Source organism: Nesoenas mayeri (assembly GCF_963082525.1).
Source record: "Nesoenas mayeri genome assembly, chromosome: 6".
Lineage (NCBI taxonomy): Eukaryota > Metazoa > Chordata > Aves > Columbiformes > Columbidae > Nesoenas > Nesoenas mayeri.
Genome location: NC_137545.1, coordinates 3,901,202 through 3,973,290, shown reverse-complemented (window position 1 = coordinate 3,973,290; position 72,089 = coordinate 3,901,202). Strand labels below are relative to the sequence as shown.

Genomic DNA, 72,089 nt, shown 5'->3' with positions numbered 1-72,089 from the left:
TTTGTGTTCACGTGGAAAAACAGAAGGCATAGCAACTAGGTTCCAGCGCAGAAAACGCAAGTTTTCCGATGCTCTCTCTTCGTCTCCCTATACCTAGATGTGTATAGAAATGGCTGAGCCTTCGATCGGCAGGTAAGTTACCACGAAGCATGCTGTACGCAGAAAATACCAACAGATCCCCGGTTCACATATTGTTTCTTATACGTGCTTGAGCGCAAATATGTTGGTGCTGCTGTGGCATAAAAGATGTCCGTCAGAATATGTGATTGTGCACAGCGGGGCTTGTTTATACCTTCGTTCCTGGTGTGCGGGGCTTTCAGAACCGGGTCTGTGGAGTCGTCTGCGGGGATGCCAATGTCGGAACACGCAGACTCCACTGTATACCAAAATATCGGCAGTCGTGTTTTACCACGTAGCTTAGCATGCAGAGAGGTACGTCTGTTCCAAAGAGACGACGGAATCGCGTGTGCACACACAGAAGAAAAACCTGACCTTGTGCCTTTGTGTGAACATGAAACAGCCGTCTATACACTTACAGACACGGGGACGTGCATCAATGCTGTCACATAGCCACCAGCTTTTGAGCACAGGCTCTGCTGGTTTTTGCACCTTTCAGGCACACTCCTGAAAGCCGCGCACGCTGTTGTTCATTCGCACTTTTCAGGCACACTCCTGAAAGCCGCGCACACTGCTATTCATTCGCTAAATGCCGTCTTCGGAAGCATTTCTCCTGCCGATCTAAAGCTCAGCTGTCTTCTTGTGTTACTGAGAAATGTCAGCGCAGAAAATTCGTCTCTGTCGAGCACACGTCAATCCCTCTTTGGTGTTCCTTTGTTGCCTCTGCCTATTTGATTTCCCTTTTCTCTCTTCACTGGAGCAGTCATGGCTGTGCTTTGTTACATACAGGCACAGCCAAGACACACCAAGTGTCAACAGACATACTCCGCTGAGCTCAACACTAGCGCAGATGCACATGTGCGACAAAAGCAACACACATGATTGTGGAGAGAAAGACATGCATTCACACGCTTGTTGAGCGACGGATAGATACTGCAGGCGCTAAAAAACACTGACTGACTTACAGGCACACTGTCCTCACATCAACAGGGACCGCTCTGCAGGTATCCTAGACGTTGATTATCGAACTAACTACACTGACCTGTGCGAAACTCCCAGACGCTTACAGGCAAGAGACATTCTCTCCGACAAGCACACAAGTGTTTGCCCTCAGCTATAGATCAGGGACAAGCTTGTGCAGAGACGCCCTCTTGCTCTTTCGCCTTAAGGCATGATCTGATTCATTTCTCTTGTAGATCGACTGCTGAGCGCATTTTCTCGGGCCATTCTGAAGCATTTGCCATAAGTGAGAGGTAGCTCGGAGCAGCATTCAGTTCTGCCTACGACTGTCTTTACTCCTTTAATTAGCAGAGCTCCCTTGCATCTGTCCGCGTGACAAATGCAGGACTGCGCCACGTCGTGCAACACATGGAACTTTGCCAACAAACGGCGCAGCTGTGCACTCACTCCAATTTAAGAGTAATAGTCACAGTGATAAAGTCACGGAGTTAGGGTCACATAGTCACAGAGTCACAGTCACATAGCCACAGAGTCTGAGTGTCACAGTCACAGAGCCAGAGTAATAGGGTCACAGGGTCACAGATTCGCAGACAAAGATTCATAGACTCAGAATCATAATCTCAGAGTCACCGTCACAATCAGAGTGAAAGACTCACACATTCACAGAGTCACTGTCACAGAGTCACAATCACAAAGTCACAGTCACAGAGTCACAGTCCCAGTTAGAGGGTCACAAACAGTCGCCTAATGAGAGTAATAGACTCATAGTCACAGACACAGAGTCAAAGAGTCACAGAATCACATTCACATAATCACAGATTAGCAGACACAGTCACAGTCACAGAGTCACAGAGTCACAATCACAGATAGTAAATCACAGTCACAGAGTCACAGCTGTCTCAGAGACAGAGTTAAAGAGTCATAGAGTCACAAAATCATGGAGTTACTGTGACAGACTTACAGTCAGTCACAGGGTCACAGAGTGAGAGAGACACAGTCACAGAATCACAGTCCCAGAATCACAGATTCAGATTCATATCTGTTCACATCTGATGTTTTGGACAGATTTCAGAGGCCAGGCTACTGACATGAGGGACAGCAGGCAGTGACAGGCCCGGGGCTGACAGGCTCCCTCTCCCCTAGGGGATGCTGGGCTGCCACACCCAGCTGACATTGAACCTTTGCACAATGCCCGCTACCGTGGTGAGGATGCGGTGACTCTGCAGGTGACAGGGACGCTGCAGGACTTGGTGTCAGCTCAGCAATTTCTCAGTTCCCCAAAGAAACTGAATTCTGCAAGTTCCTGCCTTTGCTGTTGAAATGACGTCATCAGGTGGGTGTTTTGGTGTAATACACTGAAAACCAGAGCAGAAATGGTGAAATATTTCCATCATATGCATGATCCCAGCACCAAACCACCATGAGTCAGCCTAAGGAGATCTGCAGCTCATCTTTTTGTACTGCCAGCAGATTGTGGAAGCACAGTATAAAAAACATCCTTATGGAGAGCTCTTCATATTTTAGGCTTATTCTAAGTGTCTCAAGTAGCTGGGGTTTTTGTTTGGGCCTAATCCATATGGTCTTATAGCTTTCCTCCTCGGCTCAAGACAAATGTGCTACAATCTAAAAAGGAAAAAAAAGTCCTGCAGCCTAGCCTTGCCTTGTTTGTCCTTTCCTCTCCTTGCCTTGCCTTATTTCCCTCTCACCCTGTTCTCTGGTCCGTCCTCTCTCACTAACCACTCGTCTGGCTGCATGTCTCTTCTTTCCTCTCTTCTTTCCTTTTCTCTCACTCTCCTGCTTCCTGCCTCTTTTCTTTCAAATCCTCCATTTCAGTCCTGCAGCTTGTTTCTAGTTTTTCCTCTTCCTTCCCATTCTCCTGTTCCCTTCGCTTTCTCCCTCGGTCCCATATCTTTCTTCCCAACTTGTCTCTTGGAGACTTTGGGCCACTTTGGCCCCAAGTCTGGGGATGGTATAGCCAGTTCTCAGAGGCCTGGCTGGTGACAGCAGGGACAGCAGGCAGGGACAGGCCCAGGGCTGACAGGCTGCCCCTTCCCTAGGGGGCATTCGGCTGCCACACCCAGATGACATTGAACCTTTGTCACAATGCCCGCTGCCGTGGCAAGGATGCAGTGACTCTGCAGCTGACAGGGACACTGCAGGACTTGGTGTCAGCTCAGCAATTTCTCAGTTCCCCAAAGAAGCTGAATTCTACAAATTGCTGCCTTTGCTGTTGAAATGATGTCATCAGGTGGCTGTTTTGATGTAATACACTGAAAACCGGAGCAGTAATGTTGAAATATGCCCATGATATGCATGATCCCAGCACCAAACCACCATGACTCAGCCTAAGGAGATCTGCAGCTTATTTTTTCTGTACTACCAGCAGATTGTGGAAGTACTAATATAAAAAAAGGCCTTATGGAGAAATCTTTGTATTTTAGGCTTAGTCTAAGGGTCTCAACAAGCTGGGGTATTTGTTTGGGCCTAATACAAAAGGGCTTATGGCTGCCCGCCTTGTCTGAAGACAAATGTGCTAGAAACTATAAGGCAAAAAAAAAGTCCTGCAGCCTAGCCTTGCCTTGCCTGTCCTTGCCTGTCCTTGCCTTGCCTTATTTCCTTCTCATTCTGTTCTCTGTCCCATTCTCTCTCACTAACCCCTCGTCTTGCTGGATGTCTCTTCTTTCCTCTCTTCTTTCCTTTTCTCTCACTCTCCTGCTTCCTGACTCTTCTCTTTCAATTCCACCATATCAGTCCTGCAGCCCAGCTCTAGTTTTTCCTCTTCCCTCCGTTTGTCCTGCTCCCTTCACTTTCTCCCTCCATCCAGTATCTTTCTTCCCAAACTTTCTCTTGGAGACTTTGGGCCACTTTGGCCCCAAGTCTGGGGATGGTTTGGCCAGTTTTCACAGCTCTCGCTGGGGACAGCAGAGACAACAGGCAGTGACAGGCACGAGGCTGACAGGCTCTTCCTCTGCTAGGGGGCGCTCGGCTGCCACACCCAGCTGACATTGAACCTTTGTCACAATGCCTCCTACTGTGGTGAGTATGTGGTGACTCTGCAGGTGACAGGGACACTGCAGGACTTGGTGTCAGCTCAGCAATTTCTCAGTTCCCCAAAGAGGTGAATTCTGCCAATTGCTGCCTTTGCTGTTGAAATTATGTCAAGAGGTGTGTGTTTTGGTGTAATACACTGAAAACCTGAGCAGAAATGGTTAGATATTCCCATGATGTGCATGATCCCTGCACCAAACTACCATTACTCAGCCTATGTCAATCAGAAGCTTATTTGTGGAAGTACAGTATAAAAACCATCCTTATAGAGAGATCATCGTATTTTAGGCTTAGTCTAAGTGTCTCAAGTAGCTGGGGCTTTTGTTTCTGCCTAATCCATAAGGTCTGTTGGCTTTCCTCCTTGTCTGAAGACAAATGGGCTAGAAAGTAAAAAGCAAAAAAAAGTCCTGCAGCCTAGCCTTGCCTTGCCTGTCCTTGCCTTTCCTTGCCTTGCCTTATTTCCTTCTCATGCTGTTCTCTGTCCCATCCTCTCTCACTAAGCCCTCGTCTGGCTGCATGTCTCTTCTTTCCTCTCTTCTTTCCTTTTCTCTCACTCTCCTGCTTCCTGCCTCTATTCTTTCCTAATCCTCCATTTCAGTCCTGCACCGCAACACTACTTTCTATTCTTCCTTCCCTTTCTCCTGCTCCCTTCGCTTTCTCCCTTGGTCCCATATCTTTCTTCCTGACTTGTCTGTTGGAGACTTTGGGCCACTTTGGCTCCAAGTCTGGGGATGGTTTGACCGTGATTTCTTTTGCCTTGCCCATTTGCCTTGCCTTGTCTTGCCTTGCTCATTTACCCTGCCTTGCCTTGCCCTTTTCCTTGCCGTGCATTGTCCTTTTCCCTTGCATTGCCTTGACTTGTCTTTTTTGCCTTGCCTTGCCCTTTTCCCTTGCTTTGCCTTGCCCTTTTCCTTTGCTTCGCCTATTTCCCTTGCCTTGCTTTTTTCCCCTGCCTTGTCTTGTCTTGGCTTTTTTCTTCCCTTGTCTTTCTTTGCCCATTTGCCTTGCCTTGCCTTGCCTTGCCTTGCGCTTTTGCTTTATCTTTCCTTTCCTTCTGCTTTTGCCTTGCCTTGCTTTTCCCTTTTGCCTTGCCTTGCATTTCCCTTTTGCCTTGCCTTGCCCTTTTCTATTGTCTTGCCTTGCCTTCCACTTTTGCCTTGCCTTGCCTTTCCCTTTTTGCCTTGTCTTTCCTTGCCTTCCGCTTTTGCCTTGCCTTGCTTTGCCTTGACCTTTTGCCTTGCCTTGTCTTGCATTGCCCTTTTGCCTTGCCTTGCCCTATTGCCTTGCTTTGCCCTTTTCCCTTGCTTTGCCCTTTTCCCCTGCCTTGCCTTGCCTTGGCTTTTTTTATTCCCTTCTCTTGGCTTGCCCTTTAACATGGCCTTGCTTTGCTTTCACCTTTTGCCTTGCTTTTCCCTTTTGCCTTGCCTTGCCTTCTTTTTTTGCCTTGCCTTGCCTTTCCCTTTTGCTTTGCCTTGTCTTGCCTTCTCTTTTGCCTGGCCTTGCCAGAAGCAGCAGCGGCCATTAGCACCATAGCTCACCCCTGCCTGAGCCTGCTCCTTCTGCAGGGGTCACCGGAGAGGTGCCGAGGGCCGGCTTGCCGCCTTCACCATGGGGCTCGGGAGCAGCCCAGGAACACGGGACAGGGTTGCAGGAGCTGCCGGAGCTGGGGGAGGCTGCACGGGGCGAGCAGGGCCATGGGAGGAGGCTCAAGGGGAGGTCTGGCGAGCTGGGGATGCACCCAGCATCTGCCCCCCGCCGGCTGTCGCCTCCTGCTCCTCTGCCGGCTCCAGGGCCCTCCGCGGGGGGTGCCCTGAGCTGCCTGCCTCCAGACCCCCGGGAGTCAGCCGTAGCGAGCGTTCTGCAGTCTCCCGTCCCCTCCCGTTCCGTCCTGTCCCATCTCGTCCCATCCTGTCCCACCCCTGGTGCCCCCTGAGACCCCACTGACACACGGGATGCAGCTACTGGCACTGGAAGAAGCTGGTGCACTGTAATTGGCTGCCTTCCACCCCACCGCGCCACCCCATTGGCTGCTCCGCCCCCACGATCCCTCCTCAGGATGCACTGGACCGAGGACCGTACAATTTGGGCATATTTTCCCCAAAAACAGGGCTGCCGGACCCGACTCTCTGGGGCGGCTCTCTGAGATGGAGCGGAGCAGGCCAGGCAGGGCAGGGCAGGGCAGGGCACTCATTGGGGCCTCGCAGAAACGGCGGCGCAGCAGGACCGCTCCGGGCTCCAACCATGCGCGCACACGGCCGGTGAGAGCGCCCCGTGCACCTCGTGGCAGCCATCTTTGCGCATGAGCATTGGGAAGCCCTTCCCCCGCGGCCTGCCCCTTCTCTTCCCTCTCTGCAATCTGATTGGCCAGCCACGCACGTCAATTTCCATTCTCTCTGCCTATCATCGCCCCTCCCTGTTTGCCCCACGCTGCACTCCGATCCAGTATCTATGTACACTTAAATACAGTTAAATTTCAATTTTAACACTCAGATATCTTTTCAGATTTACATCTTTTGACATATTTACAATTATATCTATTTAGACTGAGATATCTATTTACACTTATTAATAAATAGAAGGTATGTATATGGGTACGATGATATTTATTACCTATTTAGACTATGTAACACGTAGTAATTATACATAGCTCTACCTACTCACACTTTTTTCTATTTTAAATTGCTGTCTATATATTCTTTTTCTTTTTCAAGTCCTTCATATTTTAATTTACAAATAGATAAGATGTTTGTATTTTTAAAACCATCAACAGAATTTTTTTACATTCTAAAATCCTTTATATACTATAGTAGAAAAGGGGTTTAATTTTAAAATCATTTTATATATACATGAATACTATTCTGCAATATATAAATACAAATGACAGATTTCTCTCTGTTTGAAATTCTCGCACTCATCTTTACAGAGTTTAATATGTTTTATCCTCCCCCAGGAATTTTAAGGCATTTTTGGACTGTGACTCTCTCTTTTCAGGGGGACTCCCTTTTGACCCCCACATTGAGGGAGATTTGAGGGATTTTCTTGAAGTTAAAGGACATCGTATGGAACTGAACTGAACAGGCCTCTGAGGCCTCAGGATTTGTCAGTCTCTGTTGGGCCCTGTTGAGCACTGATGGGCTTTTTCAGGCACTGTCGGGCCTTGTCAGGCTTTGCCAATCCCTGTCGGGTTTGTTGGTCTCTGTCACTCTCTGTCAGGCTTTGTTTGGCAATGTGGGACTCTGTCCCGCTTTATTGGGCTCTGTCCTGCTCTGTCGCACTTTGTCATCCTCTGTCAGGTCTTGCCAGGCTCTATTGCTCGTTGTCAGGCACTTTCAGTATTTGTCAAACCATTTCAAAGTCTGTTGGGCTCTATCAGGCCCTGTTTGTCTCTGTCAGGCCCTGTGAGACTGTATCAGGCTCTGACAGGCTTTTTCAGGTTCTGTTGGGCTCTGTCAAGCTTTGTCGAGGTCTGTTGGGCTCTGTCTGGCTCTATTGGGCCCTGTTGAGCTTTGTCAGGCACTTTTTGGCTTCGTTGGACCCTGTCAATACCTGTCAGGCTCTATCAGGCTTTGTCAGGCACTTTTGATCCCTGTCGTACTCTGTCAGGCTTTGTTGGGCTTTGTCGGGCTTTCTTGCCATTATTCAGGCTTTGTTGGGCTCTGTCGGGCTTTCTTAGGGTCTATCAGGCTCTGTCAGGCCATGTCTGGATTTGTAGGGCTCTGTTGGATTTTGTCGGGCACTGTTGGGTATTGTCGGGCTCTGTCACGCTCCTTTGGGGCTGTTGGAGTCTTTCAAGCTTCACTGGGCCTTTTCAGACTCTGAAATCCTTTGTTGAGCTCTTTCAGGCTCTGTCGTGCTTTGACAGCCTCTGTCAGGCCCTGCCAGTCTCCATTGTTCGCTGTCAGGCACTGTCAGGATTTGTCAAGCCCTATTGAGTACTGTTGGGCTCTGTCAGGGTTTGTCATGCTCTGTAAGTGCTCCAAAAACTGGACACTCTTGTGGTGCTTGTATTCACAGAATTATTGCATATTCATTACACTTTGGGGGAATTTTTAACATACAACGCATCTATAGTAAGAAACCATTGCATAAACCTCGGGTTAAACTGACGTTCGTTATTTCATGGTCTTTGCTGCCATCTAGCATATTTTAGAGAGCATGCAGTCTGTTTCGGTGGGGCTTCTGAGGAGCTGCAAGTCTCAGCTGATCGACCTCTCCACGTCAGCAGCTCTCCTGGAACCACAACTAGCACGCAGTTACATAAGTAAAAGATTGGTTTCTTACTTACAACGTTTAATAGTTTTGCACGGTTACATGTGCTGGGCCAGACTATCAATGTCTAGGATACCTGCAGACTGGACCCTGTTTGTGTGTAGAAAATGTGCCTGAAAGTCTGTGTTCGTTAGAGCCTGCTGAATCTATCCATCTCTCCACAAACATGTGACATGTCTTTCTCTCCACAAGCATGCGTGTTGATTTCGTCGCACATGTGCATCTGCGCTAGTGTTGAGCTCAGTGAGTGTGTCTGTTGGCACTTTGTGTGTGGTGGCTGTTCCTGTGTGTAACACAGCACAGCCATGACTGCTCAAGTGAACAGAGAAAAGGGAAATCATGTAGGTAGAGACAACAAAGCAAAATCGAGGCAGGATTGATGTGTGTTTGACAGAGACGGATTCCCTGCACTGACATTTCACAGTTACACGAGAAAAAAGCTGAGTGGAACTCTAATTTGGAATTTCTGTTGTTCAGAGGGGAGCCTGATGCTCACAGACCTCCCAGCCCAGGCAGGAAACAGAACGTGAGGAGCGGTGCCCAAGCGAGACACACGGCACCGTCCTCCGTTCCCACCATGCCACAGGGCAGTTGCAGGCCTGTTGGATGGGGTCTGTGGCTGATTGGGGTGCTGCCCCCCTTTTGTTTTCTTCAGGGAGCCACCCCACTTTTTGGGGGTTGTGGTATGTACATATGTAAATGGCATTATGAGAGTAAGTAGCTGCCTGTTGGGGCCATTTCCCTTGTTTTGTTTGATGGTGTCACTTGTGGCACCCCAGCGTGACCAGGGGTTGGTGATGCGGGTGAGGAAGCTGGTGAGTGGGGGATGCGGTGTGAGGGCGAAAAATCATGGACTCCACACAATCCCATGTGAATTTAAGCAAAGCCGTTTATTGCTTGTTACAACTCTCCTTAAGTATCTTTTGACCTGTCCACGCGCTGTCCACGCATCAGAAGGCTGCTTGTAATTGCTCAATAGCTACTGTTCACGTGCCGCAAACTAATAGGTGATTGGATTATACATTTCTGCACAAGCTCTAATATTAAGCAAAATGAATCTATATTATAGCTGACTTGCTGACTCTTTTTTTCACTAGACAGTCTTTCTTTTGTTTCACTCAAGGTTGTACAAAGTCATGTAAGACACGTAGGCTGCTTGACTCTTGCTCTCTTGCTGGACACAGAGGCCTCAGACCGGGATCCAAGAACCATGGGAGGGAAGTTTTCATGTGAAGCAAACAAACCCTAGATGTTCTTCAATGTTTATTAAGAAAGCAAAGTCACGATGTACCAGTAGTCCGATTAGTGACTTGATAAGAATGGATTGCTAATCACGTGCCAGTCTTTCCCACAAGCGGTACATTTCAGTTGGAGGCATGGCACAAAGTTGAACAAGAATTATATGAACAGGCAGCACGATTGCAGGTAAAGTTGCTTGCGAACATTTATCTACTAACTACGGATGAGTAGCAGAGAAAGGGTTGGCTGATAACAAAGCCCCTGCATTTACACTACAGTGAACGCTTTTGGCAAATGATAGTTTGTGGGATTCACCCAACAAAAGAGAATTTGCAATTGTTATTAACTGAAGATGCGAATTTCCAGAATGCATTGGCAGCATACGCAGGGAACTTATCAGTTTATTACCCTCAGCATAAACTGTGGGCTGAAATTGGTAATTTACCATTGTACAGCAAATGCTGCTGTCAGCAACGACCAGTAAGCGACAAGACTGTATTTACTGATGCCTCTGGTTGCTCACGTAAAGTTGTAATTACATGGCTAAACTCAGATACCCAGTGTTGCAAACAAAAGGCAGAAAAAAGAGACCAAGGGTCAAACAAGTTATTGAGCTAACAGCTGTTAGGATCGCTTTTGAGGTGTTCTGTAACAAACCTTTGAATCTTGTAACTGACTCATATTATGCAGCTGGCATACTTAACCGCCTGGAAGCCTCTTCTCTTAAGGAAGAGGATAATTCTCTTTTGATGGCTGAATTGAGAATGCTATGGTTTCTAATCAGTCATAGACATCATGGTTATTATGCAATGCACACCCGCTCTTGCAGTGGCCCTTCCAAGCTGTGCCGCTTACTGTGCCTAAAGCCTTGGAGCAAGCTAAATTATCACATAAATTCTTTCACCAGAGTGCAAAGTCGATGAAACGACGATTTCAAATTACAGTGGATCAGGCCAGGAGCGTTCTTATGTCCTGCCCTGATTGTCAACAGTTGGCACCCGTGCCATCCAAAGAGGGTGTTAATCCAGGAGGGATTACTGCCAATGAAATAGGGCCAACTGATGTAACACATTGTTCTGAATTGAGTAAATACGTACATGTTTCTGTTGACACTCATTCCAGATTTCTCGTTGCTACTGCACATGCTGGTGAAAGAGCACGTGACATCTGTAAATATTGGTTGACATGTTTTGCTGTTTTAGGAGTTCCACGATATGTAAAAACAGAGGAAAGCAGAATGCACGCCCAATTAGAGGAGCGATCCCGCCAGTGCCCAGTGCGCTGTAATAAAAGTGCCTGCTTTTTAACGCGTTCAAAACAGTGTTAAAGAGTCTGTTTGCTGACTTTTTGGTATCGTTTTCTGGCGACGAGGATGGGATAATATGCCTGACCTCCCGTGGATCCCAGGATCTCTGGGACCTTATGCCGGCACCGGGAAATTCCTGGAAGGGACCACAGATCCTCGGACCAGCTCGGGACATGGGTAAAACCCCATCAATGAGATAAGGCACTTTTATTGTTTGGTTTGGTTTGCATACTGCCTACAGAAGACGTGTGGTGAAACCAGGGCCTTGGGTCTTCATTTGCGTCTTTGCAGATGTGTAGTATAGTAATGCATTACGTGCAATATATAATAAGATATATATTTTAAATCATATATTGCCTATTACATAAGGCATATTGCACAATACATAATGTTACATATGCATTGTATTCATCTCCTTCAGATCCATTTGTTTTGAAAAAGGATAATCAGGGAAAGAAATTGAAACCAGTAAAAGGATTGTTGAAGAACAGATGTTGGTGTAGAATACACAGAAAACATTAGATCAAAATTGTCCCTCCGTCAATCCAGGGTGGCATCCTAATAGCCTTATATCGGGGGACAGGCTGAATTGGTATCGCCAGTGCATTTTATATGGGATTAGACACGCTGTGCCTAAAGCTGTAAATACGCTAAAGCCTTTTGAGATTAAACAGGATCGTGAGAAATCTCCCACTGAGTTTTTACACCGTCTTAAAAAGACAGCTCAAAAATACATTAATATAGATCCTGACTTCGAGAACAGAGAAATAGAAATCTTAGTTGACTAGGAGCTCATTATTCTGTATTAAACACTATGCAGGGAATCTTAAGTAGTGATTCTGTAACAGTTATATTGCGAAACACGGCCCTTCTTTAACCCGCTACTTAGAATGTTTAAATGTGGAGTCTTTTACTTATTGATTTGTATACCATGTATCTTATCTTGTGTACAACGAATGATTGAAAACAGCTGTAATGGTGCAATGGCTGTGCAGTTACATGCTGCTATGGCTGTGCAATTGTTAAACAAAGAAGGGGGAGATGTGGCAGTATTGTGACACCAGCCCTGTGAGAAACCGCAAGAGTCACAGTGTGAGAACAAGCGCTGGTGGAATAACACAAGCAGCAAAGACTGTATGGGATATGAACCATCAGGGACAGAGGGATTGATACAGGATCGGTACATCAAGGACAGAGGTACCCGATGTTTCAAATGCAAACCTGAGTTTGTATTAAATGTCTCTCTACATCTTAAAGAGAGTCTGTGCCTCGTTTGCTACACCCCTTTATCTGTTTCCCAAATTACGATTTAGACTGTATTTACCATTGTAAAAATAAAGCTTTCCCCCCTAATTTTTGTCCAGCTAAACTGGAAAAAAGACAGTAGCCATGTGTATTTTTAAATAAAGATTAAATCAAATCTGCTCCCTCATTATCTTTAAGTGTTTTACTGTGATTACCTCCCTCCCAAGGTTTTGTGTATGTTGTATCAATGCCTGACACCCACGGCCACAGGGGATTAATCACCATGGGCGCAACACCAGGAACCTGCCTGTTTGTGTCCAGGATATCGACTCCAGCAGACACTATTTAGTAAAAGACCACATCATGAAACTGAGAAACCGTCTTAATTGTGTCATTATACACATTCACTGCTCTTTTTTCTGCTTTATACCCATTGTAGCTTTTAAAAATTCAATAGTTTGAAAAGCATTTCTGTTTTGGCTCTGCACACAGAGCCTGATTTTCCTTTTCTAGGGCCTTTAACTGGTTCACCACACTCGTGCGATCCTTGTGCTGCACGTGGGAAAAATCAGCTGTGCCCTATGTTTCTCCTGTAAAATAGTAAGAACGCTAATATAATCGTGCCAGGAACTACCTTCACAGTGAATATTTGAAGGAACCCACTGCTAATGTATTTTTAATTGGTACTTGCATTATGGATTAGATGCAACAAAAATCCATAATTTCTTTTATCTTTTACTATACAGGAGGCGGTTGAACTTTACTATAGCAGATTCAATCACTTGTTGTAAAGCAAGATTGTCACCTGTGACGAAGCAGGGTAGATTTATCCATACTCTATAAGCACCATCGATGAGCTACATAGAGTAATAGCTTAAAAACAAACCAACCAACAACAAGAAGCTAATGATCAAAACAACAAAAGAGGCAGAAAAAAAAAAACAAAACAAAACAAAAACCACAATCCAAAAGCTCCCTCTCAGTGCTGTGAGCTCCATTTTCCAAGGAGCCCGTGGGGTGTCCCCACAACCACAGACACAGGTGACCCAGCTGGGTGGTGCCAGCAGAGAACAGTTTGTGTGACCTAGCCCGCTGAGCTGCCCTGGGAAAGCCGGGGACAAAGGGCCAGGCCGGAGCATCAGGAGGTTGGTTCCAGCTCACGGAGCAACTCACAGCGACTGCAGAAACAGCCCTGAGCCAAGGTGTGCCCCTGGCCATGTGCTCCTGTCCCACCACCGCGGGCTGTCCTGGCTCTGGACATCATCGCACAGGATCGTTTGAGAACTGTTCCTGAAGGATGCGAAGCGCCCAGAACAGCAACACCTGCCTGGCTCTGCTCAGCCATAGGTAAGGGCTGGAACTGACGCTTTAACAGTAGCAGAGCTGCTAAAGGTGCAGATGAGGGGAGTAATTGCTGCAGACAGGACATGGGGCCCAGGGAAAGGCAATATATTTTATTAGGCCAGAAGGCATCTTTAGGAAAAAAAGTTTTAGAAATGTCAGGCTTTTATTTTTTATCTGTGTGTCTGCCATCTGCGCGTCTCTGGGAAAGCACGTTCAGGGCAGCTCAGGCTGCCCACGGGTCAAGAAAAAGGGCCAGGGGTCAGAAAAGAAGCGCTCGCGCTGCGGGACCCGGGGGGCGCTGCGTGAATCGCGCTCGGTGCTTCCATCTGGTCGCCGCAGCCCGGTACTGCAGCTGGGGAGCGGCTCCCCATGCCCGTCCTGGCGGGGCAAGAGGGGCGCTGCCGCTGAGGGCAGGGTCATGCCCATCAGTAAAGGGGGGGCGGGGCAGCAGTCAGACGAGCTGCCGGGCAAAAAAGAGGGCCCCGGCTCTCCCAGGGCAGCCCCGCTGCGAGGGGGAACGGGTGAGGTGGCAGCAGGAGGCGGCGGCGTCTCCTCGGTCCTGGGCACAGGGGAGAGAAACCTGCCGGCTGAAGCTCCTTAGGGCTGAGTGTTTCTCTTCTCTTTGTTCACAGTGAATTTATGGCCATGCTGCTGTAGGTCTTCGCTTTCATTCGTTTCCTCACCACTCCCTCATGTTTGGGAGCTCCAAGTCACGATTTTTATTCTATCACTAAGATTTGTTTTTCCCCAAGGAGGAAATGCTTAAAAATGACTTTGTTTCCTCAGAAAAGTACAAGTCCATTTGTGTAACATAAACAAAACCCCAGCCTAGTCAAGTTCTGAGAGTGTGTCTGGCAGATGGCTGATTTAATTTTAGGAGTTCAAACCTATGCAATCGCAATGTCAAAGGCAAATGCAAGATACGAGGTTTTTTTCTGTTGTAGGTAACCACCTGCACCCCTTTTCAGTGTAAAGCAAATGAGCGCAGTTTGTTGTTTCCTTATAAATGTGGCTGTTTGAAGACGCAAGGCCAAAGGGCATGGGGGTCCTGCAGTGTGGGCAAAGTTATGTGCTTTTCTGTAGCTGCATGCACGTGGTGGTGGGTGCACACACCTGGACGCTTGTGGAAACGTTTCAGCGTGTTTTCGGTGAGGAATCCTATGTGTGCACGTAGAGAGAGAGAAGGGAGAGCAACTAGTTTCCAACACTGAAGAAGGCAGACGGCAACATTTCCTACGCTATCTCTTTCTTTCGGTATACCTAGTTGTACAAAGAAAACCGCTAAGCCTGTGATTGGAAAGTGAAACGCAAGAAGACACGCCGCACAAACCAAAAAATGGCAGAGCCGTTCACAACCTTATTTGTGATGAAGTCTGAACACCAAGAGGTTGGTGCTTCTGTGAGATTTAACACTGCTGTCTAAAATTGTGATTGTGCACACTGGTGCAAGTGGCTGCAAATACAAAAGAATACTCTTGTTCAGCCACGTATGCGTGATGTAGTACGTCAACCATCAGCGGACATGTTTACCCTCAAGCACGTCAGTACATTTCACGTACGTCTTTCTGTCCACAGAGGGGAGTGGGCGCACTTGCGGATGTGTGCATGTGTGTGGCCAGGCGTTGGCTTAAGCATCAGTGTGTGAAAAGGTAGGTGCTTTTCTCTAACCGTGTTTGCGTGCATGAGGTGGTGAGTGCACATACCTGGGAGCTTGTGGAAAGGGTTCTGCTTGGTTTTCAGTGAGGAATCGTTTGTGTTCACGTGGACAAACAGAAGTCGTAGCAACTAGGTTCCAGCACAGAAAATATAAGTTTTCCGATGCTCTCTCTTCATCTCCCTATACCGAGTCGTGTATAGAAACTGCTGAGCCTTTGATCGGCAGGTAAGCTACGGCACAGCTGTGCACTCACTTCAATTTAAGAGTAATAGTCACAGTGATGAAGTCACGGAGTTAGAGTCACACAGTCACAGAGTCACAGTCACAGAGTCAAAGATGTCAGAGAGTCACAGTCACAGTGACAAAATCACAGAGTCATAGTCACAGAGTCTGAGTGTCACAGTCACAGAGCCAGAGTAATAGGGTCACAGGGTCACAGATTCGCAGACAAAGATTCATAGACTCAGAATCATAATCTCAGAGTCACCGTCACAATCAGAGTGAAAGACTCACACATTCACAGAGTCACTGTCACAGATTTACAGTCACATAGTCACAGTCACAGAGTCACAGTCCCAGTTAGAGGGTCACAAACAGTCGCCTAATGAGAGTAATAGACTCGTAGTCACAGACACAGAGTCAGAGTCATAGAATCACATTCACATAATCACAGATTAGCAGACAGAGACTCAAAGTCACAGTCACAGAGTCACAGAGTCACAGAGTCACAATCACTGATAGAAAATCACAGTCACAGAGTCACAGCTGTCTCAGAGTCACAGTTAAAGAGTCACAGAGTCACAAAATCATTGAGTCACTGTGACAAACTCACAGTCAGTCACATGGTCACAGAGTGAGAGAGACACAGTCATAGAATAACAGTCCCAGACTCACAGATTCAGATTCATATCTGTTCACATCTGATGTTTTGGACAGATTTCAGAGGCCAGGCTGCAGACAGCAGGGAGAGCAGGCACTGGACAGGACTGGGGCTGACAGGCTCCCTCTCCCCTAGGGGGTGCTGGGCTGCCACATCCAGCTGACATTGAACCTTTGCACAATGCCCACTACCGTGGTGAGGATGGGGTGACTCTGCAGCTGACAGGGACACTGCAGGACTTGGTGTCAGCTCAGCAATTTCTCAGTTCCCCAAAGAAACTGAATTCTGCAAATTCTTGCCTTTGTTGTTGAAGTGATGTCATCAGGTGGGTGTTTTGGTGTAATACACTGAAAACCAGAGCAGAAACAGTGAAATATTCCCATCATATGCATGATCCCTTCACCAAACCACCATGACTCAGCCTAAGTAGATCTGCAGCGTATTTTTTTTTGTACTGCCAGCACATTATGGAAATACAGTATAAAAACCATCCTTATGGAGAGATCTTTGTATTTTAGGCTTAGTCTAAGTGTCTCATGTAGCTGTGTTTTTTGTTTGGGCCTAATCCATAAGGTCTTATGGCTTTGCTCCTCGTCTGAAGACGAATGTGCTAGAAACCACAAAGCAAAAAAAAAAGTCCTGCAGCCTAGCCTTGCCTTGATTGTCCTTGCCTTGCCTTGCCTTGTCTTATTTCCTTCTCATCCTGTTCTCTGTCCCATCCTCTCTCACTAACCCCTTGTCTGGCTGCATGTCTCTTCTTTCCCCTCTTCTTTCCTTTTCTCTCACTCTCCTGCTTTCTGCCTCTTTTCTTTCAAATCCTCCATTTTAGTCCTGCAGCCCAGCTCTAATTTTTTCTCTTCCCTCACTTTGTCCTGCTCCTTTCGCTTTCTCCCTCTGTTTCATATCTTTCTTCCCGACTTGTCTGTTGGAGACTTTGGGCCACCTTGGCTCCAAGTCTGGGGATGTTTTGGCCAGTTTTCACAGGCCTCACTGATGACAGGACGGACAGCAGACAGTGACAGGAGGAGCCTTTTTGAGAGGAGCAACCAGCTTGTGCAGCTGGTGAGTCCCACCCACACTGTGCTGCAGCAGCGGGTCTGGTAGCTTGGTCAGCAGGGTGCAGAGAGCACTTGTTGCTTGTCAGCCCCTCTAACTTATTGCCAGCATCCCAGACTGCTGACAACCATGGTCACCTCCAGAACCAGAGCTTGTCTGTAACAGACTGTGGCAATGCAGACTGAGATTCTGTCCCGAACGGTGGCTGTTCAGGTCTCCGGCTGCAGGGAGTGCCAGAGGCTGCTGCTGTTGGGGGAGGGAGGCCAGCACTCCACCTGTGTGAGGTGTGAGCAGGTGCAAGACCTGCTCGACATGGTTGTGAAACTTAAGGAGGAGGTTGAGATGCTGAGGACCATCAGGGAGTGTAAAAGGGAGATCAACTGGTGGAGTAACACCCTGATGTGCCAGTCGGAAAGGCCCCAGGGAGGTACCCCCCAAAAGGAGTTGGACCTCCTGCCCTCTCGGACAGAAACGGAAGTCCAGAGACGGCCCCACCCTTGTTGCTGTTGGGCAGAGGTAGGGGACCTAAAAGACGACGAGGGTTGGAAGCGTATTCCAGTTCAGCGTCACGGGCAGCCCTGCCTCCCTGCCTACTTTGCCTCCCCAGGTGCCCCTCCGTAATAGGTTTGAGGCCCTGGATCTTGAAGAAGAGGTAGGTGAGGAGGTGGTGCCAAGCCTGCCTACAAGATCACATAGGAAGAAGCTGTTGACTTCACAACTTAAGACTGCCTCTGATAAGAAAGAAAGAAGGGTGATTGTAATAGGAAATTCCCTTCTGAAAGGAACAGAGGGCCCAATATGCCGAGTTGACCCTCATCTTAGGGAAGTTTGTAGTCTACCTGGAGCCCAGATCAAGGATATTGCTCGAGAGCTCCCCAAACTGGTGCAACCGACAGACTACTACCCGCTGCTGGTCTTCCAGACAGACAGGGAGGAAGCTGCTTCCCGTAGTCTGAGTGGAATGAAGAATGATTTCAAGGTCTTGGGAAGGATGGTGAAAGACTCAGGGGCTCAAGTGATCTTCTCTTCACTCCTTCCATCTTCAAGTGATGATGTGGGCTGGAATAGGAAAATTCAGTCTCTAAATGGTTGTCTCCAAGACTGGTGCTACAGGCAGGGCTTTGTAATTTTTGATAATGGTTGGTTTTATAAGACTCCAGTCCGGACAGTGTCACGCGGGAAAGGTTTATCTCACAGGGGCAAAAGGATATTGGGGCAGGAATTAGCTGGGCTCATTTGGAAAGCTTTAAACTAGGCTCGTAGGGAGATGGAGTTGTAGCTCGGCTTGTCCCAGTCGGGCAGCATTCTAAAACTGATGAGGACCAGATGGCCTCCTATGACCCTAGGGAGAAACTGGTGTGCTCTGTTTGCTCCCTGAAATGCCTGTACACCAATGCGCGCAGCATGGGGAATAAGCAGGAGGAGTTAGAATCCTGTGTTCGGTCGGGAGATTATGATCTGGTGGCAATTACATAAACATGGTGGGACAGTTCACATGACTGGAATGTGGTCATGGATGGCTACACCCTTTTCTGGAAAGACAGGCCAGCCAGGCGTGGTGGTGGAGTTGCTCTTTATGTGAGAGAGTAACTACAATGTACTAAATTCTGCCCAGGAGTGGATGAGGAGCGAGTTGAGAGTGTATGGGTCAGAATTAAGGGGCAGGCTGGCAGGAGTGATACTGTTGTAGGTGTCTATTAGAGGCCACCAGATCAGGCTGAGGAAGTTGATGAGGCCTTCTATGGGCAGCTGAGAGTGGCCTCACAGTCATAGGCCCTGGTTGTTGTGGGTGATTTTAACTTCCCTGATGTCTGCTGGAAGGACCATTCAGCCAGCCAGCCACAGTTCAGGAGGTTCCTCCAGTGCATTGATGAGAACTTCCTCATGCAGATGGTGGAGGAGCCGACTAGGAGAGGTGCACTGCTGGATCTCATCTTCACTAACAAGGAGGGTCTGGTCGAAGCAGTAAAGGTTGAGGGCTGCCTGGGTTGCAGTGACCACGAGATGGTGGAGTTCAGCATCTTGTGTGGCAGGAACAGAATAGCAAGTAGAATTGCAACCCTGGACCTTATCAGGGCTAACTTCAGCCTTTTCAAGAATTGCTGGAGGAAATCCCATGGGCAAGACTGCTTGAAGGAAAAGGGGCCCAAGATAGCTGGATTGCATTCAGAGATTGCTTCTTCCACACTCAGGATCAGAGCATCCCCACATGTAGGGAGTCAAGGAAGAGACCCATGAGGCCTGCGTGGTTGAATAGGGAACTGTTGGGTATGCTCAACAGAAGAGGAGAGCTTACAGGTCATGGAAGCAGGGGCTGGCCACTTGGGAGGAATATAAGGCTGCTGTTAGAGGATGTAGGAAGGCAGCTAGGATAGCCAAGGCCTCCTTAGAATTACAGCTGGCGAGAGGAGTCAAGGGCAGCAAAAACAACTTTTTCAAATACATAGCAGATAAAACTAATACCAGAGGCAATGTAGGCCCACTGATGAATGGGGTGTGTGCCCTGGTGGCAGAAGATACAGAGAAGGTAGAATTACTGAATACCTTCTTTGTCTCTGTCTACTCTGCCAGAGGCTGTCCTGGGGAGCCCTGTACCCCTGAGACCCCAGATGAAGCCAGGTCAATGGAGGAGTTTGCTTTAGTCAATGAGGACTGGGTTAGGGAGCAATTAAATAGTCTGGACATCCATAAATCCATGGGCCCAGATGGGATGCATCTGCGGGTGCTGAGGGAGCTGGCTGAAGTCATTACTGGACTGCTCTCCATCATCTTTGCCAAGTCTTGGGAAATGGGAGAGGTGCCCGAGGATTGGAGGATAGCAAATGTCACTCCAGTCTTCAAAAAGGGCAGGACAGAGGACCTGGGTAATTATAGACCAGTCAGCCTCACCTCTGTCCCTGGGAAAGTAATGGAACCGCTTATCCTTGGTGCCATCTCAGGGCATATCAGGGATAAGAGGGTTATTAGGGGCAGTCAGCATGGCTTTACCAAGGGTAAGTCATGCTTGACCAACCTCATAGCCTTTTATGAGAATGTAACAAGGTGGATGGATGATGGCAGAGTGGTGGATGTGGTCTACCTTGACTTCAGTAAAGCCTTTGACACAGTCTCCCATAGCGTCCTCACAGCTAAGTTGAGGAGGTGTGGTCTAGACAATAGAGTAGTGAGGTGGGTTGCAAACTGGCTTAAGGAGAGAAGACAGAGAGTGGTAGTCAATGGTGCGGAGTCTAGTTGGAGGCCAGTATCTAGTGCAGTGCCTCCGGGGTCAGTACTGGGGCCAATATTATTCAATATTTTCATTAAGGATTTAGACGAGGGAATAGAGAGTACTATCAGCAAGTTTGCTGATGACACCAAGCTGGGAGGAGTGGCTGACACACCAGAAGGCTGTGCTGCCATCCAGCGGGACCTGGACAGGCTGGAGAGTTGGGCGAGGAATAACCTGATGAAATTTAACAAGGGAAAGTGTAGAGTCCTGCATCTGGGCAGGAACAACCCCAGGTTCCAGTATAGGTTGGGAAATTACATATTAGAGAGCAATGTAGGGGAAAGGGACCTGAGGGTCCAGGTGGACAACAGGATGACCATGAGCCAGCACTGTGCCCTTGTGGCCAGGAAGGCCAATGGCATCCTGGGGTGTATTACAAGGAGGGTGCCGTCCTACAGCCTAGCCTTCCCTTGCCTGTCCTTGCCTTGCCTGTCCTTGCCTTGCCTTATTTCATTCTCATCCTGATCTCTGTCCCACCCTCTCTCACTAACCCCTCGTCTGGCTGCATGTCTCTTCTTTCCTCTCTTCTTTCGTTTTCTCTCACTCTCCTGCTTCCTGCTTCTTTTCTTTCAAATGCTCCATTTCAGTCCTGCTGCCCAACAATACTTTTTATTCTTCCTTCCCTTTCTCCTGCTCCCTTGGCTTTCTCCTTCTGTCCCATATCTTTCTTCCTGACTTGTCTGTTGGAGACTTTGGGCCACTTTGGCCCCAAGTCTGGGGATGGTTTTGTCAGTTTTCAGAGGCTTCGCTGGTGACAGCAGGGACACCAGACAGTGACAGGCCCAGGGCTGACAGGCTCCCTCTCCCCTAGGGGGCACTCGGCTGCCACACCCAGCTGACATTGAAAATTGGTCACAATGCCCGCTACCGTGGCGAGGATGGGGTGACTCTGCTGGTGACAGGGACGCTGCAGGACTTGGTGTCAGCTCAGCAATTTCTCAGTTCCCCAAAGAAGCTGAATTCTGCAAATTGTTGCCTTTGCTGTTGAAATGATGTCATCAGGTGGGTGTTTTGGTGTAATACACTGAAAACCAGAGCAGAAATGGCGAAATATTCCCATCATATGCATGATCCCTGCACCAAACCAACATGACTCATCCTAAGTATATCTGCAGCTTATTTTTTTGTACTGTCAGCAGATTGTGGAAATACAGTATAAAAACCATCCTTATGGAGAGATGAGAGAACCAACAACAAGCAGTGAAAACAGTTTCTAAAGCTTGAACGTCAAAACTGTTGTGATCGCCTAAGGAATTTGGAAATTTATTCTTATACATTAACTTTTGGTGCATTCTTTGCAATTGAAAAAAAAAAATCAATAAAAACAAACAAAGAACCAAAATTACATTCCTACTTTGTGACAAATCACTCTACTCAGTCATATGGCAAAGACACAGAAAACATCTCTTTGGAAGAGTGTTTCTTTGTGGAAGCCCAAGCACTGTGATCAGGTGTCTGCCATGTTTAGCCACAAAAGCACCAAAATACTAAATATGACATAAAATGTATGCTATATTGACTAAAACTAGCAGTAGAAATGTCATTTGAAAGCAGTTACATTGGTTTTGTTTTATTTCAAAGCCCTGCAACAGACAAAAAAACTAAGGCTTAATTGCCAGAAACTGCTTTAAGGTAATCTTGAAAGCACGGTAATGTTTTAGGAAATATTTATGACACTTGAAAACTTGCTGAGATTCCACACCGTCATTGATCTGTCACTTCATTCTCTCATATTTATTTGATCTTTATCATTAGCATGCAAAATACTCAGATTTGGGGTCTATGAATACCTGCTATATCCCCCCCTTGCCCCAAAGGAAGAAATAGTCAAACACTGAGAATGAGACTCATCCCAGCTGGGAACAAATTCCAAGTTTATGCTACAATGTCTTTACTGTAAAAGCAAACACATAAACCAAAAAATTTCTCCGTGTCCAGGAAATGGGATCTACACCTGTGTCTTAGAACAACCAACCTCAAGAACAAACCCAGTTAAATCATCTGAAGAGTCACCGCTGTCAGAGTTTGAACCTCACGTCCTGAAAATGTAGGCCTGCAGGAGTAGGCTTGAAAACACAGGCTTATAAAATGTAAGCCTAAATATGCAGGCCTGCAAGAGTAGGCCTGAAAATGCAGGCTTATAAAATGTAAGCCTAAAAATGTAGGCCTAAAATTTAGGCCAAAAAACATGGGCCTGAAAACGCAGGCGTAAAAACATGGGCTGAAAATTCTATAGTCTACTTTGGGTCAGATCCATTCAAATCTACCCCATCACAACAAACTTAACAGCCACTTTAATAAGCAAGATACAATGCCTCTGTAAACTAATATCCATCAAAAAGATTAAACCACCCTGAAGTGCCTCGCAAAGAATACAAAGCCCTAGCAATACTTACAAAATGTGTGTTTTGCCAGGAGCTTTAACTGCTCCAGCCACGATCCTTCCAACAATTTCTGACGAGTTCTTAGGCACCGGGGTGTTGTCATTTGTGTATTCTGAAAACAACATAAATACAGAAAAGAAAAAAAGAAATTGGCCGATTCCTGAGTGTATATGAATATGAGAATCACTTTACATATACAAAAGCAAAATTTTATACATAAAACCAGACTTCTATCATCTCCACATGTGAAGGGGACATTTTAAGAATGCACAACCAGCAAAATATTTTTCAAAGAAGAGCAAAAAAACCACCAACTACTTGGGAAACATAGACTGAGCCTATAACACCAAGATCCCTCCATGAGAAGGGTTTTTCTATTTATATTTACACCACATTCTTCTATAGGCAAGGAAGAAAGTCACCAGACCTTTTAGATTAGGCCTAAACAAAAAACCCAACTATCTGAGACACTTAGACTAAGCCTAAAATGCAAAGATCCCTCCATGAGGATGTTTTTTTACTGTACTTTCACAATATGGATATGTCTAAATCTTTGAAAGCTCCATCAGCAGCTGTTCCCTGGAACCTGCTGGCAGTTTTAAGAGTAAAAAAAATAAAATAAAATAAAATAAAATAAAATAAAATAAAATAAAATAAAATAAAATAAAATAATAATAATGCTGCAGAACTACTTAGGCCAGTCTGCAGGAATGGAGGAATGGAAATAAAAGAGTCAGGAAGCAGGAGAGTAAGAGAAAAGGAAAGAAGAGAGGAAAGAAGAGACATCCAGACAGACAAGGGGTTAGTGAGAGATGATGGGACAGAGAACAAGAGGGAAATAAGGCAAGGACAGGGAATGCAAAGCAAGGCTAGGCTGCAGGACATTGTTTTGATTTATATTTTCTACTCTACTTGTCTTTACACGAGGAGGAAAGGCATCAGACCTTCTGGATTAGGCCCAAACAAAAATCCCAGCTACTTGAAACACTTAGACTAAGCCTAAAATGCAAAGATCTCTCCATAAGGATGGTTTTTATACTGTACTTCCACAATCTGCTGGCAGTACGAAAAAAAAAAGCTGCAGGCTCTGTCATGGTGGTTTGGTGCAGGGATCATGCATATCATGGGAATATTTCACCATTTCTGCTGTTTTTCAGTGTTTTAAAGCAAAACGCCCACCTGACGACCTGAATGGTTTTAAAAATACAACCTCTTGTCTATAAGTAAACTAAAAAAGGAAGGACTTAAAAAAAATATACATAGAAAGCAATTTAAAATAGAAAAAAAGTATGAGTATGTAGAGCTATGTATAAGTACTACGTGTTACATAGCCTAAGTGGATATTAAATATCATCTCTCTATATATTCTCATACCCATATACATACCTTCTATTTATTAATAAGTGTGAATAGAGAACTCAGTCTAAATAAATATAATTGTAAATATGTCAAAAGATGTAAATCTGAAAAGATACTGAAGTGTTAAACTTTAGGTTTAAAGGTATTGAAGTGTACATAGATACTGGGCTGGAGGCCAGTGCGGGGCAAATGGGGAGTGGCATTGATAGGTGGAGAGAATGGAAATTGATGTGCATAGCTGGCCAATCAGATTGTGGAGAGGAAAGAGAAGGGGCGTGGGAAGGGGCATCTCGAGGGCTTCCCAATGCGCACGCACAAAAATGGCCGCTGCGAAGTGCACAGGGCGTTCTCAACAGCCACATGTGTGCACTGTTGGAGCCCGGAGTGGTCCCGCCACGCTGCCGTTTCTCGCTGTTTCTGCGAGGCCCCAGTGAGTGCCCGCCCCAGCCCTGCCCGGCCTGTTCCACTCCATCTCAGAGAGCCGCCCCGGAGAGTTGGGCCCGGCGGTCGTGTTTTTGGGGAAAATATTACGCGGTCCTCACTCCAGTGCGTCCTCAGGAGCACCAACCAATGGGACAGCGCAGTGAGGTGGAAAGCAGCCAATCAGAGCGCACCGGCTCTTTCCAGTGCCAATAGCTGTATCCCGCATGTCTGTGGGTTCTCAGGGGTACCGGGGCTGGGACGGCATGGGACAAGGTGGGATGGGAGGCTGCGGAACCTCCGACAGCCCCTGCGGAAGGAGCAGTCTCAGGCAGGGCTGAGCTACAGTGCTAATGGCTGCTGCTGCTTCTCTCCCACTCCCAGAGGCCCCGTGAGGATGTGGTCTTTGGCTGCCCCAGGATGCCGTCGACTGCACCGGCCTCAGGCTCAGTGTTGCTGGCTATTTTCATTCTGTATGGCGGTGTTCCCATCTTCATTCCTATTCTGAGCCTTTGTGCTGCTCCCCGCTCCATGCCCCTATTTTATTTATTCTTTTGTTTTTTTTTTTTTTTTGCATCCTCCACCAGAGTCTCAGAGTTACACTCACAATCACAGAGTAATAGAGTCTCAGAGTCACTGTCACAGAGTCACAGAAACAGAGCCACAGTGACAGAGTCACAGAGTCAGAGAGTCACAACCAGATTCACATAGTCACAGAATCCCAGAGTCACACAGTCAGAGTCACAGACTCAGAGTCACAGAGTCACAGATGAGTCAGAGTCACAGAGTCACTGAGTCACAGTCACAGAGTCACAAAGTCACAGTCACAGAGTCACAGCATCACAGTTACAGAGTTACAGAGTCACACAGTCACAGACTCAGAGTCATGAAGTCACAGAGGTCACAGAGTCACATACTCATAGAGTCACAGTCATAGAGTAAAAGTCACAGAGTCACAGATTCACAGTCACAGAGTCACAGAGTCAATCACAGTCATTCACAGAGTCACAGAGTTACAGACTCACAGTCACACAGCAACAGTCACAAAGTCACAGAGTCACATTCACAGTCACAGAGTCAAAGTCCCAGAGTCCCAGAGTCACCACCACAGGTGTCACAGATGTCACAGATGTCACAGATGTCAAAGATGTCACAGATGTCACAGAGTCACAAAGTCAGAGTCATAGAGTCACAGTGTCACAGTCACAGAGTCACAGAGTCAAAGAGTCACAATCACAGTCACAGAGTCGCAGTCACAGTGTCACAGAGTCAGTCACAGTGACAGAGTCACAGTGTCACAGTATCAGAGTCACAGAGTCATAGTTTCACAGTAAGAGAGCCACAGTGAACAGAGTCACAGGGTCCCTTTCACAGAATCACAGAGTCACAGTCACAGAGTCAAAGATGTCACAGTGTCACCGTCACAGTGTCACAGTCACAGAGTCCCAGAGTAAAAGAGTCACAATCACAGCTGCAGTCACAGAGTCAGAGTCACAGTCATCCTGACAGAGTCACAGCCTCACAGTAACAGAGTCACAGAGTCAGTGTCACAGTCACAGAGCCAGAGTGAACAGAGATGCAGGGTCACAGATTCAGTCACACAGTCACACAATCACTGTCACACAATCACAGTTACAGAGTCACATTGTCACATTGTCAGGGAGTCACAGTAACAGAGACACAGAGTCAGAGAGTCACAGTCAGGTTCACAGAGTTACAGTCACAGCGTCACAGATGTCACAGAGTCAGAGTCACAGACACAGAATCATGAGCACAGAGTCAGAGTCACAGAGTCACAGTCCCCGAGTAAGAGTCACAGAATCACAGACTCACAGTCACAGTGTCACAGCGTCACAGTCACAGAGTCACGGATGTCACAGAGTCACAGTCACATTCACAGAATCACAACCACAGAGTCAGTTACAGAGCCACAGAGTCACAGTCACAGTGTCACAGAGTCACACAGCCACAGTCACAAAGTAACAGTAAGAGTCACAGAATCATAGAGTCACAGATGTCACAGAGTCACTGTCACAGAGTCACAATCACAGAGTCGCTATCACAGAGACACAGACACAGAGATTCACGGAGTCAGAGTCACAGAGTCACAGTTTAACAGTAACACTGACAGAGTCACAGAGTCACTTTCACAGAGTCACAGAGTCACAGGCACAGTCATAGAGTCACAGATGTCACAGAGTCACGGTCATAGAGTCACAGTCACAGATTCAGACAGTCACAGTTACAGAGTCACAATCAAAGTGTCACAGTCACTGAGTCACAGGTTCACAGTCACAGAGTCACAGAGTAAGAGTCCCAGTCAGAGTCACAGTCACAGAGTCACAGAGTCATAGAGTCACAGACACACAGTCACAGAGTCACAGTCACAGTGTAACAGAGTCACAGTCACAGTGACGGTCACAGATGTCACAGAGTCAGAGTCACAGAGTCAAAGAAACAGTCACAGGTATCACAGATGAACAGTCACAGAGTGACAGTCACAGAGTCACAGATATCATAGAGCTGCAGTCACAGAGGCACAGAGGCACAGACACAGAGTCACAGTCACAAAGTCACAGATGTCACATAGTCACAGTCACAGTCCAGAGACCCATTCCCAGAGTCACAATCACAGAGTCAGAGTCACAGAGTCACAGATGTCACAGAGCTACAGTGACAGAGTCACAGACATCGCAGACAAACAGTCACAGATGTCACGGAGTCATGGACAGTGTACAGAGTCACAGGGTCGCAGTCACATAGTCATAAATGTCACAGAGTCAAAGTCACAAAGTCACAATAACAGAGGCACACTCACAGAGTCACAGATTCACAGAGTCACAGCATCACCGAGTCAGATTGACAGGATCACAGTCACAATCACAGGGTTACAAATAATGTCACAGAGTCAGTGTCATAGAGTTGCAATCAGAGTCACAAGGTCACGGATGTCACAGAATAACAGTCACATAGTCACAAAGTCACAGAGAGTCCTGTCACAGAGTCATAGAGTAAGAGAGCCAGACTTACACCGTCACAGCGTAACAGAGTTACAGAGTAACAGATGTCACAGAGTCAGAGTCACAATCAGAGAGTCATGGAGTCACAGACACAGAGTCACATTCACAGAGTCAGAAAGCCGCAGAGTCACAGTCGCAGGGTCACAGTCACAGAGTCACAGAGTCAAAGATGTCTCAGAGTCACAGTTACAGTGACAAAGTCACAGAGTCATAGTCACATATTCACAGAGTCAGCATGTCACAGTGCCACAATAACAGGGTCACATGGTCAGAGATTCACGGTCACAGAGTCACAGACTCAGAGTCATAATCTCAGAGTCACCGTCACAATCAGAGTGAAAGACTCACACATTCACAGAGTCACAGTCACAGAGTCACAGTCACAGAGTCACAGACGTCACAGAGTCTCAGTCACAGTCACAGAGTCACAGTTACAGAGTCAAAGAGTTACAGAATCACAGTCATAGTCAGAGAGTCACAGACGGAGTGCATAGATTCACAGTCACAGAGTCACAGTCACAAAGTCATAGATGTCACAGAGTCATAGTCACAGTCACAGAGTCTCAGTCACAGAGTCACAGATTCACAGAGTCACAGAGACACAAAATCATGGAATCATGTCATGGAGACACAAAATCATGCTGCCTTTGCTGTTGAAATGATGTCATCAGGTGGGTGTTTTGGTGTAATACACTGAAAACCAGAGCAGAAATGGTGAAATATTCCCATGATATGAATGATCCCAGCACCAAACCACCAAGACACATTTATAAGCAGGCATTTTGGAGAACAGTTTAGGAGTTACTGTGTTGACGACTCTCAATATCACACTTTTTTTTTTTTTTCCAAAAAGAGTAGCCTTAAAAACCCTGATTCTTTCAGGATTTATCATGAAATAATGGTGGCTCCATACAATGCCTTTGCCCTTTAGCCTTGAAAAATGGAAAAGCAATGACAACTCAGCAAAGGAAACAAGACTACTGCCAGAAACGACACAAATGTTGAGGCAAATGATGGGGATCTAAAAGGCAGGAGAAAGAGCCAGATGGCAGAAAGCTCCTTTACATTTCCTATTGCGTTGATTAGTAATTTTCTTCCACAGATCTCACGTTTCTGACTCTGATATAGAAAATTGAGCTATTTACATATATATGCACAACCTTATGTTGAACTTCCAATAGGGGTCAAAGCCTAGAAGTGACATTTCTCAGCTTGCAACTGAGAGCAGAGTTTTGGCTGTTTTTTTTAATCAGGACACACACAATGCATCATACCTGCTGATAAACGGTGCAAAATCTGCTTAGGCTACAACTGACACTGTTTCATTAGCTCCTACATTTTCTAAATACCTCTCCAGTCTGAAAAATACCTGGATTTTCAATAAAGAGTACCACCACTTAGAGGTCTATTTAATTTGCAAAATTAACTATATTCCCTGTGGTAAGTATTCACGCTTTTTTACTACTTAAGGGGCAAGCTAACCCATTCCACTGCAGACACTCACTCTGTAGTATCTACCATTTAAAAACAAGCCTAGAAGGAACAGCAGTATCCAAGCTGACAACTTTTTCAGTAGTATTTCAGCCCATATACAGTACTTCCATTATGTAGTTACTGTACCTTTTCTGTCCATAAATTTGAATTAACTAGTCCTTCTGCCTGCAGGAAATCTTGTACAATTAGCAAGAGCATGAAGGCATTTTCAGCATGTGCAGGGAGAGCTTTTGAATCTCTGTTGTCAGTGACTGACCATTCTAACATCTTCTCCAGCAAGCTGCATGGAAAACAAAATCCCAAAGTCATTATTATACGTTCTAAGTGTAAGTGGCCTAAAAAAAATCCAATTAAGTATTTAATTGAGCATCTTAGTCTGCAGTGACATAACTGTCATCTTCTCGATAAGTCAATGAGGTAAAAGAGATTTCGAAAAGCCCACGAAACCAGCGATACATTTTCAAAACCTTATCACCATGTGACACTACTAAATAGGTAGCAGAATATACTTCTGACAGTATGTGAAGAAAAGTACATCTTGTTGTGAAACACCCGCCCCTTCCCTTCTTCACTAAAGCCCCTTTCCCTGTTTTCCCTCAAAAGAGACGAAACAATCCATCCTTGAACTGGACACTCACTTGAGTTTTATTTCATCAGAAGGTCGCAGCAACTCATTAGACATCCCCAGTTTGGTCAGTGCAGAAAACACCTGCCCTCGCTCAATCCAAGCAGCAGCATCAGATTTTTCAATGCCTTTCCACATTATACACAGTAGGATGTCGGTAAGTAACTGTATGAGTTCAGTATCACCCCCCTACAAAAGAACAGAAATATTTACAGCCCTTCTAGTCTAGACAACCTCCAAAACCTTTCTCCTTCATCACAGTCTACGTTTGCATGCTTCGGTGTTTTTGAAAACTCTGCAGTCTAAAGTCCAATGGCCACATACATGCAAATGTGTAGAGCGAGATAAGGACCAAGCAAAACAAGTCGATTCAATGTGAATCACGCTAAGCCATTTATTACAGAAACAAGTCTCCTTATATACGTAACTATATTCTAATCACGCGTCCACGCTCCAAGCATGGATTCGTTAAATGAGTATCGTGGGCTGTCCGTGCTCTGGAGTCTCACTGATGATACGTCCGATGATTCATGCCACGCCAGGACCCCGGTGATTGAGGAACGCCCCTCTTTCTCACAGCAGACTCTGTTCTCGAAGTGGCCTTGAGATACCTTTGAGCCTGACTAATTCAGCAACAGGTCTTAATCTATCAAAACCCATCCACACTTTCCCCTTTCTTTTCCTGAATTAGTCAGGCCCCTTAAACTGCACGGTGCATCATTTTTGAAATATACTGCAACATAGAACACGTGATTAACAACATAATTACAATTACATATAATGCAGTTAAACCTTACTTAATAAGATCAAACACTACCTGCCTATTCTTAAAACCTTAATTCTACTATGACAACCTTATTAACACACTATTTTAATAGATTCAAAATAACCAGACAAGTTAATACAATATATTCTCTTAAATTCCTAAAAGATTTATAACTGCGCAGTTTATAGGGTAACATACTTAATATCATCAGTGTATACTAATAATTGAATTAATATCTTAAAAGTTATCTTAACCTATTTAAAAGATCAATAGCTTAACCTTAATATCCCTTCTAAAACTTTATCAGTTGCTGAACTTAGATTACTATGATAGAGATATCTCATAATTTTACCTTATCTATGCATTGACTATCTAATCATAATATCACCCTTTTGGATCTCCTGCTGATTGTTCAAATTGCCATTCTCCACAGAAGGTACACCACCTGCTTGCTAACAGGCTTCTAGACCACCAGGTCTGCGAGCATCTGTAACACTGAATTAGGATCCATGGTTTACATCTGAAACAGTCCTCACAACTTATCTCCCTCCTGTCCATCTGCATCCGTTGAATCTTTGTTGAATCCACTTCAATCATTGGCCTGTAATGACACAAACATAACCTTTTCCCCAGGTTATCAATTGATGTGGCCATTTAATTGACTAGTGATTTGACCATAACTAATGTAGGTTCTTTCTGATTTAGCATGGTTTTGGGTCATACTTGCAAAGTGTTTCATCACATACAATGCTTTTGACAATTGGTTTTGTGGTGCTTCCCCTACTTCCCCCCCCTTTTTTAAAACAAATAAACAAACAAACAAACAAAAAAATTCAGAACCAGATATGTGCGTTGGATCTTGACTACGTACTCAAAATCACAAATCAAATTTAGAGGTTCCTCCTTAAAAAGCTCTAAGTAATGTAAAGCTGTGCCAAGTTCTGCTAATTGGGTTGAACCTTCAATAATTTTTACAGAATGACGCCAATTGTTATCTTCACACCAAACCACTACAGCTTTATGAGACTTCCCAGAACCATCAACAAAAACTTTGCAAGTATGTAGGATCAGACCAAATACAAGTATGGCCTATGGCCTGATGTTAAACACTTGCAGGTTCTGCAGCAATTTACATTTAGGCGTGTCAAAAGCTGTGCTGTTAAGAAAACCAGCTAGTGCAATTTATAAAGACATAGATTACAAATAAAAAAAATCAGAATTAAATTTCACAAATGGTACATATATGACAAAAGGATCATGGCCTATTGAAACTTAAATTAATTCCCTGCATTTTCTTGAGTAGAGTAACAATTGGTATATAACAGTCAGTATATCAGTTTGCTAGCAATCTCATCATACTGTCCCACAATAGCCACAGGTTGTTTCTATGTTGTAGCTATAAACAGACAAATCTGCAAGTCCAATCGAATGCAGCCAGCCTGTAAGGTTGTCATAAATTCATTCCTCAAAGTTTCTAACTCCATTTTGGCTGTCATATTTATTGGATATTGTTTTCCCTTACCGGATCGAAGTCCTGTTTCAGATCTATCAGTGTAGTGTTTGCTTTATCGAAACATTGGCTATTAATACTAGTGGAAATACAGCATTTGAAATTTCCTTGGAGATTTCTCACTTGCAGCAAGCAGATCTGCAGTATCCCAGCAGCTTCTTGTAGGCCATGCAACTAAACAGAAGTCTCAGAAAACATTATTTGAGCTTACAATTTACTTAACAAATCTTAACCTAAGAGAGGTATAGGAGTTTCTAACAACTATAAGAATTCATGTATTTAAACTTTGTTCCAAATTTGGCATTCCATTGGTCTCAAAAAATGGCCTTTCTTTTGTTCTCTCTCATGACCTCAAAAACTAGCATGGTGAGTTTACTGAGAAGTCACTTACAACTAATTACCACAGAATAAGTCTATTAAAAAAAATTTTTGTTTAATTTTCCAGTTTCATTAGAACTATGGATCCACTGGCGATGCCTTTAAATTTCACCCTCAGACTCCTTCATGCAGTATCACAGCTCTCTAGCAGTAACATTGCTTGGGGGAGGGGCACGGGGGGGAATAAAACTTCCCTCTCGCCCCCATCTGAGATGGCAAGACGTACAGCCCAGCATGAAAACACATCAGGTTGAACTCCACATCAAACCAATCTGGCTCCACTCCACACCTAAATCACCACCAGTCTGACCCAGAGAAGCACTGAACACTGTGACCCCCCAAAGCTGACCAGTGTGAAAAGACTGACTTCAGCAAGGAGGTAAAATTATGAGCTCTTTTTCCCAAATGTGCCAAAACCTAGGAAACAAGACAGAAGCAAAAATAAACACCAACAACCCCTGATTCAAAGCTGAAAAACAACACAGTGCCACAACAAAAATGGATGACAATACTTCAGAGAAAAAAAAAAAGGACAGAGCGGGGGGAGTAAAGCCCCCCTTTCTCCGCTTAGCAGCGGGAAAACAGGTTTCTCCATTTTTTTTTTTATTTTTTATTTTTTTTTAGGTGTTTTTTTTTTTATCGTTCTCTTCTTCCTGCAGTTCAGATACAGTCAAGGTCACGCAGCTGGTACGAGGTGGGAGGCTCTGGTAAACTCCTCAGTTACAATGAGCTGCACATAGGCCTGGAATATTTTGCTGTTTTGTTTTCCCATTTCATTCCAGCCATAATACACTTTATATGCAATTTCAAGTAGCTCAGCAATAGTTACATTCCTTAGCTCCATTTACCTTTTACAATTTAGAAATGTCAAAAACCAGTATAAACCAGTATAATAAACATAAATCCATTATTCTATTTTCCTAAATCTAAATCAGTTAATACTCTAGCAACTTTTAAATACAACCTCTTCTAAATGCACATCTATCATAGCATTTTAACAATTTAAATGCTTTTCTAACAATATAAGCAATTACTCTAAAGTGTAAGGATGCATCCTAAGGGGGAGCAAGGTGGAATTTTAGCAGTGGAACCGGTTCCCATTTTATAATTATCTCCCCAAACAAGATTCTTTTGGTACCAAATATGAGTATGCAAACTAAAATACTGAGCTCAGATATGAAAAACATATACCAAGTTCAAATATGCAGATGGATCACAGTTACACCAATATAAGACAATATCTCAATTTTTTGTATTGTACCTTTGGGCCGCTCACTGCTCAGCCAGGTGGAGGTACCTCTGGGTCTCCCTGACAAAAAAGGTCAGTTGCGCGCTGAAACCCATCCGTACCCGCCGACCCGGACTGAGCAAGGCCTTCTTTTGTTTTGTTTGGTTTTGGTTTTGGTTTAGTGTCTCATCTGGTGCGCTACAGCTGCCATTCCAAAACCAGGATTCTTTACATGATGTGCATACGGAAAAACCAAATCCAGCACACCGAGAGGAGACACAGCCTGTCACAGAGTTGCGCAAGTCTGAATGCTGGAATAAAGCTAGCATGCTAGAGAAAAAAAAATAACAGCTACTACACACAAAATTTACCATCACATTCACGCAGTAAAGAACTAAATTACTCATGATCTTCTGAATTATCACAAAATGCACATTTTGAGTCAACGGATTCTCATGATTTAACAGACTGTGAACTTATCGTACCATATAGCACAGACCTACCAAAATTGCAACATACTTAAACAGATACCCACAAAGAAAACAGGTTAATAAGGAAAGCATCTTGCAGACTTTAACAAGTTTTCTGTGACCTGTGTGTTATCAGTTAACTCTCTCTCAGCTTGTTGAAGTTCAAAGCACCCCGCCTGTAAAACTGTCTGAAATGATTTAATGATCTCTTGTAGGGATTTATTTTGTCCTGATATTCTCGCCCTAAAAACGACATTAATCGCAACAAGATTCTATTGTCCGGACACTTTTCCCAATCATTTAACTTATACCGCAGCCACCATTAATTACAATATTTTACAAGATCTTCCTTCCTTATAATTCCGAGTGCTTTCCTAAGTTTTAAAACACCTCCCAATACTGATTTTTTAGGAACACAACTGAAAACAATTATTCCTGACCCCATCTTGCAAGTAAAAACCTTGAGAAGGGGGGGGGAGGGAGGGAGAGGAAGGCACAGGGCTGCTTGCAGCGAGAATGGGAAAAGTGGGAGAAGGTTTTACAGCGCACTTAAAAACAACTAGTAAAACAATTAACTCACATTCCTGACAAGCTGCTTGATTTTCAGAGAGGTAATACACAGGAGCACATAATATGTACTGGAAAACTTGCAAATAACACATTGATAGCAAACATTAGCATTCTCTACTGCTAATCTCAACACTAGTGCTTCCTTAGCTTCTAAGTTTTCGGCCTGCTTACTGATGGCGTCTTGAAGATGGTCAATAAATTGCATGTAATTCTCATTGGGATCCTGATTAATAGTTGCAAATGATTTGGCACTTCTCTCATAGCTTGATATGCAAGATCTGTTGACTGCCTCAGGATTTCAGAAACTTATCGTGTCTGTAGTTGTGGTGTGTCAATTAGTGTCTCTTCCAGGAGTTGTGGGACACCTGCCCCCCTTGACGAATCCCCATTGTTCTGTCCTAAATGATCTATAGCTGTTACATTTCACACAGTTCTTTTGACAAATTATCTGACTCCAGTTCCTTGGACTGCTTGGTCTCCTTAGGGTCGTATGATGGTATGGGAGGCCATCCACTCCGTAATTTTCCTCCCCCCGCCCCAGACCGCTGCACCAGTGCCGCTGGCACAACAGGGGATGGAGTGGGGAGGGGGTCAAAAGACACGATCCGGGTAAACTTCACAGTCATTTTTAGGTTTGTTATCAGGCTGCAACACTGGAAAAATTCTGGCAATAGTAGCCCGCTCAGCCTTAAAGTCTTTTAAGGTGGAAATTTTAAGCTTCCATTTAGTCGCTAGTGATTTAGTTTCTTTATAATCTCCATTGCTGACCCTATTCCATAATTTCTGCCTTTTATCATCCCAAAGTTAACGTTTAAAAGCCTTCTCATTTTCTCCTGGGTAGCCTTTAATTCTATACCGAATTAATAGTCCACATATGTTACTTTCTTCTTATTTAAGTCCTCTCATAGAGAGAATAGGCAGGAGGAGTTTAACTACGGCTTCTTCCTCAAAGGATTTATTTTGCCCCATAACTTCACTCTTCCCTCCTCCTGCTCCCAGCCGCTCACCCTTTTATGGTGACTTCTTCAACAACGTGGAACGTCTGTACGCCTCCGCCTGGTTCTCAGTCCAGCTGATCCGCCTCCGGCTGGGCCGCTCTAGGCTTTTCCCCAACTTCAGTGGTACGCCGATCAGAGTATCACGTCGGGGTCACCAGATGTAGAGCGAGATAAGGATCAAGCAAAACAAGTCGATTCAATGTGAATCACGCTAAGCCATTTATTACAGAAACAAGTCTCCTTATATACGTAACTATATTCTAATCACGCGTCCACGCTCCAAGCATGGATTCATTAAATGAGTATCGTGGGCTGTCCGTGCTCTGAAGTCTCACTGATGATACGTCCGATGATTCATGCCACGCCAGGACCCCGGTGATTGAGGAACGCCCCTCTTTCTCACAGCAGACTCTGTTCTCGAAGTGGCCTTGAGATACCTTTGAGCCTGACTAATTCAGCAACAGGTCTTAATCTATCAAAACCCATCCACACAAATGCAAAGATAAGAGACCATGGCTTGCTTGTATGTTGTAATACATACTGACTTGATTCCTACATCATTATTTCAACCTGACCTTTAGTCTGCTCTATGCCCCTTCTGGAAGGTAAAGGATGTTGAAATACAGAAGGAGGGGGGAGTTTGTAGTTTTCTTTGTTTTAACATCAAAGCTATTCCAACCAGAGAACCATAAAAAGGAGACATGTTACAAAAGGAAGTACCCCTATAAAATAGCTATATTGTTTGCTCTTCTGTTGGAAGATAGGAGGGGGAAAAAAACCCTACAATAATTATGCATTAGGAAGATTATTAAAAAAATAAACAGCAATTGCAGACATTTGGAAAAATTAACCACATAGAGAGTGCATTACTTACTCCTTGGTTTTCAAATAAAGAAAGATCGGCGGCAAAGCCCACATCATTTGAAAGAGCCAGCTCTTTGTCGAGTTGCCCAGAGAACGTCGTTGTGCTCTCTATGGGTGAGGGTGTGCTGGGCTGGCTGTCTGTCAGCCGATTTGCAACATCCGCCGGTTCATAAGAGTCAACATTGGAGAGATCTAAGCTCAAATGTGAAGGATTGCTGTGCCACAATTCCTCCCGCTCCTCCAGCCTAAAAGACATCTCCGCTGTGGACGCATCTTCCAGTGGCATGACAGAGAAATGAGCAGGGACATCCAGGGATTTGGCGTCTTCTAAACTCCACTGATCAAACAGTCCATTAACACATGCGAAGCTGCCATTTTTGTCTCCCTCTGTCTTATCAGGTTGATGTTTCTGAAGCTCTTCAGCAGGAAGCTTTTTTTCCTCTTCCCTCGAGGAATCAGCCCTGGTCTCTTTCAAGCCAATCTGGACAACTGAGTTTTCTTTCAGGAACAGTTGAATCAAAGTGTCCTGCCAGCCCAACTGCTGAGAAATCTGCTGTGCTGCATCCAGCTGGGAATGCAAAAGGTGCAAAACCTGAGGACAGCAGAAGATATCCCATGAGTATACATTAATTTTGGTGGGTCACTGCATTCATTCTAGCTTTGCAATTAGACATTTTACAATCGACAACTTTTTGCCTTTTTTAAGGCTCTTGTAAAAGAGCCACAATCAGTTAATAATAAGGAAACAAGCCATAAAATAATTTTTCTCATTAGAAAGAGTATATTTGGAAAAAAAAAAGGGATAAAGAAAAATTTCTCAGGAGCAGGGAAGAAAAGCTCCCAAAGCATATTGCTAAGTCCTCATATTCCAGCCACTCTTCTGTACCAATTCCAGCAAAAGCCAACTATCCCAACAAATAATCCTAATTCAGCCATTAGTCTGCAAAAAAAGAAATCTAGACCAGAAAATACGCTTGATTAGGAACTACTCAATAGATAAAAGTAAGAAAGCTGCAATATTAATAGCTTTCCGATAATGTATATTATAATTTCCCTTTTTTCACTTTGAGAAACCTTAATAGACAATATAGTGCCTCACAGCTACATTTGCTACTACTAATTTCAGCGATAAAAGTCAGAGAGAGCTTGGTTTAGAAAAAGTCGCTGCTTCTTCCCTATCTCTTCCCTGCAGCCCCAATCAGTCTTTTGAATCATAATATATTATTTCGAAAAAAGATATTAAGAATACAAAACTTTGATCATGGTCTTACGCATCCTTTGAGAAAACTCAGTATCTCAAGGAGTCTACAATCTCTAACTTGTAGAAAATACAGCTATTTGAGAATCATGACAGAGGCTTTGCTTTGTGTTTTGGTTCTTAAAAGGACTGGGATACAGAAAATTCAACATTAAGTGACAGATGGGCTTCATTTTTAAGGTAAATCATTGCTAACGAAAGCAGTAGCAACAAATAAAGCCTCAAATAACTAAGATATCACAAAGGGTGAGTGTCAGGAGGATGGAGCCAGGCTCTTCTCGGTGACAACCAGTGACAGGACAAGGGGTAATGGGTACAAACTGGAACACAAGAGGTTCCACATGAATTTGAGAAGAAACTTGTTCCTGGTGAGGGTGGCAGAGCCTGGCCCAGGCTGCCCAGGGGGGTTGTGGAGTCTCCTTCTCTGCAGACATTCCAACCCGCCTGGACACCTTCCTGTGTAACCTCATCTGGGTGTTCCTGCTCCATGGGGGGATTGCACTGGATGAGCTTTCCAGGGCCCTTCCAACCCCTGACATTCTGGGATTCCGTATATATATCTGATCTATGAGCCAGATGTACTACAGCTAGGAGATCTTTATAATTCACAGCAGGATCTGTAGGGCAGAAAGAAAAAAAAACACAAATTATATCCTGCAAGAGAATGTGACAGCTAAATATTACAAATTGCCTTGGAGGTCACTGCTACATTCAGGGGTAGTAAAGGGAACAAGCTTCAGGGAACTAACACAATATTAGCTGAGACTAATGGGAACCTTGAATAGAAAAGCTCTGTAAAGTAACAGCTCTGGTTTTCCTTGAAAAGAAAACAAAGCAAAGCACAAACAAACAAAATCAATAAGTTTGCCTCTGAGCAGGAGGAGTTTATTAATGGTGGACACAACACTTGCCAATTACCTGCATACAGAACTTGGTTAAGAAGGTTTTTAATAAGAGAAACAGTAAGCGCAGATTCATTCAGAAGGAGCCCCAGTCCAGAGTACCCCACCTCCCTGAGTCTCATTCGGTGCTTACTATGTTCATAAACTTTAGTGCATTTTAGCATCTCTTCCACAATCTGCAAGAAAAAGCACACACAAATGCAAAATAAGCACAAGGGAGCATCCAGACCTCTTGATCTTCATATGTATGATATAACATGCTGGTCCACTGTTTTTAAGTTTACTTTGTAAGCTAACTCAAGCAACATGGACTGTTTTTTTAAAGGTATCGATACTTTAAGAGAACACTAATTCCATTGCGACTATGGCAGTAAACAGAATAGCTAATAGAATAGAAAAGAAAAATTAAAACATGGAGGATGAGTATCTCTGCAATTGCATGCACGTCTGCAGTGTCAGACTACAGACAAAACCACAAATTTATGTTCGATTGATCGATTTAAGAACATACAATTCAATTCATTACCTTGAAAACAAGTTCTCTAAGTCTGTCAGAGTATCTTTGGTGCAATAACAGAGCGTAAAGAATATCAGCATTCCCTGGTTCAAAGAGCAATAAAAAAAGCTGGTCTGGGGCTGGGCTGGAATGAAGTAGGCTGAAGAGAACATCCAGAATTCCATAGAGCTATAAAATTAAGACAACTAAATTAATCCACAGCTCATTCAGACTGCATACTCCATTTGGGGGATGTTTTATTGGCTTTGAAATTTTGCCTTTGGCTTGTTACAAAATAGACATTTTGTCTACTCAATATTACTCCATTTAAAATTACATTTTTTGGATACCTTTTTTTCCTCCATATAGGACACCTTATCAAACTGTAATTAGAGTTCAAGTTCAGTTGGCATTTACAAAATAGAAATGACATCATTACAACTTCTGATGAGTTGAAGTCCAGTTAATTTGGTTTTGTAAATTAAGAGAACTTTTCTAATGGCAGTGTTACATATCATGTTCTTTCTGCCCCCTTCAGGGAAAAAAAATAACCTGTAAAGTATGGCCATCTGCAGAGCACCATCAGCTTTTGAGTGTGCTCTTATAACCTGCCTCAGCATCAAATAACACTTTGCTTGTGTTAATAACACTTTCCCCCCTCTTTTAAGCACACTAGACACAAGGTTTCTAAACACCAAACAACAAAACCAAAATGCGTAAAGTTTAAACAGCTAACATAGACCATATTGGATACCTGCTCCTCTTCAGTGGTGGCAGCTATGTATCCTATGATGCTCTGTATTTCTTCATGTGTTCCACCTTTGCTCAGGAAATACCTGATCAGTCCATAGAGGGACGTCCGTATTGTTCTCAGGTCATCAGGAGACAAATCACTGTCTTTACAGTCACTGCTACACATGACAGACAGGAAAAGCAAAGGAAGTTCTTCATGCCTCATTAACAGTAATTTCATTGTGCTAGTTTTGTAATTTTGTACTTTTCCACCTACCTATATATCATGGCACAGGTCACCAATTTCTACTGAAGTAAGGCAACCGAACAGTAATAAGAAATAGTAGATCAGACTTACCAAGTCTGCAAGGTAAGTCATGACTTATCAAGGCCCAGAAATGTAGACTTGGACTGATCTGGATACAGGTCAGGATTTCAGGTCCCTCCCACCCCAACCCTCTAAAGGAAAGAGCAAGGTCTCTAGCCAATCTTCCTCAATGACATAACTACATTCATACAGATACAGACAGAAATCACCAAGACTGAAAGCTAAAATTTTGAATTCCCAAAAAAGTCCTACTTCAAATTCTACAAGGCTATAAAAAACCGAAATAGCTTAAAATTATAAACACCCTCTCTTTTCATAATGATAATGATCTATGACTTAATTTGCATTGTTGATAAAATTACAAGATTGAATCACAGAATCAACTGGGTTGGAAAAGACCTCAGAGACCATCAAGTCCAACCCTTGGTCCAACTCCAGTCCATTTACTAGATCATGGCACTAAGTGCCATGTCCAATCTCAGTTTACAAACCTCCAGGGCCAGTGAGTCCAGCACCTCCCTGGGCAGCCATTCCAATGCCTGGCCACTCTCTCTGCACAGAATTGCTTTCTAATCTCCAGTCTCAATTTCCCCTGGCAGAGTTGAAGCCCATGGCCCCTTGTCCTATTACTGACTGCCTGGGAGAAGAGACCAATCCCCATCTGGCTAGAACTGCCCTTCAGGTGGTTCTAGAGAGTGCTGAGCTCAGCTCTAAGCCTCCTCTTCTCCAGACTAAACAAGCCCAGCTCCCTCAGCCTCTCCCCATAGGGCTTGTGTTCAAGTCCCTTCCCCAGTCTTGTTGCTCTTCTCTGGACCCGCTCCAGCACTTCAATCTCTTTCCTGACCTGAGTGGCCCAGAACTGACCACAATACTCCAGTGTGGCCTCCCCGGTGCAGAGCACAGGGGAAGGATCACTGCCCTTGTCCTGCTGACCACGCTGGTTTGGATACAGGACAGGACACCACTGGCCTTCTTGGCCACATGGGCACACTGATGGCTCCTGTTGAGCTTCCTGTCCACTAGTCCCCCCAGGTCCCTTTCTGCCCGACTGCTCTCCAGCCACTCTGTGCCCAGCCTGGAGCGCTGCAGGGGGTTGTTGTAGCCAAAGTGCAGCACCCGGCACTTGGCCTTGTTGAACTTCAGCCCATTGGAACCAGCCCATTTTTCCAGTCTATCCAGATCCCTCTGCAGAGCCTCCTGCCTTCCAGCAGCTCCACACTCCCTCCCAACTTGGTGTCATCACCAAATTTGCTGATGACTTGTTATATTTGTTGAAGGACTTGTTAACAACCTTTCCAAGTGTTTTTAGTGTCATTGACCTAAATTTTATATAAGCCTATCATAAAAATTAAGGTCATGGAAAAGTAGGAAATTAAATGGAAAAATTAAAAAAAACCCCCTGAATTTTGAAAGTTAAATCAACGATCAAAAGTCAACCTGCAGTTTTATTTATTAATTTGCTCACTGGGATGTTGGGGAAAAACAAACAAGAAACAAAACCCAAAACAATCCCCCTCCTGCCCCCCCCCAAAAAACAACAAAACCCAAACCAAACAAAAATAACCCCCAAACAAACAAACATAAACAAACAACAGCCACATAAAATAATATAAAATAAGGAGGAGTTAAGAAGAGGTGACACTCATACCCATAATAAATCCTGAGTGTGTCTAGAAGAAACTGCACACCATTATTTCTTCCTGAAGACTCTTCTACTGTCTTTGATAATGGTAGAAAGATACTGTATATGCCCTACAATATAATGTTTTCTATTAGAACCCAGATAAAGGTTTATGTGACGTGAAGGGTACTGTGTCTTTGCACAGTTGCCCAAGTTGCAGAGCTCACCAATTCTGAAGGGGAAGTCCCCGCTGTTCCAGATACTGAAGTCAAAAAGCAAGTGTTGATACATCTGCTGCAAAAGCTGCATGTTCTTTTCTACTGAAACTCATTCTATCAGCAACTGCATAGCCATCAGTACATTCACATCCATTAAGTTGCTTGGCACCTTTCAAAATAACAGCAGCTGTTAGCATTCAAAATATTCAATCTCCTAACAAACTTCATTTTTTTTCAAGCCAAATGTTGGGATTGTCTTCTACAGCAATGTCTTCTTCCATTAAAGCAATACAATAAACACAAACCCAGTGTAGTTTGAAGAATCATACAGAGTATCTATAACAAAAAAAGCAGAACATAAAAAAAAGACAAAACACCAGCTTCTCATGTCTCCCTGTTTTCAGAAACATGAGAAAGAAAAGTATGTACTAAGGGGACCTTTGAAGACCCTCGCATCCTGGCCAAACTAAGAACTTTTCCAAGAAATCAGGACCTCATCCCTAACTTCCATTTCTAAAGGATGTTTCTCAAACATGGCTTCACCAAGGGGAAGTCGTGCTTGACCAACCTCAGTGACTTTTATGAGGACATAACGAGGTGGATGGATGATGGCAGAGCAGTGGACGTGATCTACCTTGACTTGAGGTATTTGACACAGTCTCCCACAGCATCCTCATAGCTAAACTGAGGGAGTGCGGTCTGGATGAGCGGGTAATGAGGTAGAATGTGAACTGGCTGAAGAGAAGAAGCCAGAGAGTCGTGGTCAATGGGGCAGAGTCCAGTTGAGGCCTGTATCCAGTGCAGTGCCTCAGGGGGCAGTGCTGGGGCCTGTATTATTCAATATATTCATCAATTATTTGGATGAGGGAATAGAGTGACTGTCAGCAAGTTTGCTGATGACAACAAGCTGGGAGCAGTGGCTGACACACCAGAGGCTGTGCTGCTATCCAGAGACCTGGACAGGCTGGAGAGTTGGGCGGGAAAAATTTATTGAAATATAACAAGGGAAAGTGTAGAGTCCTGAATCTGGGCAGGAACAACCCCAGGTTCCAGTATAATCCTGGGGACAGCAGGATGACCATGAGCCAGTACTAGGCCCTTGTGGCCAGGAAGGCCAATGGTACCTGGGGTGGATTAGAAGGGGGTGGTCAGTAGGTCAGAGAGGTTCTCCTGCCCCTCTGCTCTGCCCTGGGGAGACCACGCCTGGAATCTTGTGTCCAGTTGTGGCCCCTCAGTTCCAGCAGGACAGAGAACTGTTGGAGAGAGTCCAGTGCAGCCACCAAGATGCTGAAGGGAGTGGAGCATCTCCCGTGTGAGGAAAGGCTGAGGGAGCTGGGTCTCTGGAGCTGGACAAGAGGAGACTGAGGGGTGACCTTATTAATGTTTACAAACATATAAAGGGTGAGTGTCAGGAGGATGGAGCCAGGCTCTTCTCGGTGACAACCAATAGTAGGACAAGGGGTAATGGGTTCAAACTGGAACACAGGAGGTTGCACTTAAATTTGAGAAGAAACTTCTTCTCAGTGAGGGTAACAGAACACTAGAACAAGCTGCCCAGGGAGGTTATGGAGTCTCCTACTCTGGAGACATTCCAACCCGCCTGGACACCTTCCTGTGTAACCTCATCTGGGTGTTCCTGCTCCGGCGAGGAGATTAGACTGGATGAGCTTTCCAGGTCCCTTCCAACTCCTGACATTCTGTGATTCTGTGATTCAAACGTGCTCACCTTCTGTAACAAGGCTCCTAGGGTGGCAACTCCATGGGAGTGGATGAGATTTTCTTGATTGACATGGTGTCTCTGAATAAAGTGTTTTATCATCAAGATGAAAGTTGCAACAACATTCTCCTCCAGGCGAGCTTCTGCAAAACAGAACAGTAGCCAAAGCCTCATGGTTTATTGTTGGACCACTGCATAAAAGTAGAGGGGAAGAAGTAAAATCAAGAGTTTGTATTCCTCACTATTTCCTGAATGTTTCAACTCTTTTTCTGTTCATTCCCTAGCTGTAGGTTGTATTTACATTTTTCCAGGGCAGAGTCACAGACATTCCATGCCGCTCCAGAATAAAGTGACCCCAGTCACCCCAGTCCTGACTTCAGTTACTTTATCCATCCGGCCATAGGTTACAGACAAACTTCTCTTTCAGTTACAACATTTTACGTATGCTGCAGTTATTCTCCCTCTGGAGTTGCAAAGTGACACTTTCTAGCCATGAGACAGACAGACAAAAATATTTTATTGACTTTACTTCATCATCTAATATTTGAAACAAAAAAATGTGTGTTTTCCTTGCAAGGTCTGATTTCCCGGTGGTTTCTGTTGAGATGAAAGTTCATTCTTAATATTAGGACAGCTTTAAAGAATCTATTCTTAAAGCTTCCTTTTCATTTTCTAAAAAATATAATACTAAAATCTGACAGCGTGTGGAAGAGGTAGGTGTCTGAGCGTTTTCCTAAGAACATAAAAGTTTGGCTAATGGCTAAACAGTACTGTGCTGATGCTGCTAAGTCTTTGTGTGGCTTTTGGGCCCAGTGCTTGAGTTGTAGGAAAGCTCTTATTATTGATATTAGTAGGCTTTGCATCAAACATAATTTCTCAAAATAATCAGAACAAACTTTTCAGAACAGCAATTTTAAACCTGCACACTTTTACACTAATGTAATAGTAAACTATGAAAAGGAAAAATATGCTATTAAACATAACTATATTTGAAATACGCTAGTAAGTTAATTTTACATAGTGCTGAACTCCTAGTATTCAGCATCCATGTCAGATACCCAGGAACAGAAAGAGCCTTTCAGCTTTGCATACTAAAAAAGCCAGCACATAATCAAACAGCTTTCTGTCACTCACAGAAAGACTCTTTAAATCAATCTTAAAAATCCTTTCAGTTCAGCTGTACTTACCCACCTGATGCCTTTGTGGATGGCATCACCACCCAGTCTCCCTCTACAGGAGTAAGTAGTTCTGGAGGGAGAGTTTCCCCTTCAGGCTTCTCAGGTATCGGCACACCAAGAAAACTGATCTGCTCCAGCAGTGAAAACAGCACGTTTATTCCACCAATACAGTTGATCATATCCTAAATCAAAAGAAAAAGGAGGGAAAACATCAGCAAAAATGAAACCCCCAAAACTATGTAAAAGAAATTTCCTCCAAATAAAAGGAACCTCAGGGTTTTCTCCTCAAGAGGGTGCTAAACCCCACCATGTTTGTTAATGAATGATTCTCCTAAAACCTGTATTCACAACATACAGCTAGAGATACAAGCACTCCGCACCCACCCCTCTTCCCACTACTGAGCAAAGAGAACAAACTTCAGTCTTTTCAAACTGTTTGTATTATGGCAAAATCAACTAGCAAGAGTCTGAATTTTCTTAACATTAATCTCCATAAATCAGCATATGCACAGTGTAGGTCCAACAATATTTCCTCAGTAATTAGTTTGCTAGTAGATTATTTATTTGTATATACATTTTTCCTTAAAGAAAAAAGAAAGTGGTATTCTAGTGACAAGTTTTCTACACTCAGACTTTGGATTTTATTTTTTCTTAAAGCTAAGAGCCCTTAATCGAAGATTCTGCCTATAAAACAAAAGTGGATGTATTCTACCTAAATTTAAAATAAATAAATCCTTATTTGTGTCACTGTTTCTGGATCAAACTCTGATGCTGCACATAACTTGATTTCCTCATGCACAGAGCAAGCCTGACTGATTTTTACATTCATATGTGCTAGTGATCAGGGAACAAATAAGCAAACAGGTACATGGTGGTATTTATTAAGCTGGAGTGCATTTCATGGTTTCCTCCTCTTTTCCATGAAGTAGCAAGTAGAGGCTATTTGCTATTTTACACAGAAGACATCCAATGGACATATAATACCATCAGTGGCATGAGACTATGAAATTAGCTGCTTTATCAGAAGGACGTAAGGACCTTATGTGTTGGTTAAGAAAACAAAAATCAAGATATAAGACAGTTTTGCTATAACAGAGTGTTTGAGCAAGAAACTACAAGCAGGTTTAGCCAGAAAATGTTAATTCTTAAGCTCCAATACTAATATAACAGTATTGCTGTGGTTACAACTGCTAGCAAAAGTTAAACAAAGATGATTTGCATAGCTTGTAAGAATCAGATATCCCAATGTATCCAATAGTAAGGAAAAAGTATTGGTCACTTAGTGTACAGCAGAGACAGAATAAGGTCCAACACTTCAGTGAATATTTGTTGTTTTCTCTGAAATGAGGCTTTTGGACTGTGCCAACCCAAAACCAAAAGTAAATAAGATAACTACATTAACTTCTCTCTTTAAAAAATGCTAGATTCTTGTACTATTTTAACTCCAGACCTTGTCATCTGTAATTCTATAATATTTTTTATATGTCTAACATAGCAGAAAGTCCCAAGTGTTAACTTAACCCCACTAATCTTCATCTAATTCAGAGTTTAAGACTGTAAGAAAACCATGACAGAATTCCCTAGAGATGATGAAATGCTTTCAATATGCAACATGCATTGAATAGGTTATGAAGAATAGTCAGCTACCAATATAACTTAATGCATTACCTGTGACATTAAGAGCAGTAGGACTTGTAAGTTCTCAATAAGTGTAATACTACTCCAGCTACAGGATTAACCCATTCATGCCCATTACAAAAAACATGCTGTGTCTGCTAAATGTCATTTGCAGTATGATAATAACTTTCAGCATCCCAAAAGTTAGCTGAACATACACAACTTCCACTGCCGTATTTACATCAGGTTCTGCTTCTTCAGTATGCATTTACCTTGATGTCCCAGTTTACTACTTTGTTTCCAGTTAGTCTTCCATGGAAAAGATTTGCAGACAGGTCAAGACAAATTTGGTTTCTGCAGGCCTGTGAAACAAATGAAGAGGCTGAAACATCATATATGTTATCTTAGATTTGACATTCACAATTGTACAAGACAATTCTGTTCTTTTGCCAAACAAGAGAAAAATCTTTTATCTCTGCTAAAGACTACAGTTTAAGCAAGCTCTTATTGCTCTTTATCTTCCCAAAATAAGCACAGTGTAAAGATGGTATGCTCACCTGTTCTACGAAACAGCAACAGCAAAAAAAAATAAAGAGACCATCTAGAACATATTCTGAGATTACTGCACGCTGTGAAATCACAGAGAAGCTATGTATTATTTCATACCTTTGGTGTATAATGAAGTATTGGTCACTTAGTGTACAGCAGAGACAGAATAAGGTCCAACACTTCAGTGAATATTTGTTGTTTTCTCTGAAATGAGGCTTTTGGACTGTGCCAACCCAAAACCAAAAGTAAATAAGATAACTACATTAACTTCTCTCTTTAAAAAATGCTAGATTCTTGTACTATTTTAACTCCAGACCTTGTCATCTGTAATTCAATAATATTTTTTATATGTCTAACATAGCAGAAAGTCCCAAGTGTTAACTTAACCCCACTAATCTTCATCTAATTCAGAGTTTAAGACTGTAAGAAAACCATGACAGAATGACCTTACTGGGGAGATCTGCTACTTCAGCCTCTTGAGACTTCCATGGAGTTAAACAGTTTGGACCTATTAAAATATAAATATATATATACATCTAAAATGATACATCAAGTATATCTTTATAACATATATATTTAAGAATACACTGGATATCAATGCAGTTCATTAATTCACAGATTTTATACTACTATGCTTCGTTGCAACACATAGGATATTCTAAACCATACCTAAACTATACAAAGGGTTTTTTTTTTTTACATTCAAACAGATCTAATATTTCTCTCTTTACAAATATCTACCTCATATTTGTCACCAATCTCTGTCATCAAGCCCAAATGTTCAGAAAATTAGTAACCTTCAAGAGAACTTTTGTTTAGTAATGCAAAATATTTCCTTTAAATGATGAAAGTGTTTTCATGCTAATCTCTAACAACCCCAAGTCATTATGAAATTTAATACCTTAACACCTTGAACTACAAAACAGAGCTTATCAGAATGTTTCTTAAAAATAACCCCTTAATTATCAATTAATTCTTATGGAAAAATCCCCAAGAGTACGGCACCTGTAAGTAGCCTATCAAAACAAGGGCAATACTTTAAAGAGTCTCAATGGCAAACTCAAGTGTGGGCAAACAGTAGCAAAAATTAAGAACTTAAAAATGAAAATACTACCTCATGTTTGTATTTTTGCAGGTCTGTGCATATGACAGATAGATGAGCTTATTGCAAACATAACACTTTAAATAAAAGTAATAAAATATTTATCATTCCATTTTAAGCTTATTTGTTATCAGGTGCTCTCACTCAGGCCAGCTCTGCAATTCTTCTGGATTGTAACTTCTTTATGTGTCTATGTAGAGCTAAGCTCCACGGCGTCTTCTCCATAACTCATCCCTTCTATTCCACAAAAACCAGTACAATCACCACTCACCTGCTAAATACAACGCTTTCACCTGAGGAGGCTGCAGTGCTTCATGAAAGATGATCACTGACCCAAGGTGGCCCTCCAAAGATGTTGGACATCCCCATTCACTGTCCTGAGTCCCTGCTGAGATCATCTTGGTGATGAGCTCTGGTTTTCCAAGCATCCCGCCCCAACTCCCAGCAGAGAGGATGCCCCCGAGCGACGTCTGATGGGGCAGCACAGGGGAGGAAAAAGGTGGATCTGGTATCTGAGATGGAGAAGGAGTAGTTGTTCTTTGGCCAGCAGAACCAATGCAGCAAGACGTGAAAGACTGGAAAGTCACACATGGAAGAAAGAAAACAAAACACATACTGTAAATCTAACCTCTTTTTTCTTTTTGCCGCAGTCGACAAAGTAAGTCTAACTAAATAAACCTTACCTGCCATGGTTTTAGCTACCTTGGTGTTTACAGTGCTTATTCTAAAGATGGGCCAAAATCCAGAGTTTTATCTTGCAATGGAAATTACATTTACACTCATTTTTTAAGTGTTATACTGATTTTGCTACGATTATGTCCGATTTAAGTGTTTGGTCAACACATTTAACAAATACCAAATTGGAACTTAAAAAAGACAGAGAATATTCAGCGTTGTAGCCCAGGTTAAGTGATATTTGTTCCACAAAAAAGAATGGACAAAGCTTATAAAGAAAACTAAACTTGACATATACTTTGCTTTTTTTTTCTTTTTTTAGGCTAAATGAGGACACGTTCAGATGGTTAGGTTAACTGTGTGTAAACTGCTTATCCAGCTAACAAAGCAGGCATGAGATTAGGCTATTAAGGGAACATACAGAAAATACAAGTAAAAAACCATTACTGTTGAAAACAACAGGGAATATTCCTCATTAAGTACGGTCACATCAATCCTGAGGGCAGATGTGTGGTTTGGTACGATTACCCATCATAAATTATGTCAGTATTCTCAGGTAACTATGTTGGGGAAAACCCCACAATCTAATCATGGTAATCTGTTATTTCATTTTTAAACTGAGTTGACTAAACAAGCAACAATGAATGGTTATATTCCAAATTGATACCCTGGATACTGTCCAAAGTTGAACAGTATTTATTAGCAGTAGGCTAAGCTATCTTAAGCTCTTACACAATTTCCAAAATGAAAAAGCCAACTATGTTCTCAGTGTTCCATGAGAGCGCGTCGGGACAGAGTATGACTCAGAAGCTGAACTTACTTCATTCATGGCAGGGAATCGAAGTGAGGCGGAGACCTTCTGCTGCCTGTTGATGTAGATGTACGCGAGGCTCTGACCAAAGGGCCTCTTGCCAGGCATGTGAACAATAGTTACGTTGTGCTGGTTAAGCAACATAAAGTAAGGAGGTCATTATTAAAAAGCAGTGAGATGACTGTATGGTACTATTCAACTTCAGCTCTACTAATCTGGTGAGGAAATCACTTAAGAGAATAAATCCAAAACAACAACAAGATAAGACCACCTGTCAGCTGCTTCCATTTTAAAGTAGTTTACATGCAAACAGGTTTTTGAAGGGAGAGAGATACAGCTCTTTCACATTAGTGCTTAAGTATGGGAGTAGAAAAAGGCAAGGAAGAAACAAAGGAGCACATTTTATCAAATTACATAGCACCGCAGCCACCTATGCTTGTTATAATTTAATATAAAAGAATTCTGCATGTTAAAAAGATCTCTAAGCACAATGCTGTAACCAGCTTATCAATAACAAATACCTAATAACATAGCCATAACTTAGCTCAATCAATCACTAAACTACATGGAAATTGCTTGCATTATTAGATATTAGGTCTGTTCTTATGCAATGAATTATTTAAATACAATAAAATAGACCATTTGTAAAACAACAAAAAAAATGACTTTGACTTCTGAGCTATCAGCACTATCCTGAACGAAGAGTTTTTCAGTATCAAATCTTACCCAGAGGGAGTCAAAAAAAAAATGGTCAGGCAGCATCACTGTTGCATATTCCCTCTTTGTGCAAACTGCAACCACCAGTACCCCAGAGCATGTAATAAATGCTTCAAACCCCATGCCACTTCCTGTGAAAAAGCTAAAGAAAAAGACAACAAAACACATAATCAAGTACTTACTTCATCAAAACTACTAGAAATCACCTAACAGTACATTCAGTAAGGAGCAAACCAATTTGAGTCGTTGTCACTGGTCCAATATATACTACTTGACTGGCTCCTACTATTATTCCAGAAAAAACAAGACGAAGAAGTGCCTCATAGAAGGGACCCCAAGGCACAGGACATGCAGGCTAAAAGGTGATCCACAAAGCTCACAGAGCAGCTTGTAGCATCCATCTTTTACTTGAGAACATAACCCTGGTCCCAGCAAATAATGCTTCAGTTTGACCCACACAGCTCAAGCTGGTTCTGCTGCAAAGTTCTGCCTGCTGCAGACTCTGGAAGCTACAATATTGTAATAAACAGACTGGCCTGCAAACTCTGCTGTTTTCTATCAGCGAAATTGTGTCTGACAGCCCCTGGTAGAGCTGCCAATATTGAGAAACCTTCCAATTTTTAAGCACTTGAGTATGAAAAACTATATATACATTTTGAACAGCTATCAAAACCTGCTACACACCCTCAGGCACCAGTATTCCAAGTGGGTGCTTTAACTACTGCACTATCAAATATCTGCATCTATCAATAAAAACCACACATACACACACAGAGCACGTGAATATTACAGGCAACCTCAACAGATATAAGCTATCTTACAGTTAAACACTGTAAAACATACCAGCTAGATCAAAATTTATTTTTTTAAATTTAGTTCTGTGTTTAACATTTCAAGCTGAAACTGGAATATTTAAACATTTCCTTTTAAAATTATTATTCATTTCAATGCACTACTGTTCTAGATTCACAAAACTAGAATGATGTCTTCAAAATTGTACATAAAATGACAGAAAAGCAGTCAGCTATTGGTATAATAGCATCGCATGGAAATCCAATCACAGCTTTTTTACTTTGCAGGGCAATTCCACTGCAATTTTCTAGAACTACAGTCTACTTCAGAACTGCAGTGGGACTCTGCTACCCAAACACACAGGGCAGCCATGCAAATCCAAGGGGTCTCCACCTGCCTCTGTGGTTACTGATAAGCAGAAGTAACACTCTAAGAGACAGGGGGTTTGAAAATACCAATTATGTTATGACTAGAATTGCATTCTTCAACATTTCCCTTGAAACTGCTGTGCAGTAAAATGGACTGAAGGGAGCAAAAGACTCTTCAGCTGGTATTCTCCCCTTCTGCATTTTGTTTGCTGCTGAAGGCTAGTACCTAGAAAGAGAAATTATACTGAGAACCATCTGTGTCAATGACTGCTACTTAAGCAAATGAGGGTGTCCTTTTGTTGCACTCTAATATAGGAAACGCACTTCATTACCTTTACAGGACACAATGGGAAGGCTGCTCTCTTTTGGAGTGTGGGTTTTTTAGCTCTTTTTTTTTTTTTTTGGGTTGAGCTATGAACCTTAATACAATTTGGAGTTGAAACCATAGACAAAGAAACATTACAAACTGAGAAACTACAAGCTTGTTTCTGTAACACAGCCTTGCTCTGGTGACAGATGACACTGCTCCTTTTCACAAACCAAGCGCCACATATCACATTCTATGAAGATAAACAGGAGTACCACATGTGATAGGGAACCATATGCCACAGGGAAGAGCTGACCCAGATTTGTGCTGTTCAAGCAGTTATAGTAACTATACCTATAGAGTTGCTTCCTCTTGCCACTTTTGCTGGTCATGCTGGGGTCCACCCGGTCCTGGTCAAGGCAGAGCCAAGCATTGAAAGAAAACACAGAGCCTGGCCACTTATGAATTGATGGAACAGCAATTCTGGCCATGCTCTGGTTCAGGTTGAAGTACTGCAAGGCACTGGCCATGCCTTGCTTCCGCGCCATCGCCAGAATGGCTCGCATGGTTGGAACAACGTAAGGGTGAGCTTGTTTTGGTTCCTCAGTCCTCAGGAGTCGTATGAGTTGAAGCAGTTCTTCTGAGCCCATTGACTGGCTCCCCAAAGAGCCCAGAAGGGCAATCAAGTTCTCTGCGCAAGTACAATGGAGCGCTGAGTGGGAATTTAGCATCTCAATGATCCGGATGACCATGTTCGCATTGACACACGTGGCTCGACTCTGTCTGTTAATACAGCAGATTAGCCTCAACCAATCTGAGATGAAAATCTGCAGGTTGTGTGATTCTAGTTCTGGAAGCCACTGGATAAGCAGCAATAAGGGCTGGACGTTACTAATGCCAAGCATCCCAACAGCCATGTGGTCACCTTCAACAGCCTGAAAACCAGCAGAGAACTCAGACATGAAATACAATAAAATAGAGCCAGAGGACGAAAGCTTGAAAAGATGTAAGCATTTTAGCATTCAAAGCAAGCACTTCTCACCATATTCATGAGTTCTTCCAGCAATTTTCGTGAGGGCTGACCCAGCGACTTTAGTACCTCATATATGTGTGCATAATCAATCCTCTCCTTGAAGACCTCCTGAGGATAAAAATCCCAGTCTCACTAACAAATAAAACGGATACAAATTGCTTATCTACTGCAGCAGGTTCTAATTTAATACAATACTAGATACAAAATAATTAGAATGCAAGAAAGACGTTTACAGGCTAGCAGTCTCGTTTTGATAATGTCCACTTTGTGATGGCCAGCATGCCGCAGATGAAAAGGATCTCACTGCAGCATGCAGATAAACAAATAAAAGATCAAAGTTATATTTTAATAATTACCTATAACATAATTCCTTTGGTATAAGCAAAATGTTAATTCTATCACAAAATGCTAACAGCTTTATTTTTCTAATGCTTTATTTTTCTAATGCAAACTACACCATGAAATGATTACATTGAGAATTAGAAGTATTCAGACATTAATTTTTGAGTGAAAGGTTTTCCTAGACCAGCTTGATTAAAAACTACCCATTCTAAACACTTCAAAAATTAGAAAGTGTTCTAAGGAAGTTTTCCTAAAAGCTAATTCTACCCCACACGTTCTTGGGGCAAGTAACCATGTAATTCCTTTACACAGGTTCCAACTGCCATTAACGCTCTGACCTTCTAGTTCTGATAGAAAGATGGGTCAATGTCCAGCCTTTGGACACAAATAAAGGGATAAGGGATGTTAATCAGCTATTCCAATCTGGCAGGAACGTATGACCATAATCCGCACACCTTCATTAGCAAGGTTCATCAAGATACAGTGATAAAAACACTAACTGGGAACAAGATCAAGAAGCCTCCTGCAAGCAGACCTCTCATAGATACTGTTACCTTAGCAGCTGGAGACTTGTGCATGACTGCAGTGAGGGCTTGAATGGTTGACACTGCCAAGCGGTCCAGGTGGCCCTGAAACACCTAAAAGCAGCAGGTACAGAAGTTATATACAAATGCACAAAGATAGTTCAGCTCCAAAATCTATACGGTGCCCTCCTGCCAGGAGGGAAACCAAGAGCTCGCTAACATGCTTCCAAAATCATCTTCCCAGCAGTCAAGATTTCATAAGCCCAAGGTCTACACAGAAGTACATAACAATAGACAACTAGGCACACACTTCGAGATGAGAGAGGCATTTACAACACACATCACTCTTCAAATATTCTTACGGACACACAATTTTTCCTCATGCGGCTAATGGACAACCTCAAGAGGGAGGGAGGAAAACAAACTAGGAAACCCCTTGCAGCATGTGTGTGTGTGTGCTGCTGGACAACCAGGCACCGCCAGCTCAAATAAAGCGTCGTCTTTTCCTTCCGAGTCCCTACACACCAGTGCAGCGCACACACACAAATTAGAAGAGAGAAGTCACACCAGCACAGCAAGGGGGCTGCCTCACCCCTGCCCTCATCGCATTGACCACGATCTCTTTTTCCAATTTAGCTTATCTTTTGAGGGTTTTTTCTATCATTCTTGTTCATATTGATATTTTCATGGTGGTTTTAAGGACAAAAATGTCAGAGCACTGTTTCATGTCCATCAGTAAACCGAATTAGCAAAACTGGGCAAACAAAATCTGTTTCATCATCTCTGAAATATATGCGTATCAGACACATTTTGAAAATGAAGTATCAAGAATTGAAGACCGTGTTAGATGTGAAGAAACATTTACATGTGGCTAGAGTGTCACCCTGCGTTTCTAAAAAAGTCAAAGCTATTCGTTAGAATCACAATTTGTAGATTACTATACCCTGTATTTAGCATTTCTTTACATTTTTAATTAGAACAAATCATTCTACTATAAAATTAATACAACAACAATTTGCACTTGAAACTTTCCACAATATTTGGGGAAAATTAAAGCAACAGGCCATTCCTACCTCCCTGATTCAGCCTGTCCATTGTTCTGTGAACATCTGTTCTTGATGACAAGCAAAGTATCAGGACATCAAATACAACCATTGAGATTCACAAACAAGGCCCCAGAATCCAAACCACCACAGTGCTGAGACAAAGAAGCAAAAAAAGAGGAAAGGGAGGGGGAAAAAAATCACCACCAGGTTGATAGAATTCATTTGGATTCCATTTATGTACTTCACCTTTTCCTTAATAAAAGCATAACTGAGGCTCAAGCTATTGCAAATATCTGCAATTTGAAGCAGATGAACAAAACTGAGGTTGATTTCAATCTGTTATTCAGAAGAATTATTTTCCAGAGACAGGAAATACTGATGCATGCAGCAACACAAGTTCATCTTGCTGCAGAAGGCTTAAAGAAGATGGTTAAAGTGAAGCACAAGAATCAGTTCTCCTGTGATTGTATCTTGAGTTCAACTGGAGTAAAAGACAGGTTAGGTAGGTACCTGGTCCTCATTCATTTCTGTCAGTAATTTGTTGGCAAGGTCTTTCTCACTCTTGTCTGTCACTTTATTGTTAGCATTTAAAAACAGCTGTTAGAAACAGAGACAAAAATAATGGATATAATTGCATTAAACAGTTACCCGCAGCCAAACCTGTGGAGGCTGCCTTGGACTTGTATTTCACACACACACCGAAAAGAAGAATTCTCACACCAGTGAGACACAATCCTCCATTAATCTGTATTTTTGCTGAATAGTTAAAAAAAAAGAACAATACTTCTTTTTCCTCATACATTTTGTTCCATTATGTGCTAGACACTCTCTCTGACAAGGAACAACCTGAGAAATCAACTTCCATAAATCACAAGAAACAGAAGAACAACACTCAAGATACTACTTGGACTTACATAGGTGTGAAAGCACATAGTTAGAAACACAAGTCATTTTGAAAGGTACTTCACGGTCAAGGGCACCTAATATGGCAGAATAACAATAACATGCCTCAGAGGATTATAATGTTAACAATCAGAAATAAGAACAACGGGAAGCAGACACAGACACATGAAAAAAAAATTCACATGGGTTACTTCAATTCTGATAACACATGTAAAATGGATGCATAAACTTGTATTACAATGCCCAGATCGTTTTAATTCTTCTATTTTAAAGCTGTTCAGAAAAGAATATTTTTTTAACCAGGCATATTGCTAGAGGTCATTGTGCTTTGATCAAAGTTTGACCTTTAAGAGAGTTTAGGCGATGAGAAAAGATTCAGGCCCAACAAAGCAGCTTATTAAATGACCCTCAGTATATGATAAGCACCTCCTGGTACCTCCAAAGTACCGTCCCTCTTTTGGATGTTGCAGGAAAAAGCAACATTCAGATCATCAAAACTTAACCGAGCAGTTTCAAAAGGCTGTTTTGCAGATCTCTAACCCTAGAGCATAATTAAGGGAATACAGTTTGCTCATAAGCCTTAAAAACAACAAATATGAAAGAAAAAAAAAGATGCAAAGAACTAGGAAGTATGACTACAAGTATGGCCCCAAATACCCCAAGTTCTCTGGGATTTCTATAGCAGATATAGCGGTATGGATTTTCGTCACCCCCTCCTTTCCATGGAAGTTTCTTGCACGTCACATTTGCTGCAGATCCATCAGCTTCCTGAGTTCTAGATCCATATCTGGACTCTTCTTGCTGACTGTGGAGCTGCAGAACTGCACTTTACACTGCTTGCTGGTGAATCCAGTAGCAAAAATTTCATAGGTAAAGAAAAAGATCTAGAAAGAGGGTCTCTACCCCCAGCTAATAAGGAGAAATCATAATTCCACAGCTAAATTCATCTTCCCTATTTGGCTTTGAAAAAGAATGCAGACACAAGTATATTGGAAAAGACACACGACTTCCCAGCCTTCACTCTCTGCACACTTCTCATCTTTGGGGATATTTTGACTGTAAAAGGTTAAAAAAACCCACTATGTAGCAAACTGGCAGCACTGATGTCCAATCACAGTAATATGTGAAACTATCACTGGAAAAACCCTTAGAAGAGTGTACATAGGCAGAATAAAAATAAAGGAGCAAGCTGCAAAAATAGCGTAGCTGTTCCTGCTTTCTTAAATTCCACCACTTGTTCATATGAGAGCAGGAACACAGAGTCTCCATAAATAGGTAAACATCGCACTGCTTGATAATTTAGGAAGAAACTAAAAAATACATTTCTTACGGAGTACAAGGTCAGTACAAAAATAGGCACAGACTTCTAAACAGAGGAGAATGGAAAGGTCAAGCAATGTATTTTCACGAGAAGATTAAAAGCCACATACAGTATTCAAAACACTTCAAGTCAGTTGGCATTCTGCCACTGATTATAACTACAGCTAAGACATAATCCAAGCACATTTATTTCTAATATATCACTGCACTATGTTCTAATCCAAAATCTAAATGGATTTGAATCAAATTGTATACTGTAGCTACCATTAAATTATCTAGCATTAGAAGAGCTCAAAAAAGCTATGTGACCAACATATCACAAAAAGGGAAATAAAATATTCCACAGAGTTACATCACAGCTACGTCCTTTTACACAGGGAAAAATGACATCTATGAAGCAATTACTGGAAGACACTATAGCTTGCATATTCTAATATGACCATCTGGGACTGAGATGAAAACACATCTATGTAAACACTAATCCTACGGAGAAGAACAATTGAAGAACATTTGTAACAGTTTGAGCTCATGTTTTATGTCAGCTACACAAGACCCAAATATTTTGAAACGCTTAAAGGCACATCGGCAAGGTCTTTTTTTAAAATAGAACAATATCCCTCTGAAATTAGAATTCACACCTCCACCTGGCAGCACCTGGGACTCCCTAGCAATCCAGTGACAGAACGTTAAAACCAAAACCAACCAAACAAAACCACACACACAAAATAACCCTCATAACAACAACAATAACGACAAAAAGATTTTAAAGTAACTCGGATCTTTCAGAACTTTCATGGCATTAGTGGCACTAATTGATCCAAAGTTTTACTTCTAGTATATAGACACTATAAAATTGCATCTAATTCAGACAGAAGACACAAAGGTAATGAATATATCTGCAATACTACATGATAGATTTTGTTAAAAATTTGCTGATAAGGGAAAATTTACCTTGCAGTTCTGCAACAGTCGAATGAGATGCTCAAAGCAGTTACTGTTAAGGAAAATCGCCTGCAGAACAGGCCTATCTGTGCAGTCTAACATGGCTGTGATGGTATCTATAAAATTAAAACAGAACTGGCATCAAAGACAAAACACTTCCCAAATCCATCAAGCATTTTTTCTGCACGTTACATAATAAATATGAAGAAAAAAAAATGTATCACGAACTGTGCTGTGAATTCTTTGATAAAGAATGATGTGTATTTTAAGCACAGAGTGCTAGGCCTAAAGCTAAACATTTTGATGCTGTAAAAATTATCACGTTACCTACTATATCTAGAGAAAAATTCAGCTGCCAAATATCTTGGATTGCTTTGGGGCTTTGTTTAGAGTTACCGCCATTTGTGAGTACATAAGCAGCAGGCCTTTTATTTAAAACACAAATGCTCGCTTTCTCATCAAGCCATTACTGTGCGTTCTACAGCAGCCTTATATTGTAAGCATTCTTCATTGCCTTGGTACTATTCCTCAGTTTTCTTGGAGGTTTGTGAAAAGAAATACCTTTATTTATATTACCCATTGTGAACAAAGTGGAAAAAATCCAAATCCCAAATCCTTATCCAATGACTTAAACCCAAGTGTTTCAGACCATCACCTTTGGCCAATGTTTACAACAATGCCATTTAAAGGCGAACAATCACGAAACAGCCACCACATGGGCCTTTCAGTACAGACCCATCTTATTCTGCCATTACTAAGGTGCTGATCAGTAATAGCTATTACCTGGCAAAAGTTGTTGTTTTTTTGGGTTGTTTTGCTTTTTTTTAAATTGAGATGGGCAGTCTGTGAACCTTGATGCCCTGGTTAAATGGAAGCAATTCAATATGGTTTCTTGTGTTGTTTTTTGTAGTGAATGATTAAATAAGAATAGATCTGAAGTAATGTCAATGACGACATATGCAAAATATTTCAGTTGCTTCTCCAAGTCAATGTTTTTAGTGGAACATTCAGTCATACTACTATCACGCTTCAATCATTGGTTGCTTCAGAGTTATCAAGAGATATTTAAAGGAACTGCACAATTGAGTACTTACTCAGCATTTGGATCTGCAGTGCTATGAACCTGCTTTCCCACTGCCTGCATCGCCTGGGATTAGGTAAAGCTGAATGGTCTGAACTAAGCAACTTGAAATAGTTCGCCAATATTGTGCTTGTCTCCACTTGCTGCTGGTCAGAACTGCTGGTCAGGAGGATATGGACAACTTCTGTCAGGCACTGCAGAGTCAGCTCTGCCTTCCTGCTCACCTCCTCGGGGCTCCTGTCATCCCAGCTGTCACAGTCGGCCAGAACATGCATCAACACCTCCATGGTGGCAGGAGATACTGCTTGAAGAGCGTTCCTCTGAAACCCACAGGTAAAAACAATAAAGGAAGAAATACAATCAAACCAGCAGTTTCAATCTGAGTTATCCAAATCATGGAACATCTGGGATATTGTGTCCAGTTGTGGCCCCTCAGTTCCAGCAGGACAGGGAACTGCTGGAAAGAGTCCAGCGCAGCCACCAAGATGCTGAAGGGAGTGGAGCATCTCCCGTGTGAGGAAAGGCTGAGGCAGCTGGGGCTCTGGAGCTAGACAAGAGGAGACTGAGGGGGGACTCATTCATGGGGATCAATATGGAAAGGGGGAGTGTCAGGAGGATGGAGCCAGGCTCTTCTGGGTGACAACCAGTGACAGGACAAGGGGCAATGGGTGCAAACTGGAACACAAGAGATTCCACTTAAATTTAAGAAGAAACTACTTCTCAGTGAGGGTGGCAGAGCCTGAAACAGGCTGCCCAGGGGGGTTGTGGAGTCTCCTTCTGTGCAGACATTCCAACCCGCCTGGACACCTTCCTGTGTAACCTCATCTGGGTGTTCCTGCTCCATGGGGGGATTGCACTGGATGAGCTTTCCAGGGCCCTTCAACCCCTGACATTCTGTGAACATGCATTATGTCTCTTAATGCCCTGTAATTGTTAACTAAATAGGAAACATTCTACTTGGATTATATTGATGGCTACAGATGAAATGCACCCCATCTTGTTCACTTAACTATGCTTCCTTTTTCAATGAGAATGCTTATAGGGATAAGGAAGTACAATTTAAATGCATGTTATAAAATTCTAATAAGGTAGCCTTGATAAACTGCTAATTCTAGGTAAATCTTTCCTTGAATTTTCATTTTACATCAAGAGATTAATAATACTTCAAAATTTTTGAAAAGAACATAATAATTGGTAAACGTTTCTCTGTGTCCCGAGTGCATTTCCCTCACTTCTCTTCCTGGCCTGCACAGGGTCAGGGCCAACTCAAATCTGGGGCAGGAGCCCAGCCTCACAGAACCTTTGAGAAGCCTCAGCAGGGACTCCCGGCCTTCTCTAGGGAGCTGGATTCAAACTGCGGCTCTCAGCCTTTTACCTGCCCGTGCTGCACTGCAGCCAGAGAAACATGCTCTTTGCTTCCCGTTTTTCCAAAGATTTTCAACAGCTTCCAAGCTCTAAAGGCCCTGTGGCTCTTTCTGAAACAGCTTACTTCCAGCATGTGCTGATTCCAAATGTGCACCTTTGCAGGTGGAGACTCCTAATCTAGTTACCCACATTTTTCTTCATGATACAAAAATATTACAGTAAGTTCATATGAATGTGTAGTTACTGTAGACAGCAAATGGCTACGGTTATTTGAAAGCAGGACCTAGCTTTTAGCATTTAGATACTACTGCACAGAATGTCCCCAAACTTCGTAAGACAAATTCATAGTCAATAACAAAATCTTCTCATTTATGGGTAATAGGGTATTTATAAACCTTAAACAATGAACAGGCATCTGGACGCTTCAGCAGCTGAAAAGATTTCAGAACATCCTTACCTGACCACCACCCACAATAGCTCCAAAGAGATGTAGCAGACAACATTTTAGGCTTTCCTTGAGATGTTCACTTTCTGGAAAGCATTCTGAGTGAAGTAAACAAGAAAGAGAAGTATTCCTTACTTTGGTCATATAAACTATACAAAGCTTTTCCTCTCAAAAAAACCCCAACAACAACAAAAACCCAAAATAAAACACCAACAAATTAAATTATTAAAAAAGCTCCTCTACTCCCTGTTCTCATGCAAATTTAAAAAAAAAAAAAACTCAAAGAACTATATAATCACCACTTCCTTTTACATAAATTAGACATGAACACATTCCTTCCAGCATTACCAAAGTCACACGACAAGTCCACATTTACCAGGAGTTCACAGGGCCGGACATTCAGCTTGGATAAAACTTTTCATGCAGGCTGACAGAACTATAGACATACAACGACTGTCGATCTGATCCATAATGTCACATCAGCCCGTTTTGTCCATACTAATGAGAAAGAGAAGGCCATGCTAACACGTAAGCAGTCAGCATGCATGGCAGAAGTCAGAATGATTTTGGCACAGAAAGTCTGACAGCATTTGCACAGTCCCTGAGCTCGCTGCCTTTAAGCCACACTTCCCTGCAACCTGTGCAGGTCTGGAACCTTTCCAGCAGTGGTCTCTTTAAAGATAATTATCCTGCATCTCTTCTCCTGCCATATCTGATATAAATTAGTTATAAACAGCCTCAGGAACTCTTTTTAGCAATAGCTATAACCTGGATACTGTTGCTATAGCAGTAACACTAGACTCAAAGTAGCTGCAACAAACTACAAAGGATTATTATATTTGGAATTAACAATCGTAAAACTTTCAATGACTTTGAGATAGAACTGCTAATGTAAAAAACTGAGATTTTAAAAACAACAATAGATACTGAAAATGCCAGAAATCTAGATTCATTAAAATAATAATATAACCTTTAACACCATTACCATTTTTTGCTGAGTAAGACTTCTGACTATAGACTGAATGTATAAGCCCGTTTTTAAAGAAAATTGCACAGCTATTTTTTAAATTTAGTCCTCAAAGGAAACAAAGCTTAGATGATCACACTGTTAGTCTGCTAGTCCCCCCACTCCCTGACTTAGAGTCTCTAAATCTTTTGGGGAACCTCAGACAAACTCAAAAGAGCAGTTTGTAGCAGACTGTGAAATCATTAGGCTGGGTAGACCAAAAAAGCCTCAAATTAGTGCTGTATCTGGGCCAAGAATGAAGTGATGACTGTAGGGTATAGAAATCCACATAGCCAAGGTCCAACCCATGAATCTTTCAAAATGAAGTGGGTGGCATACAGCCCAGTGCTGGTCACAGGATGTGGCCAACAGAAAACAAAAACAAACAACCAAACAACAACAACAACAAAAAATCCCCACAAAACCAATACTTAGTACATGCAAGATTTGCAGGAAATAGTCCTAACACGTCTGCGTGCACTGATGCTTCTTTCACCAGACACAAAGCTGGGCAGTATCTGAGTCTGGGTGGGGGAGCCATATCAGGTCTCCAGGGAGGACACTGGGACCTCAGTTCAAGGAATCACATCCCAGTGCTTCATTCAGGTAGTTTCTTGAGGAAGTTCATCTCAACATGAAGTGACCTTGATACGCTGTCCCACAGGCCTCCATGATCTTCACAGGAATAGCTGATTGTATTTGTGCTCATTTGGGTTCATCTCCCCTCACACACACTATGTGCATGTTCACATCTCCCCTCAGTGCTCACCTGGACTTCTGACCTAGTCATCTGGTGTCCTTCCATGGGGGGAAGAACAAGCTCTGCCAGCTGTGGAGAGAGGACAATGATCAAACTGGTGGTTGCAAGAGACAATAGCCCCAAGCTGTCATCCAGTAGCATGACAGACTGTTTCCATGTAGCTCATTCACACACACAATGCCCTGCTCTTCTCCTGGGACATCCCAGCTCTTCACAGAACTTTTACCCGAGGAGAGTGTGCCTGCACTGGCCTGGCCAGCTATTCCTGCACCCTGTCCCCATGGTCCCCACAGCCCCAAGTGGGGAGTTTTGCTTTGTAAAGCAGGTTTGCCTTGGTGACTTAGCTGTGGTGACTCTGAAGGGTCAGACTGGTCAGACTGGGAAGCAGACTCAGCTGATGGTGGCCACTGCCACTGACCACCTCCCACACAAGCTCTTAGGTGGCCATGGAGGGTGCTCAGAGGGATCCTGCCTTATTTACCATCTGTGTGGGTGCTGACCACCAACAAGCAACACCTGAACCAGCCCTAAGTGTCATGAAAAGTGCACTGGGACCCTGATGTCATCACACTGAGCCCACAGAGAAACAAGCAAAGCAATGAGCCTCTTCTGAGTCTATTCCTTAGGCATGTTCTTGAGAGCAACTTTGGAAGAAGACTTAAACCTTCAGGCAGTGCTCTAAGGAGATCCCCTTGCTGATGGAGATGCTGTTCCGTGGCCAGCTCTGTCACAGAAGTGCCCATTGCCTGTCCCTGCCTGCGATTACAGGACTGTCACACCACAGGACTGTGACCAAACCTCAGGAGCAGTCAGGCCTTACACCAACACAAGGGCTGAGAAGGAGAGTGGGGAAGTGGAAAGAGAACAACCCTGGAGAGAACAAGGCTGGTGCTCCCTGGCAGAGCTTCTGTGCTGGGATCTTTGTATTCAGCTTTGCAAAGGTCTCAGAGGAAGGATCTCAGACAAACAATTCACTGCAGGGTCCTTTATTTTATTGAAATACACAGAGAGCACGGCTTCTCATTTACTCAGTCTGTGGCTCAAACTATAAATGTAGATGGTGAATTAGAAGTCAGATGGATAATAATGTTTTTTTTTTTTTTTGTGGGCAATATCATCACATTTTAAAAAAACAAAACCAAACAAGCCTCTCCCCAACTACAAACAGTAATCTACAACTACAAGATATACAAAAGAGAGACTGGGTCTGTCATGAGTTATACCATCAGTGATGTACAGAAGATGGGCAGTTTATTGCTTTTGAAAAGCATCCAGCCATTAGTTTCCTCAGGGCATCCTTGAGCTCCTGGTTCCTCATGCTGTAGATGAGGGGGTTCACTGCTGGAGGCACCACCGAGTACAGAACAGACACTGCCAGGTTCAGGGATGGAGAGGAGATGGAGGGGGGCTTCAGATGGGAAAAAAATGGCAGTGATGATGAATAGTGTGACCACGGTCAGGTGAGGGAGACATGTGGAAAAGGCTTTGTGTCATTCCTGCTCAGAGGGGATCCTCAGCACAGCCCTGAAGATCTGCACAAAGGACACCACAATGGAAAAAAAAAAAAAACAACAAAACCACAAAAAGAACAAAGGGACACCTGCAACAATAAGCCCAGCCTTCCTGAGGTAGGCATCTGGGCAGGAGAGCTTGAGGATCTGTGGAATTTCACAGAAGAACTGGTCCTGGAAGCTGTTTCTGGAAGAGTAGGGGGCTGTGGGGACAGCACACTCTGGCTCATTTGCAACCGGTTGTTGATTAACACCCCCAGGGCCTTTTCCATTGGGCAGATTTCCAGCTGCTTCCTTGAGCCTGCAGCATTGCATTGGGTTGTTGTGACCCAAGTGCAGGACCTAGCACTTGGCATGAAACTGAACAAGTCCAAGTGCTGGATTATTCACCTGGGATGGAATAACACTGAGTGCAAGTATAGACTGGGAGAAGAGTGGCTGGAGAGCAGCCCTGCAGAAAGGAGTCTGGGGTGATGGTTGGCCACAGGGTTGATAGGAGGCAGCACTGTGCCCCGGCAGAATAGACAGTAAATTGCATCCTGGGGTGCATCAGACAGAGCATGGGCAGGTTGTCAAAAGAGGTGACTGTGCTGCATATTCAGCTTTAGTGTGGCCTCGCCTTGAGTACTGTGTGCAGTTTTGGGCCCCACATATTATTGCAACAAGAATGTGAAGGTACTTGAACACATCCAGAGGAGAGCAACAAACCTGGCGAAAGGGCTGGAAGGAATGTCCTCTGAGGAGCAACTAAGGACTTTGGGTTTCTCTAGTCTGGAGAAAAGGAGGCTGAGGGATGACCTCATTCCTCTACAAATTCCTGAGGCAGGGATGTGGACAGAGAGGTGCTGAGATCGTGTCCCTGGTATCCAGTGATAGGACGTGTGTAAGTGATTCAAAGCTCAGCCAGGGCAGGTTTAGACTGGATTTTAGAAAGCATCTCTTAACTGAGAGGGTGATTAAACACTGGAGCAGGCTTCCTGGAGAAGTGATCAATGCCCCAAGCCTGTCAGTGTTTAATAAGCATTTGGACAAGGCCCTTGATAACATGATTTATCGTTTGGTCAGCCCTGAATGGGTCAGGTATTTGAACTAGGTGACCGTTGTAGGCCCCTACCAACTGAACTATCCCAGTGTAGTTTAGTCTAGTCTATTTTATACATATACCTTTACAGGGTCGATTCTGGGCTCAAACACTCAGTCTGCTCAGTAGCCTCCCCATGATATTAGCCTAGCCAGGTGCAGACACCAGGACCCATGAGCCTCCAGGGCTGCAGCCCCATTCCAGATACTGGTACAGACAACCCCAGTCACACACGTGCCCACACACACTCTTATGTCCGGTCACTCTGGTCTCTCGGTCACTGGCACCAATGACATACAGGCTGTCTGACCCCCTGGCCCTGCTCCAGTTGCTACACTCACATGTTTGTGCAGAGAAGAGATTTGCTCACATAGCAAAGACTTAGAAATTAAATTCAATGAGAAGACAGGACAGACTGCACTGGATTGGGGTCCTTCCCCAAGCTTCCCATGAAAAGTCCTGTGTAACCCAAAAATGCTCTTCCCCTCCATCCCTTGATGGATGCACCCCCAGGCAACAATTCCCTTAGTCCAAATGGTGATCCAGAGAGCTTCTGTCAGTGACTCCTCTAGATGGGCTTCACACCTGGACAATGAGGCTGATGGCTTTCCCAGAACAACCTTGGGACAAGATGTTTCATCCTCAGTAGCCTGTAATTTGGGTTCTGGCTTGCCATTGAGCCTTTGTGCTCTTCTTGGTTTTGGAGATGGGCTCATGGTGAGCTGGTGGCTCCCCAGTGATGGTGCTGGGAGCAGCTGGGGCAGCATATAAACTGACTTAGTCCTCCTGCCATTGTTAGTGCCTTCTTTGTGTGTGCAGAGGAGCTCCTTATCACTTAACACAATACAACGAGATAAAACGAGGAAATGTCATCAAGTTTCACCAGGGGAGGTTTAGATTGGATATTAGGAAAAAATTATTCACAGAAAGGTTTGTCAGGTGTTGGAACAGGCTGCCCAGGGAAGTGCTGGAGTCATCACCCCTGAAGGTGTTTAAAAGGCATTTAGATGAGGTTCTTAGGGGCATGGTTTAGTGCTAAAATTAGGTTAGGTTAGGTTATGGTTGGACTCAATGATCCTGAGGGTCTGTTCCAACTGAAATAATTCTATGATCCTGTAAATCGCCTGAGGTATCTCTGTCTTGAGGTTACATCCATATACATTGATATTATTTAACATATGATAGCAGATCACTGGAATTGCTGTCCAGAAATGCCTCATGATCAGGGGAAAAGCTGAGTTATTGTATGGGCAATGGCTTCTTTCAGGGCCAGTATGACAGTCTTGTTTCTAAGACTGTAGATGAATGGATTTAAGAATGGGTACAGGACGGTATTCAGCAAAGCTATGATTCTGTTGTTCTCCAAGGAAACACCTTCTGAAGGACACACGTAGAGAGCAACGCAGCTCCCGTATGCAATTGACAAGGTGATGAGATGGGAAGAACATGTAGAAAAAGCTTTTTTCCTCCCAGAGGCTGCTGGAAGGTGTAGAATAGAGGAAAGGATGCACATGTAAAATGCCAGAGTTAAACATAAGGAACCCAGAATGAGAAATGAAAAGAAAACAGAATCTATTTTCCAAAACAGGCTGGTGTCAGAGCAGGACAGTTTGAGTAAAGGGGAGCTGTCACAAAAGAAATGATTAATTTTGTTTGAGCCACAAAAAGTCAGCTTGTAGGGGAGGACCAGGCGGTAACTCAAGAGTGTGAAGCCTGTGACCCAAGCAGCAACAATGAGGTGGATGCAGAGCTGAGACTTCATGATGGCAGCATAATGCAAAGGTTGGCAGATGGCAACATAGCGGTCAAAGGACATGACAACAAGTAGAACAAGCTCTGTACAGCCCAGTGCTAAATAGAAATAGGATTGAGCAAAGCAGCTGCTTAGTGAGATTGTTCTCCTGCCAGAACTCAGGATTACAAACAGTTGGATGCTTGTAGAGGATATAAAACAGATTTCCAGGAAGGCCAGATTGCTGATGAAAAAGTACATGGGGGTTTGTAGGCGGTGATCCACACACACCAGGAGAATGATGGTAGTATTCCCCACCACTGTTGTCAGGTATATGAGCAGAAAGACCAGAGAGAGAAAGAGCTGTAGTCTTTGATCAAGCCCTGAGAAACCCTCTAGGATGAACTCAGTAACTGTGGTTGTATTTTCTGGTCCCATGCTGAATTTCAGTTTATCCTGTTGAGACAGGAGCATAGCAAAAAGCAAGCGTGATAACTGCACAGCAAGACGAAAGGTTCTACGCTTCCTTCTCTGCTTCTTTCCTTTCTTGTCGTCTTCCTATATTACACAAATACAGATAGTTCTTCAAGCATTTCTTACACCCTGATTTTTCTGTATCACATTTCGGTTAGAGTCTCAGAGAATTTGTTGTCTTCTTTCTACCTTTTTCAAACACTCATGAAGAATTCTTTCTCCAGAACAGAGGATTTTAAACAGCCTGTTAGCTATTGCACCCCATTCCTTGCAAACTCCAAATTCATGCAGACCTGTTCCAAATATGTCACACCTATGTGCCTAAGTCATCTCTTGTACTGCACAAACACTAAACTATCCAAAGCAAAGCAAAGCAAAACAAACCAAACCAAATATGTATGTATGTTGAAAGCTCTTCTTGCTACTTTTCAGTACTTGCCTTTTTGGACCCTGAGTATCTACTGATTTCAGAATAAGTAGTATCAAGCATCTCTTTGGTAATCCCCTGCTTTCCTCCACAGCTTCTTTCTTTCTGTTTCTTCAGGAAAGGGGAAGGGAGGGTGGAATAGGGAATAAGTATAACTTGTCTTCTTTATTACTCCAAATAATGACTGAAATTTGTTATGGTTCCATACAGCCTTATCTCTACATCCATCTGCACTGTAATGCAGTTGCTTCCAAACAGTTGCTCATTGCTATTGGTATCAAGTGTCCTGACCTAAACGCAGAGTAAGAGAAGAGTGACTGGAAGAGACTCGTAACTTTTCTTTTGTGTGCCAGTTATAGGCTGGGAGGACTCAGCCTTGAGAGTTTTCTCCTGTCTCCACTGAGTATAGAGGGAGCCTTGGGAAAACAAATTTCACAGGCACCTGTTACAAAGTCTCACATCTCTGATTTCTGAAGTTATTAAGTTTTTTTTTTTGTTTTTTTTTTTTTTTTAAAAATCAAACTACACATCTAGCAGAAGGGAGCACAAAAATTCACACATATACAATAAAAACTGGTGTTTTTCCCTTTGCATTTGTTTTTAGACATAGAAAGGAGTAGAGCAGACAGTTCCAAAACCAGGATGATTCAAAATGCAAGGGGAGGAGAGGGAGAGGAGGAGATAGTGGGTTTGAGGTGGTGAAACAAAGCTGTGTTGTTGTGCAACAAGAGCACTTCAGTCATTAGTTCCCTGAGTGGTCCAAGGACTTTCTCATCTCATCATCCGCAGAGACAATAGGAGAGACTGCTCTGAGACAATGGATCAGCCTGAAACCAAGTGATTGAGTTCAGTCAACCTCCTTCAATATCAACCACCTCCAAAATAAGCAAAATTTAGTCACCTTAAAAATTAACTGTTGGCCTGAATTATTATGAATTATTCCTAACTCTTCAGGTGGGATTCCAGACAGTCCTGGAGCCAGACAGATCCTGACTGACCAGCAGCGGGAAGGCAAATACTCAGAAGTCATGAAGGTCATCAGAAAGATGCTCCCAAGATGATGACAGATTTGAGAAGGTCAAGGGGAACTGGGATAAGAGAGACTGGAGATTTGGAAGAAAAAAGAATGGCTTGGCCAACAAAGATGAAAGATTTTGATGGGTTCAGGTAACAGTGATGCTGCTGTGACACTGACTGTGAAAACATTCATGTTAGGCCCTTACCTGGGTTCTAAGCAGTAATCTTAAACCCTAACCTTACCCCTAAATGCTAGTCCTCACCCTGACAGTAATCCACTACACTACGCTCTAACCCCAAAATGTACCTCTAAACCAAATCCCAAACCCATAACCCCTTATTCTTAGTCTTATCCTTTCACTCACTTTAATCCTCACCCTGTATCCCGAGCCTTAAAATACCGGTCTTAACCTTAGCCCTCACCACAACCTTAAAAAACCCCTAACTCATGAAGCTAGCCCGTAACCTTAACACTAACCACACACCTAAGCAGATCGCAAGATGCCTAAATCCTAACCCTGAAGAGTGAGTTCTAATCCCTAATCCCTAAATTGAACACCTAGCACCCATAGATCTCATTCCCATGCTCAACCCCCACCACCTTCAACCCCTCTCCCTACCCTGCACAGCAGTTTGATCCCTTAGGGGCAGAGCAGGGTTATTCTGGAGTAGCCATGAGGCACCTTGCAGGACTGGCATGTCAGAGAAGGTGAAAGACCACCAGTAGGTGCATGGGCTTGGAGGGTGACAATAATTTTACTTTTATCTGCAGCAGGCACATGTCTTTAGTCTTGTCTGAGAAGCTGAAAGGCCAACAGCAGGCATGTGGCTTGGAAGGTCATGGTGAAGATACTTCTTTCTGGCCAGCTGGTAGGCCACAAGCAGGCTGATGGGAAGGGTCATATGCTTTAAGGATGGATTCTGAGATGATGGAGCTTTGCTTGGTAGCAGGAAACAGCAGAAGAGAGAGAAAAAGTGCTGCAAAGTGCTTCTTAGAATGTGGAGACAGGGCATGAGGAGATAAAAATATCACCTGAAGGTCACACTGTGGTACAAGAGGTCACCCAGAGAGAGTCTGCGATCAGCCCGTTGCTTTGTGTTTCACAGAACAGCCAAGAAGGGTGGAGACACATCAGTGAAGGTACAGAAATTCTGGGGTGAGAGCAGGGTAGGGAAGAGAGATGGGTGTCTGCAGCCTGCAGGGAAGACAGGGGTGTGACAGTGTAAGACAGTCTGTGGCGGAGATGGCCAAGGGCTCTGGTAGGGCTGGAAGGCAACCACAGAACAGAGATCTTCATCCACTTGGCCATGTCAGTGGTCTCTGCCACTTAGACCTGTGAGGACACATGTTTTCCTCATGGAAAAAGGGCCCCATTGCCTCATTGCAGCCCCATAGGGAGGTGTCAGGCTGTTGTCTTTCACACCTCACATCCCACTGCCCCAGGAAGAGCCACACATGAGGGACAGAATCTGCCTTCCCAGGGGCTGGGGTGAGGGCTTGGCCTTTCTGCCTCATAAATCAAACCAAATCTTTCCTCAGCATCAGAATTGTCTGTAAGTTACCTTTGCCTATCTACCATCACGGCCTCCAAGTATCTGCTCTAATGAGTCCATAAGGAGAGTTTGTCAGCAATTGCCCTCAGTTGGGCCAGTTAACACACTGAGATACTTTGGCATTTGCTTCTGACTTTATGTCCTTGAGAGGTTTTTTTCAGTCTCCTCTCAGTATCTGAGGTTCATGGACTCAGCACCAAATGCACCATGGGGTCCATAAAAGCTGAGAAAGCCCTAAGGATCAGTGTCTCTGCCATGTTTTTCTTAAAGTCTTCAGGACTTGTACAGTTAATTAGAGAGGTTTTAGGAGTCTAGTTATAGAGGAAGAGTTCTGTAAGCATTTAATAATTTTTATTTTCCTATTTAAGGACTTTTTTCATTATTTTTCAGTTTATGGATGAGGTGATAGCAGTATTTTCTGATTGATATTGATCCAGAGTGTCTCCTAAGGAGGTCTAGACAGATTGGAAAAGCAGTCCCTTGAGGTCTGATACAGTGTGGGCAACCTTGCTCCTCACCTCCCAACCCCACCCTTTCTATCATTGCACATCTGGAACTTACTTCAGTTTTCCTTACATCAGGGTTCTCCACTGAAGTCTGCAAATGGATGTTAAAGACCCTTTCCACTAATTTCCAGCTGCTCCTATTAGAGAACTGGCTGCAAACAGGCACAAAAAGGTTTTTCTTTTTTTTGAACACGCAAATTAAAAGGTGATAAGATTTAACAAAAAGATAAAACAGATGCCTCAGCTCTATGTCAAGTCTAAACTGGGTCCAACGAGGTCCACCTTCCAAAAGGGAGAACTATACAAGAAATATTTTTGGCAGATAGATAGGAAATTATAACATAAACACAATTAAAAGACATGGTGAATTTATCAGGCCAGGAGAAATTAACTGGAATATGAGGGAGATGAAACACACAGAGTAAGAGACAGAGTATCACAGAATCACAGAATGTTAGGGATTGGAAGGGACCTTGAAAGCTCATTCAGTCCAATCCCCCCACTGGAGCAGGAAGACCCAGATGAGGTTACACAGGAAGGCGTCCAGGCGGATTGGAATGTCTGCAGAGAAGGAGACTCCACAACCTCCCTGGGCAGCCTGGGCCAGGCTCTGCCACCCTCACTGAGAAGAAGTTTCTTCTCAAATTTAAGTGGAACCTCCTGTGTTCCAGCTTGATCCCATTACCCCTTGTCCTATCATTGGTTGTCACCGAGAAGAGCCTGGCTCCATTCTCATGACATTCACCCTTTATATATCTGTAAACATTAATGAGGTCACCCCGCAGTCTCCTCTTCTCCAAGCTCCAGAGGTCCAGCTCCCTCAGCCTTTCCTCACACGGGAGATGCTCCACTCCCTTCCGCATCTTGGTGGCTGCACTGGACTCTCTCCAGCAGTTCCCTGTCCTGCTGGAACTGAGGGGCCACAACTGGACACAATATTCCAGGTGTGGTCTCACCAGGGCAGAGCAGAGGGGCAGGAGAACCTCTCTGACCTACTGACCACAACCCTTCTAATCCACCCCAGGTACCATCGGCCTTCCTGGCCACAAGGGCCCAGTGCTGGCTCATGGTCATCCTGCTTTCCACCAGGACCCCAGATCCCTTTCCCCTATGCTGCTCTCTAACAGGTTGTTCCCCAACTTATACTGGAACATGGG

At 43.5% G+C, this 72,089-nt stretch overlaps 1 protein-coding gene and 1 pseudogene across 2 annotated transcripts; both read right to left on the bottom strand.

Annotated features, from left to right (window-relative positions):
- Positions 1-29,183: 29,183 nt before the first annotated feature.
- Positions 29,184-61,456, bottom strand: LOC308041758 (neurobeachin-like protein 1; annotated as a pseudogene). Its single transcript has 23 exons — positions 60,877-61,456; positions 59,068-59,374; positions 57,983-58,089; positions 55,319-55,405; positions 53,793-53,876; positions 52,906-53,004; positions 52,218-52,798; positions 50,406-50,538; positions 49,689-49,808; positions 48,465-48,768; positions 47,543-47,599; positions 46,815-46,924; positions 44,939-45,107; positions 43,757-43,890; positions 42,040-42,199; positions 41,840-41,943; positions 39,886-40,042; positions 39,162-39,320; positions 38,652-38,811; positions 38,271-38,350; positions 36,486-37,067; positions 29,705-29,880; positions 29,184-29,346 (listed from the first exon to the last, which is right to left on the bottom strand). The product of its transcript is annotated as a neurobeachin-like protein 1 (transcript).
- A 4,988-nt stretch (positions 61,457-66,444) lies between these two features.
- Positions 66,445-67,392, bottom strand: LOC308041553 (olfactory receptor 6E1-like; the record flags this gene model as incomplete). Its single annotated transcript, XM_080346300.1, has 1 exon — positions 66,445-67,392. One exon carries the CDS (start codon positions 67,390-67,392, stop codon positions 66,445-66,447), a length of 948 nt encoding a protein of 315 aa, XP_080202426.1.
- Positions 67,393-72,089: the final 4,697 nt, after the last annotated feature.